At 43.8% G+C, this 72,089-nt stretch overlaps 1 protein-coding gene across 1 annotated transcript; it reads left to right on the top strand.

The window, feature by feature from the left end:
* The first annotated feature begins 29,984 nt into the window (after positions 1 to 29,984).
* Positions 29,985 to 43,410, top strand: TEKT4 (tektin 4). The gene is made up of 6 exons (XM_009467835.2): positions 29,985 to 30,561; positions 37,643 to 37,713; positions 39,235 to 39,378; positions 40,258 to 40,480; positions 41,478 to 41,632; positions 43,140 to 43,410. The coding sequence occupies exons 1-6, from the start codon at positions 30,028 to 30,030 to the stop codon at positions 43,354 to 43,356; spliced, it is 1,344 nt and encodes a 447-aa protein (XP_009466110.2). The 5' UTR covers positions 29,985 to 30,027; the 3' UTR covers positions 43,357 to 43,410.
* The last annotated feature ends 28,679 nt before the right edge of the window (positions 43,411 to 72,089 follow it).

The following is a 72,089-nucleotide window of genomic DNA, read 5'->3' on the forward strand; positions in this document are numbered from 1 at the left end:
TGGTAGATGAAGTTTTTTCCCTCCCCCATTATCCAGAGTGGCCCTGCAAAGTCCTTTGCAGTCCCTGAATGCAAAGGCTGAGATGGACCGACTGTCTTTGGGCCCTTTCAGGAATAAAGGATGAGGAGCAGAGAACTTACAGATTGGCCTTAGGAGTATCTGAAAGATTCTATTATTGAGCTTCCCCCACCTTAAGACTTCTGGGTAAAGCCCTGTACAATAGGAGCGGGATGTTTCTGAGTGGCTAAAAAAGGGAAAGTACCAAATTCTTCTCGATCACAAAGCCCAGGGGAAATTAGCTAACAGGAACCAAGTGGCCTGTGTTTGGCAACCTGAAGGCATGATACAGCTACTTAATACCCAGGAAGTTAATGTGCCATGTGCAGAAAATGTCCATAGTGTAATTGAGACAGCTCTGACCTTTCTCAGCAGGTCAGCAGAGCTCCTCTATGCAAGGGCTTAATCAAGCCATATATAACTGCAGCCGACAAGAGCTCATGATCCGCACACATGATTCAGAGAAGACTCTCCTGCAAGGCACTTAGCACAGTTATCGCTCCCATTTGGCAAATGGTCAGGAATTACACTTGATTTGATGAGGTGCTGGGAGATAAATTTCCTGTCACCTCTCAAGATAGACATCGCTGTGCAGCAATCAGTGCCAGTGAGCAGATGCCGGGTGTGCTACTAAACCACCAGCTTCGTGAGCAGTGCCGTCATGAGCAGCACTTGCTCAGAGCTGAGCTGAAGGACATTCACTATGTATTTTACCTGCTAATATTCTGCCGTGCAGGGGCTATCCCTGGCTTAGGCTCTCTGTGGGAGCAGCCTGCCTTGTAGTCAACTTGCACAGCTCATGCTAGGTCTGCAGGGACAGGGTCTTAGGAGCTGCTCTCTGGTTAATCCCAGGAAAACTAATGAAATTCACTGTGCTGGAATGATACCTTGCAGAGATATTTTTATTTCATCAGTTTTACCCCAGTATTTCCTTTAGATAGATGAATGCTAGATGTCACAGGAATACACTCTATTTATATGATCCAAAAACCACCTCACATGCGAGCAAAAGACCTAAGTACCCAATTCATTTCCTTTCTGTCCCAAGATAGCTTACCCAGCATCCCATACTTGGGAGCAGCATTTGCAGCTTTTAACCTTTGGCACCTCAGGCACAATGTTGTGCAGACCTTTCTATCACAATGCTTTAAAGATATGATACTCATTGAGGAATATCCTGCCTATTATTTCTGTACATTGTTCTTTGTGCATTAATTCCACTAGAACAATTTTCCAAAGTCCAAAAGCCAGTGAGACTATTACTGAATGTAATGGAAATAGATTGCTCTAGTATTATTTGTTCTATAGTAAAAATTTGGAATAATAATAATAATTTTTCTTTGCTGAAAAACCTGCATAGCACAGCTGATATTCAGCTTTTCCATCAAAAGACTCCCCTTTGTCTTGCTGTATCTGTTAGCATTGCTGAGTATACCATCTTCTTCTGTAGCATCCACTCTTTTGTGTTGTTACGTATTGAATTAGACATCCTGAAGGAAGACTGCTGTGTCAGATGAACCCAGGATGCTGGGTGAGTGCTGGGATGGATGTCATGCTCACAAAGATGACTAAATTATCTTGTCAGGGAACATTACGGGATAAAGTTGAAGTCACTTCTTAGGGAATGCGGGATGCTTTGTAATGCACTTCTGCAGGGCTAAAATTCCTTGTGTGTGTGTCTCTGTGCTTTCAGTTTGCACTTTCCTACAAGTCCACATGCCCTGTGGGCAGGGGCATTGCAAGGTGCAGGCTAGAGATACAGAAGAGCTGTATGTTTGCACAGGTGATTAAACCCCGGAACTGAGACAGAAAGATTTCATTTGATATCACGACTGAGCTGATCTAATATCTCATTGCTGCCAAGGGAAGTTCTAGCATCTTCATCCTATGCCTGCCCTGGTGCTCCTGAGACCTTTCACTGAGCTGGTTCAGCTCACTAAACCAGCAGAAAACTTCACTGGCTTTTCCAGTGAAGGCTCTGATCTGTAGCAGAGGCAGAAGCCTGTAGGCAGCAATGGGGGAAGAGAAAGGGGACAGAGGGGGTAGCAGGATTGCCCCTTTCAACAACAGTGAGCTTTGAGATCACTTTGACAGTACAACTCAGCCAAACTCACGTTACAGTCAGCCCCATGAAACTAACTCAGTGATCTACAAGCCTTTAAATGGATGTCAGTGACCATGTACAATATCCTTAGTGTGCTCGCTGCCAAGTCGCATTTGTGCACTTATATATGCAGTAGGGTTTTCCCTGCTAATAATCTAAGGTGTTAATTTGCATATGCTGTTGGTTATGTCTTTAAAATATAAAGAGGGTAATAAAAGCAAAAGTCTTGCCTGGAATTTTAAACGAATAGTTATCTGTCTCTCCTGTAACCTGCATGTGCTTTCCTCATTTGGGCAGAAGTAAATCTACACCATTTAAGGAATCTCCAGATGTAAATGGATCAGAAAGTAATAGCCATTTATTTCCCAGCAGCTGACAGTTCTTTCTCCCCCACCCCAGTGACAAGCAGTGATTTGTAGTAGGGATTACACTCTGCTCCCTGGAAGTGGTGGTGAACAACATGATGTTGTGTTATTGCCCTCCTGCAATAATGCAAGGACATGTCTAAATTGATCTCTGTTCACTCCCATTTGAGAAAGTGCTTGAGCCAATCCTGCAGAAGCCAGCAAAGCTGTCTGACTGCGGACTGACATGTTCCCACTAAAAGAATTTATGCCGTAGACATGAATGCATTTTGCTAATGGAGATTATCCTTGAACATGAGTAAAATTGTAGTGTATCTGAGTGTGGGCCAGTGTGTATAGCTGACTGAGCCATTTGGGGGAATTCACTCGTCATGTGCCTCTTCAAAGTACTTCACCTGGTTACCTCTGTTAGCAGTAGTGTATTGCTCTTCATTTGCAAAGAGAATTACATTTATGAGAGGTATGCCAGAGACAAATTGGAGACTGTGCTGTCTGGCCAGGCATCAGTGTCCAGCCATCATCAGACAGCAAAATAGTTCAGAGTGTCTAATGAATGAAAATGGCCTACCAAAACTGAGCTCTCCAGTTTCACAGGCAGAGGAGGGGATGTCCCCCAGTACCATTCCCTGTCACGGTGCCTCTCCCTTGCTCTTGCACAGCTCTCTCGGTGCCCGGTGGAGCAGAGACCTGCAGGAACGAGGGGCTGCCTGGAAGGACCACTGAGAGAAAGCAAAGATCTGGCAGCCTGGTAATGTGGGCTCTTGCCTGCCAGGAGGGAAGACATGCGGGAGGCTCTGGCTATTGTGTGACCCAGTGCACTGGCACAACCCCTCTAACAACCCTCAGTCCTACCTCTGTCATATAGCCCAACGCCGGCATTCCCAGAGCCCTAGGAACTCTGGACAGCCCTCTTTTTGGAAGTGTACTCCATTGCAGGCAATGGGCTGCAGCAGCGTCGAAATGGGTCTGGAGGAGGTGGGGGTTTGATGCCTTCCCCAGGGGCTCACAAGGAACTGATACGGCTGAGTCAGACGTAAAGACGGGCGACTGATGGGGAATCCTTCTACCATGAGGTCGTTGCAATGCATCCTTCATAGCACAAGACAGGAGCCTGCTAGAAGGATTGATGGGCAGGAAAGCCGGGTGCTGGCTGCTTCTCCAGTGGGGGTTGTCTGCTAAAATCCAGCAGAGGAAAGATGGAGAGGACATGATTTAACAATAGCTAAAACAGGCCAGGCCAGGCAGGCTGCCTGCTATGACAGAGCCTTGGATCTGAGGCCAGCGCGCAGCTGAGCAGGCACAGCTCCAACCACCAAATAGCCAAACAAAGCAATGGCAAAACGAGCACTGTCCAAGAGGCTGCAGTACATCTGTGAGAGCAGAGATGAAACTGGAGCACAGGAGCTGGCAGGCAGCGCACTCACACCAATGGGGTTGGGACTGGAAAGAGGGGAGCACAGAGCCTCCATCCCTGCCTTGCGTAATGGAGAAGAGTCAAAAGAAGCTATGCATCTGAGCAATAGGCCAGGAGAGCATCGTCCCGCAGGCTGGGCACAGCCATGGGGGAGAGGAGAGGAAGGAGGGTGGAAACCAGCTGCCAAGAGCCCGTTGCAAGGGATTAGATGTGAGAAGCCCCTTGAGAAGAGACACTGGAGGGTCAGCGTGGGTGCGCACGACTGGCCAGCCAGCTGGAGCCACAGAATTGCTGGAAATGGTTGTCTTTGAGATCATCTGAGCTTAGAAACATGGTTTACCCACCTGTTATTATTCAGCATGTGTTATATGAATAGGCACAAAAGACTTGAAGAGAGGAGGAAGAGAAGCAGACATGGTTTAAAGCTACCTTTGCTCACTCTTGAGCTGTGAGTTCCTAGACCTTCCATAGAAATGCTTGTGACACCACTTTCTGCAAATCTGCAGGGTTTTTCTGTGTCCTCAGTTACTGCAACATGGGGGCTGTGGGCCTCAGTTGGACAAATGAACATGTGTTTCAGTTTCAGCAGCTTGCAGTGGATAACACTGGCAAGATCAGAAATGGAGGAGTATGTAACAACCAGATGTGCTGCCTCTCCTCCAAGCATTAAGCCTGGGACCACCACTATGTGTGTGAACCAGCCACGGCAGACATAGATTTCATAGATTTCATGAAATTCCTGTGCCAAGCATCAAACAGCACTACATTAGTCCCAGGCACTGATACAACAACATACAGCAAAATCCAAGAATATCTTACAGTGGGACCAAAAGAAAGAAGACAAAAGCTGAACAAGCCTTCCTCCCCCTCCCAAGAAACAAGCAAACAAAGGCCTTTATCTGACATTAAATTAATAGTTTTTAAAAGAATAGATTGAGGGACTATTCATGTTTAATTATCCAGCTTAGAGGAAGAAAACAGCAGAGATAAGTTGCTAATGCTGCAATCTATATGTTTCGGCATTCATTGGGTGCTTTGGGGGGTAGAGTGAGTATCTCGGTGCTTGTTTTGCAATGAGTCTCTCTTCTTGCATCTGTCCCATCTTGCCAAGGTTTCATTCTGCACTTCTCACGGCAGGAGATTTGCTGATTGCTATGCTCTAATTGAGTTTGGGTAATGAAAGTCACTAAAAATCTCCTTCATGTCATATGTTGTCATATATCTCATTAAACCATTAGATTTGTTCCAGACCGCTTAAAAAGAGGCCAGGGAAAAAAAAGAACAAAAAAAGAACAATGTGCTAATATTTTTCAAATGTTTCCAGAGAAACTGCACAGCGTAATTACAGCTGCTTTTGCATTATTTAACCTGCTTACACACCCTTGGGGCTCCGAAGAGAGAAAGTCAGACAAGATCCCAAAGAGCTGTTTTGTCACACAGTTGTGTGTAGGATCAGGCTACTTAAGGGGCCAGAGATTTAAAAAATATTCACAAATGCAAATTTTCCTGGGTTAGTTCAAGGTCGTCTGGGTACAAGACAGTGTTAACACCAACATCAGACCAGACTGGGACTATTTCAAAGGGATATTATATCTAGCTATCCCCTTACCACTTTACCGTTTCCTTTCACTAGCTTACCTTTTTTAGCACATTTTACATCTTTCTGTGCTTGCATTTCACTTTTAATAATACTATTTACTACAGAAACTGCTACAGCAAGTGAAGGAATGCCCTCTTTTTTAAGGAGAAAAGATACTACGTCTCCCTACAGACTTTGCTTATGCCCATAGCCCACTAAGGTATTCATCGCCACTCAGACCTGCGCTTTCACTTGGCTGGAGAATGGCACAGTGGGTGTCCATGTCTAGACAGCGACCTGCTTGGGTCGCAGGTTCAGGCGCAGGCTGGAGCAGGGAAGCTTAGTGCTAAAAGTTGCGCTTGTCGCTCCTTGCATATCCAGAACTGCTGTAAAATTATTTGCAGCTGAGATCATGGCAGAGACCTGGATCCTAAATCTCTTCTGAGCCTAGCTTTGCTAGCTGCAAAGTAGGGATGTAAGACTCATCACTAACCAGAAAAGGTTTTGAACAAGCTTACGGCCTTTGCTTTGAAAAGATCATGTTCACGGGTGTATTGTGCCGACCCGCTGTAACGAACTCCAGAGACATGACAGTGTTAATGCATGGTAATGCTCCTTCTGGTACACAGCACCCCAGCAGGTAGAAGCAGGAGCATGAATATTTGAAATTTAACTTTCCCTAATATCACCCCATTTACTTTATGTCAGACTGTGTTTATCTTCCACTGCTCACATTTAAATGTCAGAGTATCAGCATGTCTAAATTCCTCTTTTCACAGATGGAAACTGTCGATTTTTAAACACAAAAGGCACCTGGGAATGTGATATACATATTACCCTGGTACAGAGTTTAACCTTTAAAGCCTGTTCTTTAAGAACCTGGTTTAGGATAAAGCCAATCACTTCAATAAAATGATAATTTACTGTTCTATAGCTCCTGGATCCTGAAGAAACCATAAGCACTTTGCAAAGGATAAAAGCAGCATAGATCAGGCTCTAAATAATATTAATTAATGTGCAAGATAATGGAGGACTAAAAGTTTATGTACCTCGGGGTCTTCCTGGCACTGGCACTGCAAGACAATAAAGTGGAGGGGGACTCAGGCAGAGCCTGGGGGTTTGGTGCTTTGCACTCCCACTTCTCTCCTTGGAAGATCAGACCATCCCCTTGGACTCTGCAGCGTGGACATGGGTGCTGTGGAGGCCAGCGCCCAGAGGTGCGAGCCCACAGGTGCTCCCGATGAGCTGGTCCAGCACTGCTCACTGGAAGTCCCCACAGGGCCGAGCAAGGACACCCACCATGGGGCAAAGTGAGAACCAGAAGTGCTTCACAGGCACATTGGGGGAGGGAGGGATTATTCAAGCCCTCTGCAATTTTAGGCTGTGATTTTGTGAAATGCTTTTAAGATGATTAAGATTCAGAGATACTTGCTGGAATTCGGGCACCTACCTTTGACTCTCAGGATTGCCGCCCTGTGCATCTACAACGTGTCCTCTCTCCCCTTGGAGTCCTTCAGTCTGGAAGAGCCAAAAGAAGCTCCAAGTCAGATTCCAACCAATGCAAGCACTGAACTTTAGGACCTGTTTTCAGGATGTTTCTGTATTTTTTGGACCCCAGCTAGAGATGTGACAATTAAAAAAATAAAATAAGGCTCAGTAAATGAACAGGTATTTCAAAAAGTCAGAATCTGCTTTTGGGCATTTTGTGAAAGATGAAAGGAATTTTGCTGTTTCTGGCCCAAAATTTTGTATGCCTTTTGGGTGACAATGGCTGGTTATTAAAACAGGTGAATTTGAATGCAAATTTGACAACAGGAGTAAGGAGACAAGGGAGCTCAGGGGCATTATTTTAAAAGACAAAATGTGCTTTAGCTGAATATTCTCCACTTGGTTGGCTCTTCACTTTATAGGGTTTGGGACATAAAAGCAGTGCTTGCCACTTTGGTGTGTCATGGGGCAAAGCTAGATATCATGTAAGCAAGAATAGCCATAGTGGAGAAATTTTTTACATGTATTTTTGACCCCCGATACACTCCAGTCGGCTTGGCTCCTTCCTTGCCAAGAAGCAAATTCCAGGGATTCTTTCCTACCACAATCACACCAAAAATCTCTGAGCCATTAAAAGCCAACACTCAAAGGAACAAGGTTTCACTGGTTTGGACATCAGGTAGAAATCTATATGGATTCCTTTAATTTGGGTAATACCTCCCTCTCTTCTTTAGAAAAATATGCCTCTCTACTTCATGGTGGGAAAATCTCTCTCTTGCTTTCACTTATGGAGCCCTGGAGATATCTCCACCAATTACCATGTTATTAGCTCTTTTAAAGGACAAAAACAAATGGGCAATTGAGGTTTGATTGCATTACAGAATGGTCTTTTTTCCTGTGTTTATTTTTGTCAGCTATGTCTAGGTAATACATTCCAGGAAATGAGACAGCGGTGCTATCTGGGGGCAAGTTTAGCTCAGATAGGTCTGCACAGGCTTTTTGTCTCAGCTCTACGGATACCCTCTGGAGTTTCATACTCAGCCCTGCTGCAGCTGCCCGACTTGCCCTTGCTTTCATCTCTGCCAAATTCATTGCAAAGCTGTATTGAGAAAATGCAGTTTCGCAAGGTGTAGGAAAAGGGTTGCTCACATGCAGGAGTGGAAGCAAGGTCTGGGATCAATCCTAAGCTCTTTGCATTATGTTGGGCAAAATTGCTTCAGAGTCTCCCTCAGCACCATGGCTCCTATACTGACCACTCCTCTGCACCCATCAACCCCAACTAGCCCAAGGAAAGGGTGTCACATCCCCCTGTGCTGCTTTTGTAATGGGCTCTAGACTTTTACATAGACTGGAGAGAGGCTGAGTCTAGCAAGGCTCATGCAAACAAGCATGCATTAAAGGTAGGACTGGCACGATTCATCCCCTACAGATATGTGTGCTAATCCAGTACGCTGCATTTTCCACTGATCCCTGAAAAGCATTGCCATCACCATTCATTGATGTCTGTGTAGCACAAGTAAATGCTCAATTAAATCACAATGAAATGGTTGTTTGATACCCTTCATTAGAACAAAGCTATTTGGCAGGAAAAGGTGAAGAATGGGTAAAATAATCTACCAATTGCATTACATTTCATCCTCCAGCACTGTAACCTCCCCCTTATAATTACAATAAATCTGAGCTAGAGGTTTCGTGGGGTGAATGGGACGAGTAGTAGAGAGTATAATACTGCTGAGGAAGCAGTAACTTTGTTATGGTGGTAATAGGAGAAGGGCTGGGTAGGACATATGCCCAGGATGGCACGGTGCTGCTGAAATGCGGTTGTCAGCAGAAGTGCAGAGCTCTGCCTGCACGCAGCTGCGGCGGCCAGATGCTATGTAAGCTGATTTGCTGTGTAATTTTATGGATCGTCTTTAAAATATGGCTGTTGGGCAGTGATAAGCCTACAACTTTATCTGCAAAAGAGAGTTGTTATTTATCTAGATTGATTGGATTATAAAGTCAAGACCTTTAATTAAAGAGTACCGTAATCCAAAATCAAAATAATACAAGTTGATGCCCAGCACATGGAGTGGGTCTTCCTTAAGGCAGCTGGGCTCTGTCTGCGACTGAAAGCCCATTCATGCTGGTAAGAGCTTCTGTCCAATTCCATATACTGACTGCATTTTTAATAAAATCTATGATATTGAATTCACCAGCTCACATTTGTTTATGCTCAGCAGATGGCTTTATGAAGAGGTGATAGCAGCTATTCCACAATTTCCAAGCATCCCATTGGAAGTCACCCCAGAAAGGTGGTTTCCCCCTCCCAAGTGCTTTAATGTGCAGAGCAGTGGGAGCGGTGTCTATTCATGTCCCAGCAATGGCTTGTCTGAAGGGTGCAACTTAAAAGAGTAAAATAACTGCTGCTTGTTGGGAGTGCTCCAGCCTGGTGTGGCGTTGACTGCCAGCAGCTCATGCTCTGTCCCAATACAGGCAGATTTCACGGGGGAAGAATAGCAAATTCTTGACCCCCTCTGAGCCTCACACTGGGATTTGAAAGGTGGACTGCTAGTGTTTACAGAAAAGCAAACCATTGCCTTGCGTTTAAAATGGGGAATATAATGTATTTCTTAACCTCTTCTCTTTTTTGAGCAGCTGGAATATTTCAGCCAGTTTCTTTCCTCTTTTTTTTTTTTTTTTTTTTTTAATTTAAATGTTACAGAGGAAATTTCAAGCTGATTAGTTAGAGTCTGGTAAAGTAATAAAGTGACTGAGAATAGTGTATGAAAGCAGAATTCCCAAATCAGCGGCTTCTGCTGAAGTGCTCCAAGGTCCCAGGACAGGTGGGAGCTCCACAGTGCCCTTGGCTGAGCTGGCAGGAAAAGGTCAGGGACTTCGCTGCGGAGGCAAGAAGCAATTCAGGCTGAGGTCACTGCAAGAAACTTTAGTTTCCCCTGAGCACTGAGCAATGCAAAAAACCAGCAGTGAGTGCTCACAAAGCCCAGCTGATCCTGGCGGAACAAATAAAGCCCCAAACCTCTTTTGCAAGATGAAGGCATCATGCAGCCAGGGACTGCAAATGAGCCTGCTGCTTTCTCTGTTGGGTTGCAATTCTTCCCTCTCCTCCCCTTCTGTTTCTATTTCAGTCCTCCCCTCCCCAGTCCTAAGATTTCTTTGCTTTTCTTTCTCTTCACTTTTTTTTGTAGGTCCAGGCTCAGGCAGGGAGTGTGCTACCTTCCAGATGCTGAAATGGATTACTGGATTAACTCCTCCATTGGCTGTTCAGCCTCACAGAGGCTGGAGGTCAGGGAAGTTATTAATTCACAGACTTCTCCATTTGCTCATTGCGAAGGGGCTGGAGCTATTGACTTAGCGGATTCATTGGGATCTTGCAGCCATATTACAGCATGCATTTCTGTAGGCAATAAATCAATACACATCTTTTGATGTCTCTTGTTATCAAATGAAAATGAAACATATGCCGTATTATAGATAAGTACATGTGACAAGGGAAAAAATGCAGTGTGTGTGAGATGCTCCAGCCTTTCCAGCAGCAGGGTGCCAGCTTTGAGACTCGTGCCCGTGGGCCAGGTGACCACGGTATTGCCAGAGACAGAGATAAGCCCTTGGCCGTGTGTGACACGCTGTGAGGCAGAGCTCCCACCCAAGGGTCCGGGGGGAGGCAGGTGCCAGTCCTGACACCTGCCTGGGTGCTGCCTGCGCACTTGGCCCTGGCAGCTGTTCCCTGCCACCTCCTGTGCAACAAGCCAAAAGGGAGGTGCAGAGCCCGTGATCACGATAAACATGACAACGGCACATTGGGTAGGTAGGAAGCCAGCTGGCTAGGCACAGGGGGCAAAGCATTAAAGGTTTCAAGCAACAGTGATGGTGCTAAGGCAATCCAAGTGGAAGGACAAGCCTGGCTGTGCTGGCTTGGAAAAAATTGTATTTCCTAAGCCCCTGCAACCTGCAGCATGGCCATGCAGCACAGAAGCCACCTTCAGCCCTTGTGTGCTCCCCAGGACTCTGAAACGGCTCATGAGCACGAGTGTGTCCCAAGCTGCAGCTGAGCCACCTGACCGAGCTCTGCAAGGAGATATGGCCAAGCAGCAAAGACAGTTACTCCCAGCAGCACAAAGGGCCAGCATTTCCCTGCAAAGATCATACGCCTCAGAAATCACGCACAGAGGAACATCATGCTGGTACATCATCTCAACAAAGGGAACACGAATGTGGTGATGTTTTCTTCCACATCCAGATGAACCGGTGCCTGGCCATCACCAGCCCTTGCTGGGCATCACCAACTTTTAACCTGCTACAGCACAATGAGCTGCGCTGGGTCCAGCCCTGGTTTAAGGAGCTGCCCGGAGCTGTGCTGGTTTGTGGCTGACCGATAAGCAGAGGCATGTGGAGGGGGCACAGCCGCCTCCTCCTGCTGCAGGTGGGACCATGACATGGCAGAGCAGTGCAAGGAATAAACCATTCCCTGTGAAGTTCAAATAACAAGAAATCCTTTGAATCACATGGATGATGATAGCTTGATTACAACTTATTAGTGCTGGCAAAGCAAGAAAACCATGCAGTTTTACACTGCATTTCCTCGTCTAGAGGAAAGGGATAATATATGCTCTGAAATGTGTCTTTGTGGAATAAAATTCTTTAACATTTCTAAATTACAATACTTATGACATTGCTAGGAAACACTAACAAATAAATATCTTCTCATAACTGCAAATAGGCATATTCTTGGGGAAGACATATTTTTTTTGAAGATTAAATAGTTTCAGATGTAGCCTATTGGCTTTCAAGTTTCTGGGATGGACAATATACCCTGGAGACAACAGAAGGAGTTTCTGTGCATCTGGAATTTGACTTTAACATGAGCTTTATCCTGCAAGGAAGATGGATTTAATTGCTGTACAATCCAGAGCATAACAGCTGATCTATTCTTATAAGCATATGAATAAAGAAGCCCCACCGATGGCAAATTCTGGCCTCTTGAAGGCAAAACACTCAGCAGGTAAAGGTCCAAATACCTTTGGATGAAATCAGTGGCTTTCTGATTTCTACTCATGCTATGAAGAATAGTGCTATGATGGAAATTTGATGCCCTGGAGATGTGAGTATCCACAGAGGCAGAGGTGGCAGGATGGTTGGCTCAGCTCAGACAGGCAGTCCCAGAGCCCAAGCGCTCACCAGCTCGCACAGCAAGCCAAGCCTTCAAAGGAAAGCCAGGCCTTTTGCAAGAGCAGGGTTTAACTGCAACATTTTCTGTTTCCATTGGGCTACAAATTGTACATAACCTCACTGACTGAGAAGTGTTTTGGCTTCAGTAAATTTATGTCTGTATTGTCTGCTCATCTGCTCTTGAAATGCAAATTCCTGTTAGTAAAATATACCATCATATGCTTAGTTAACAATAAAAATAGGGATTTTTGATTTTTTCTCTGTCCTCAGTCTAGACAGATTGTTAAAGATCATCTTTTATTTTTATATTTTTAGTATTACTTATGTGGCAACGTGAATCAACTGGCTATAAATAAATTAAGATGGAAATAAGAAGTGTAATTCTAACCATCAGAGGCGTGCGGTTCAGGAACAGCCTTTTAATGTGATTAATGAAGCAAAAATCTAACTAGCTTGAAGAGAGAAGTTGATAAATATAAAAGAGTTATGTGACATACTTGCAAAGGAAGTGTCATGGGAGTGTCCTTTCGAGCCAGTGCTGCTTTGTAATCAATAAAAACATAATTTGTATAATATGTTCAGGGAAGCCACTTGTTACGGGTTTTTTTAAGGGAATTCTGCACAAGAGAATAAGAAACATCCCACAGAGGGGAGCAGTGCTTGGCCTAGGCTAGGGCTCTGGCAAAGCAAATGGGTTTGGGGCATCAAGCAAATGGGTTTGGGGCAGCTGGTGATCTCCTGGGAGAACGAGTAACTGAGGTATTTTATGTGGGCTTTTGTCCTGCCATGCTTCTTCCTGAGCCACCTAAAACTGAGACATCTCATGAGAATTAGTGTTTCAGGGTTTGGCGGAGTATGGACAAAGTCTGAATAATATGAGCTGACTTGAACACCCTTTGAAAATCTATTTGTCTATGAGTAAACCTCAGGCAGCAGGTTTTGGCCAGAGAGCTAATCCCTAATAAGGATTTAAGGCTGCAAACTGAGTTGGTACATCCCTACATGACTGTTCCCCTCTCGGTGTTATTTGTCAGCACAGAGCTTTTTCTTGAGAGAGATACTGAAGCGTAGAAGGATATAATAACATTTTGGATTTGTGATCAAATTTTTGAAAGCTCTACTTTGCCCATGAACATCCATAGCCTATGGACTGATTATATCCCGGAGCACAACATGTGAAAATGTCTGCGTCTCTCGGACACCTCCAGAACTCTCCACCAACCATGGAGGGTGTTGCAGGAAAAACAGCCTCTCCTTCTGGAGCTGTTGGTAGTGACAGTGCCAGGAGAAGGAAAAAACAGCTCGTTAGCAATCAAGCAGAATTGAGAGAGCCCATTTAACCCCTTCTGTGCATCAAGACAGAGACAGAAAGAGATGAGACAGGGAGCTTCAGGGCCCCTGATGAGATGCTGGCAGAGGATGGGTGGTAGAGGGAATAAAAGTTGCAGCAGGAATAAAAGATGCAGCAGGGAGGATTTCATTCAGTTTGAGGTGCAAAGACATGATGCTGAGCATCCAATAAAAAAGTCTAAAGAGTTAAAAAACCTCTTTCTCACATGCACCTGATAAATAAAATAACATTTCCAACTCAGAGATGATCCAAGACCATTTTCCAATAAGAAATAAACCCAGGGCTTAGAAAATGCACACACACAAAGCAGATGAAACTTAAAAGCATTTTCCCAGCACAGCAGTTTAAAAAAAAGGTGACCTTTAAAGAAAGCCAGTAAGAGTTCATTTGCAGTAAAAAATAAATAAAAAAAAATCAGCTGGGTTAATCTAAAAAGCCCTACCTCCCAGACACTCTTCTGCCATAGTTTAGTACTCTTTTTAATAGGTGTTTCAGCAGTAGGATTTAAAAATTCATTTTCTTTTAGTGCTGGAATAAATGGCAGTCAAAGGCTGAAACATCCTTTCCTTTCCCATCCTCCTCTCTCAATGAAGCATAGCCAGAGGTAGCGGCTGCTCTCTGTCCTTTCCTTGCACATCACTTTCATCCAGATAAAGTTTAAGCTCACATTGGCATCCAGGTGGTAAAAGGGAAGAGGTGGAACATCTCCCTATCTTCATTCTCGCAATGGTCAGCTCTGGAGCTAAGAGAAGTGCATTAATTCTGTCTGGAACTTCTTTAAATGGAAAAAAATGCTTTTGCCAGAGCGCTGCCAACTTAAAGCTTTGCTATACGTATGGCAGTGCAAGTAGATGTTGGAGCATTGTAGAAAGATGTTTTCTTCCTGGGTAAGTTCTCTGATGTCCGTGGTGAAGCTTTTGCTCACTCCCTTCAGGAGACCCAGTCTTGGTGCCCACATGTATCAGCCATTTATGTGTTTCACGGTCCTTCAAACAGTGGGATAAAGACAATGTAGAATACAGATGTTTACATTTGGCGCAGACCTTTGGGATACTTATAGCTGTGATGATCTCTGTCCCCTGCTCTGAGCTGTTGCTCCTGCGGTGGGGGAGTACAGCTCTTCTGGTGTGAGCATTGAATCCTCCCCAGGACCAGACCAAGAACATTTATCTCCTGTGGGAAAATATTACCAGCATGGAGGAAAACTGTTGTAAAATGACTGCTTTCAAAGTCTCTGAGGCAGTGCTCAGTCTGTCTGCCTCTTTCCTGATATAAAGCACATTTGTGTTTAAAAGGACAATGGCTAAATTAAAGTGCCAGGCCAAACAATTAAGCTATTATCTTTACAAATAATACACAGGATGTCCTTGCCTTTAAAAGATCAGGAGAGAATGATATGTCTTTATTTCATTTTTTTCAATGTTGTCATGCAGCTTGAGGTTCTTCACATAAAGCATCAGCTGCTGGAAGCATGTCATGTGGTGATGGTCTTGTCATTAAAAAATAACTGAGTGGTGAAAAATAAAACGCAAGTTCCAGGTGAGGGACTGAGTTGGGAATAAGGTTCCCATGCATTACCTGCTGGCATCCCTGTAGGTAAGGCCGGACAAACCAGGGTAAATCTGGAATAATCCTGGTGTCATCCAAGGAATTACAGCAGGGAAAATCCAGCAGGAGATGAGGAAGGTGCCGTCCGCAGCGTGGCTGGGAACATGGCTCCTGCTGCCGTGTGCATGCCGGCACTCCCAGGGCTGGCACACCTGTACAGAGAGACCATAAGCTCGTTCTGAGAGCTGACTGACATGGCAGCCTGCATAGTCTTTGATGATCCTTGATGCCTGTTACAAGTTTTATTAATTTTAAAAGCTTTCTGATCTCTTCCAGTTAAGCTTTAATTACTATTCTTCATTTCCAGCCCATAGAAAGATCAAAACCAGTTTAGAGGAAGAGGCTTTTTATTCCTTACCAACCCTGCCCCCTGTCTTCACTGGGGATTATATTTCTTCACTTTGCACATCCATGAGATCATTAAGTATAAAGCAGCAGTCAGCTAGCAACATCTACAGAACTGTATTCCCATTGCCTGTGGCAGGATGCCAAACACAGTAAATATGACTTTAAGGTTGTGCAGTTGGTCTTTTGAGCTTTTACAGTTTCTAGCTGGAGGGGAAAAAGAAAAAAAGAGACCAGCTGGTGCAATTACTCTTGTTTTCAATTGCCAGTTATGCAACAGGCAGGTACATGGATATGCTTTAGACCCTTCCTATTTGGTGTGAAAGCCACTGCCACCTTCTTCTTAAACCAGCAAGAAGGGGCCAAAAGATGTCATAGGTTGGGGAACTCATTGGTTGCTTCATTTGAAATGCAGAATTGCTTTTAAAGGGTCAGGTTTCTTCCATCAGTGCTCAGAGGCTCTGACATTTGGCTTTCTCTTTGCATCTTCTTACAACCATCCGTACGTGTCAGCTCTACAGAAGGTGACTGCAATGTGTTTTAGCTCATCCAGAGCCACGTGTGAGAACTTGCCCATGCACAACATGAGTGTCACTGCTGTGTGTGCCAGAGGTGGGCCGATATTTGGCTTGCTGACCTGATCTGCCAAGCTGATCTTCAGGTCTGGCAGTGGTGTTTAAAGCCTGAGGACTAAAAACTAAATCTAACAACTTCCCAAATTCCTAAACAAGCCACCTGCTGTCCAAGGGGCTGGAGAACTGAGAGGCTGCTGTCCTTCTGCAGAACCAGTTCTGAACAGACTGACCCACCAGGTCTCCCAGTACTTGGCAATGACATGGCTACCACACCAAAGGGCAACAGCTCCTATCATCTGCATACATGAAACTGGGCAATAAGGTTTTTAAATGTAGCAGGCCCAATTTATGCTGATCTCCGTGAGAGTGAGGTACCTTGCTACTTTTAAGTCTGATCCATGCTGCCCTTCCTGGGAATGAAATTATATTTCCTATAACTGGAGATGCTGGGGGCCCTTATGTCACACTTCGGACATGAACAGATGTCACGCTTTGGACGTGCCCTGCTGGAGGACCAATGGATATCCATCACCCCTCCATCTTCCTTACTACGGTTGGAAAGTAAAATATGAACAGCAAGACACTGTTATTCTCAAGTGTGGTTTCTACAGTGACTTGTCTGGGATTCAGAAATCTTTCACTCTGTTCTCCAGCTGCTGTAAGATCTCTTGACAAGGAGTCACAACGCTTTTCTCTGGGTTTCACCTCAGCCCAAAAACAACTACAGTAAACAGAAAAACAAACAAGCTGAGAAGTGTGCTGAGCAAATGCGGGGGAAATATTTTTTACAGAAACTCTAAGCAGTTTTGCAGAGCTCTTTTCAAGTGCATTTACTGAAATTTCCCCAGAGCCTTCCTAATGTAAGTACCGCTGGAAAGATCCTAACTAAGAGAAACAGCTCCTGCTGAGTGATAGTCCACAGCTTTATTAGGGGAGATCAAAGAGAATAAAACAATTACTGTAATTTCCAAGGAACAGTTTTTCCAGGGGCATAGGAGATGTAGGCTATGAAAATGGGTCCATGTGTGCTTAAGTAATGGGTAGGCATTTCTGTCTTTAATTTTTTTGCTGGCAGAGGGAGTCACCTCCTATTCTGGGATATACTAATGCAAATACGAAGTAACTTTTTTTGGCTTCCATAGAGTGCCTGCAGTTTTAAAGTTGTGTACATGGGATAACTGTGTGACTCTGGCTCTTACGATGGCCTAAAGGATGCTGGACACAAACTGCGACCTGGCAGCGGGACTTGGATACCTTACATTCTGGTGGGGGACAGGACACCTGCACCCTCATGTGTCCCTAGATGAGGTTTGATTCAATCCTGTGCTCATTTTGGGGGTCCCAGGAGACAAATCCTGATGAATCAAATGCTGCCACTGTTGCATTTGCAGGTGAGCATCCAGGGTGGTGGTGAGAGCTGTGGCTGACGCGTGCTCTGGAAATCAGGCTGTGTTACCCTCCCTAGATGCACAGAGGACAATCCTCAGACTCACCCTGCTCTTGTCTCAGAGGCTGAAATGACCCTATAGCTGGGCTGGGCATAGCAGCTTCTCTCCAGCAAAACAATTGTCCTTTATCCTATTATATCGTAACGTGATTTAGAGATGATTCACCCCTTTTATTTGAGCCCAGACTTTGCTATTATCTTGCATTTCAGCCAAAGATTAATAGGAATGCTAATGTGTCTACACAGGGACATTTTCTGCAAAATTAATCTAAGAACTTTTAAAATGAATGAGCATATATAAAATATTTCTTTGGAACAAAAATGGACTTAATTTAGTTTATCTTAATGCATTTTGGAGACAAATCACAACAAACCAAACAAAGATCTCTGTAATTCTGTCCACGTAGAAGTGAATGTGGCTGAATGAATCCACTTTAAATTCCAGCCTTCAGTTAGTCCAGGTTAATTTTCCAAAGTAAACAAGCCCTAAATTAAAAAAATTTTAAAAAGAAGAAACAAACCCTAGTTCAGTTACGACAGTGATATTCTCAGCTTTGAAATCTGCAGATCCAGGAGGCTGTGTCCCACATTGTCTTTTATAGAATGGGGTATGCCTGAGGAGCGAGGAATGTCTAAAGGCGCTGCCTACTGTCTCGATGGCACGGCCAGACTCTCACTTTTACTTCACCCGCTTCAGAGCAGCTCAAAGCCAACAACAGTGGCAAGGTTGGCAGGTCTGTCATGCAGAAACCTTCCTGCAACTTCAGGTGCCGGAAAAAACAAGTGTTAGAGCAGGTGTAGGAAAGCGGCACTGCCTGGAGATGATAACTGCACGATCCAAAGAAGATGTGTACAAGGAGTGAAGCAGAAAATCCCCTTCCTCTGTGGGAGCCCTAAGAACAAACTTACAGCTCTGAAATCCTTCTTTTGCCTTCGGAGATAAATAGATGGACTGTACAAATAACTAGGGTTTCCTGAAGAGACACAAGTGTGAGGACAGAGGCACTGGTGACTGCCTGGGAGGTGGGCAGCATCATGTCCCAGGCTGGAAAATGGAGGGGGCACGTGTGAGACAGCACATACCCCGTAGGGCTCAGCCCATTACAGGAGCAATATCAGGAAGATGAAACAAATCTGACAACAGCAGTGACTAAAGGGGAAGAGCAAATTAACTATCAGTGCTAATGAGGGGAAAAAACTGCCAAAGCCTCTCACTACAAAATGGGTCCCCACATATAGTCACAGCCCCAGGAAAAGTGTTAATTTGGCATATGTCCACTCATTTGAAAAAATCTTATGATGAAATTCTGACTAGCAGTCATGGGCATCGCTTAGAGAAGCTCATCTCTGCTAAAAGAGAGAAGGCACCTTGGAGAACTGCTGCCGGTCAGAACAGGGGGTGAGCGGACTCTGGGACATGGACCCAGCAGGGCAGAGGATGCTCTTCACCAGCACATGTCATGCAGAGAAAGAGCCTTTAGTGTCTTCAGTAAATAAGTAAAGGATACAAACATCTTAAGATATCACCTACATACTGTAAAAGGCACCGATCCTTTGTTGAGGATGGGAAAGAATGATATAAACAAGAAGAGAGAAAACGTTTCTATCAGAATGTTTTTTCATGTAAAACTCTGCTGTTGTGGAAGCAAAAATTTGCATGGAAAGTGCTGGCCAAATGTAATTTTCATAGGAGAACAAAGAGAAAAAAAGGAGAATCTATCTCATGGATGGTTAGCAAAAACCATCAGTGTCCATTATCAATAAGTGAAGATCTCAAAATCATGTACAATATTTTCTTAAGAATTTAAGTTTGGGTTTTGTTTTGTTTTCAATTAATTTACATTAAATTTTAATTTCCCTTGTATTACCATTTATCAAGTTGTTCTTGTGCAGTTTTCTGTAGGGACAAGAATCTCTCTCAACAATTTCCAGACAGAATATTCATTATTTAGTTGAACGGACTGAAAACCAAAAACTCCCCACTATGGCCAGGGCCACACAGCAACGCAGTAACTCAGGCGGGAGTGAATCCAAGCCGTGGCTCTTGGTCTCTGCTCTCATCACTAGGACAGACTCTTTGCTTGAAGGCAAAAGGGGAAATGAAAGTGATTGTAGGACACTCTCCAGGGCACAATCACAAGCTAAATAGGCTTTGTTTATGTAGACAGCTTTCTAAAAGTCAAACCATTGATAATGGGGGATCTTAATATCAGGCTGTTGTCTGGGATAACCACAGTCAACTCGCTGGGGACTGCTCTTGGAGGGCGTACAGCATGTTGTATTTACACTGATACTCCAGCAGTCAAGATCAGAAGCAGTTTTGGACTCAGTCCTAGGAATCAAGCCAGGTATGATAAATAAGATATATTCTGGGGAATATGTAGGGCCAGTGAATTACAGAGGCAGGCTTGGTATCAGGGCTGTCTTGCCTCTCACCGTTCCCACTGGGAACACAGCCCAGTGTCATCCAGACGGCTTTGTAAATCCTGATGGAGCACACTGGCCTCCCAGGAGCATCCAAAACTCGGGTCCTTTTCCTCTGCCATCTACAGCAGCTTTCCAAGCTGCTGAGCCAACTCAAGACAGAGCTGGCTGGGTGTCGTTAGCGGACAGAGAGGCAAATAGCATCATTCTGGGTTAGCTCATATACACATGACTTGTTGTTTGAAAAGAGACCTTGAGCTTTGCTGAACCCAGTGTACTCATCTTTAATTTTCACTTTCCCAGCAGAGATACACCCACATTTCTCCAAAGAATTATAGTTAGTTTGGTCGAGGCATTTGTTGAATAACAAATAACTTCTTATTGCCCCTGCTTTAGAGAATAAGCTGATCTGGAGACACACCACTTTTTGTTTGCTCTTTCCTAAAGGGAACATTATATTATTAATATTTTGTCATAAGTATCTGGAAGTTATGGAAAATGTTCACCATCTCCAGCATTCAAGGCTTCTTGAACCAAAGTTTTATCACCCAAAACAGTGTGCCAGAAAGTCAACTGCTGGTGTCAGCCAGGAAACAGGGAGCAGAGACAGTGTTGGCACTTCAGGCATCAAGAATAATAATAGAAAGATCTTATGAACAAATGATTAATGAGAAAAGAAATAAGCTGAAATGTCCTGATGCTGCTAAGTAAATATTTATCAACGACTAATAGCTTTGCAGAAGTTCTGTTAATGTCAGATTTGCTAATAATAAGAACAGAGTAATATATATTATGAATAATACTCAAATTACAAATTTGAATAAGTTTCTCCCTAAGACAAGGACATTACTTTTCCATTTTCCTTGCAGTTTATGAAGATAAACTCAATGGCTGAGATCAGAAGAATCTTAGAAGAGAAATATACTCCAGAAATGTTAAGTTGTCATAGAACCCAAAACATATGTCAATTTTAACTGCATATTGAACCCCATCCCTTTTCACCTCCCAGACAGTGCTTTGATGGAGCTGGAGCCTGGCCACCCAAATATAATCAGCCACCCACAAAAGACAGGAAAAAAAAAGCACTTTTAGCGCTGATCAGTCAAAAACCTGATACAAATGTCATTTTCATTAAAGCTCTTTCACTTAGTGACTATGAAAGTCCTGCCGTATCCTTGTGAATTCTCATATTAAATACCTCCTAGCAAGTGAAATGCACACTTAAGTAATAATAGATCGGTAATTCTCACCTTCCTAAAAAGAAACCTAGTTTGTGGATTTTTCTATGTATTTAAGAAAATTACTTTCAGATCCCTCTTCATATTCACACTCAGGCTTTTAATTTCTAATTCCCCATCACTCATCTCTCTGCCTGGGCCTGGTTTTCCTGAGAACATTTGAGGGATTCATCCTCCATGCTTGGAAATTTTATGGGACTTCATTTTTTTTTTCAGAAAAGGAGAATAAAAGTAAAGAGCTAGAAGGGTTGAACTGCGCAGGGTTGATGTTTTGGTTAGACAGTCTGAATCTTGAATTCTGGAAAGTGCACTGACCATAACCTGAAATTGAGATTATTTGTGCAAATATTTAGTGCCATTTTCCCCACCACATCTTTGCCACCATGGCCTGAGTCACGCTCTCATGTGACCCCGAGTCACCTAGCTCAGCTTCCCTCTGCTCAAAGCTGCCCATTCACACAGGCTTCAAGCACTGAACATTTCTGATAGGAAATAACGTCTCAGCAAAGCGTGGCAGCTCAGCAAAAGCCATTTCCAAGTGACTCACTGCAAGGTACTGCAGGAGGTGAGAACTTGCACGGTGCAGATTATCAGCTTTCTTTCCTGCTGACTAATTCCCTGGTATGAAGTGAAATTCTCAGACCATATTGTGCTTTTGATTAGCGCTGCCAGAGATACGGAACGCAGCAACATATCCGGACTCTGGCAGCAGATCGCAAAGACACAAACCCATAGAAACTACCTGCAGCAAGAGTGGTTCTGCCCAGGACATGTACTGGTTTGCCCCAGTGGGAGCACGGACTGCTTTAGAAGTGCTTTTCAGGAGAAATGCTCCAGGTCTGCAATGGAAAAGACTTTCCAAAACTATCGTTTGCTGAAATTCCCACCTATCCAAGTCACTGCTTTTGAAGATTTTTGTTCTTCATTCCCCAGTTTGAAGACAATGTGAACAGCACAGAGTGCAACCTCAGCTCAAGTTTAAAATGGAAATTAAACATTTTTCCACTTCCATTTGCAAAGACTTTCAGGCTCAGGCTTTTATACGTTTTACATATCTGCACATTTTATATCTTGCCAAAAAAAAGCAGCCGCTTCACTTCTTAAATATCCCTCCTTTGTGGGGGAAAACTTAACACCATCACTGGGGCTTCAGTGAATTTCTCTTCAGTACTGATGCAGTGGATGAGGAGCACTCCTTATTTACTATACAAATGATTAATACCAGGTTTAGACATGCTGAGAAAAACAATTAGACCTTTAGTGTCATCTCCCTGACCATTTTACCTGGCATAGTTTTAATATTGAAGCCCGCCAGGCTCAGATCATGCAGCAGTCGAGGAGATAACCATGCTCACCTTTGAGGGGGCTCTGAAGGAAATACAGAAAGGCCCAAGAGGGAAATTATTTAGCTAAAAAACCAAAGTCCTCTGCTAATTTATGCAACTATTTATGCAGAATTTATGCTAATGTATCCCATGATGTTGATAGACTCTAGCCATCTATCATAAATCTCAGGCACTGGCTGGCTGCATGGAGCCCATAAGGATGGCGGATGGTTCTGATGGGGTGCCGTGCCAGAACAAGGATCCTCCCAGGATGTCTCAGTGCAGGATCAAGGCCCTGGTTTGTACCAGACAAAACCCTAAACAGGCCTGAGCTTGTTCAAACAAAATCCCTGCTTTCTGCTCTGCCTGCAGATGTACATTTTGGCTGCAGAAAGAGAATGAAGCTGAAGGGGAGACTTTGTTTTCAACTACAAAGTTGGAAAAAGCTGGGAAAATGAAGCTAACTAAAACTGATGGCGTATCGTTCCAAACCGCAGCAAACCTCTGGGCTCCACGCAGAGAAAGCAGCGGCCTTGGGTAATAAATTGATTGTTTTCCTGTTAGCTGTGGAATTTGTTAGTGCTGTAAAACTGCTGTCCATGCTGAGGACTCCTCCTGTTATTCTCTTGAACCAAGAGAATAATAAAAGGCTTCTCTGGAAATTCTTTACATCTCCGTTTTTAACAGATGGCTGCTGAACTCCGTAAGGTCAGCAGTACACTGTCTGATTATCACCACATGGCTCCTTTAAGCAGAATAAATTAGGAAAAGAGAAAAAAAAAACACCAAAAAGACAGCCCAAGACTTGCTTTCTGCAGAAGAGCTTGGTGCAACCACACATGGATTTCAATTTTGAAGAATCACAGGACACACTTCCCTGACTGATAGCAATTGTTGGAAAGCAAAAATAAACGTGTGTGACTCATCGTTCACGCAGGTCTAGGGGACAGAGCACCATATCCTTCATGTGGGAAGGCAATTTGGTGAAGGAGACTCAACAGACTCAAAAGACTTAATCATGATTCAGTTCTGTGCTCCCACACCCACACACTTACCAATGGGACCCACGCTCATGTGCCAGGTGTTTGATTTGGAAGGAAGACACGCTCCAAAAATAGACATCAAGATGATGTTTGGATGAGCATAAGGGAATCTAATAAGACAAAAGTATATCAAAACAAAATAGCTAAGTGGAATTTGAAAGTCAAAAGCTGAGAAGTTTTTAAAGAGAGAATATCTTGTCTTGCTATAAGCATGAGACTGAGATCAGATTTTCCGCTGGTAAACGTCAGTGTAATTTCATTTACCTACTGGAACTAAAACAGTTTATTTCAGTGAAGGTATGAACAACCAGACTGCTTTCTCTTTTTAAATAATGCAAGAGCTATATCCGCCCATGCCTGTACGAAGAGCTGCCAGCAGCAGGAAGGGGCCTGGCAGTACTGGGTAAGGACAGTATCAGTTTTGTTTCAGCAGCTCGGTGCCCACATTGCCAAGACAGACCCCGACCAGGCACTCACCAGCTCCTGCTTCCAGTCCTTCTGCCTGCCAGCACATGGCAGACAGCTCCTTGCCAAAACAAGTCCTACCACGGTGCAGCTTTGAACCAGCACTGCCACTGAATTTCCTCATTGACCGGCCTGGCATAACGGGAGGGCAGCAAAAACCCAGCTGTTGCAAATCAGCTACCTACTGCTGTAGGGGATATGGCAGCTCTGATTGGGGTGGGAGAGGAGAAGGCAGGGACTTTAGCTAATTATCCTCAACCTCCAAGTGTCCCTACAGTGCACATTGTCAGTTTGACATCCCTGCTGTGGTGTAAGCAGAAACGTCCTCACTTTTCTCATTGCCTGGCTCGCCACCGCCTAGAAGATGGACACATCAGGGTCACGGAGGTGAGACAATCCCTACTTGTCGTCCCTCTCCCTTTTGGCCCAGACTCGCAGCTCTCTGTCTAACTCGTGTCTGGTTTTAATCAAACCTGTCGGCATGGAGACCCTGACCTTCTCAAAAGCCTTCAGTCCCTGCACTATAATTAAAATGATTTGTCTAATGCTGCCCCATCAAGATGGATTTCAGGAAGGAGAAAGTGCAAACTCCCAGAGCTGGTGGAAAATGCAAATAAACAGAGCGTCGATCTGGCATAGATAGCTGTCACTCAAACTGACCTCACCCGCTGGAAGGATCTAATCAAACACAGTCTGCCTCTGAGATATAAGCCTGGGAAATGAAGCTTTAAATGGTGTTTTCATCCATGCTGGAATGGCTCAATTTATGCTTTGTTTTGTTTGTGAAATAGCTGCTTTTTAAAAATAAATGCTAATACTGCTACAAATAATTAATGTTATCTGAATCTATCAAATTCTAGGAGGGGGTGATTAGATTCAAAACAGCAGAGACATTTCTAATCTCAATGATATGAGACAATATAAAAACAATGCCTATGTTCTTAGATAACCTTTGGTCTCAGTCTTTTGCTGAACATCAGTGCTCCTGAGGCTAGCATATGTTTATTTCTTAAGCTGAAATGTAACATTTTGCCCATATGTTGATACTAAAACAAAAATTTCACTTCCGAACTCTTTAATCTTTTTATGCATGTGTTCTGTCGCTCTCAGGCAGGGATTGTGAGTACCAGACGCTGCCTTATGTAAAATAATTGACTGTATTTTCTCTCCTCTGAACTAATTCACCACATTTTCTCCCTATCTATCACCTAGATGAATGCACTGTGTTTTCTATCTATCACCCTGCTAAGGTACTCATCGCTGGGGGTATGCAGCCAGCAGATAAAAAGGATAATACTACTATATTAAATAAAGAAAATTGATGTTCCACTTATAGTAAAACTGAGCCAAATTCTACGAAGTGGGTTGCCATGAGGGAGAATTTGGCCCTCTGTTTCAAGCAGAGGGCTTTTCTGAAGCAGTGCTCCCAGCCCATGATATTCATAGGTCTTTCCTTGCAATGCCATATGGCCTGGGAAAGCCAGGGTTCTATCTCTTGTCCTCCCGCTGCCCCAGCCCTCCTCATTGGGGCTCACACAGCCCTCCTCATCAACGTCCAGTCTGAGCCCAAGATTTCTTGTCCTGGTCAGTGCGGACATGGAGAATCAGGTGCTGCACTCAGGTGAGCCAAGAGAGGACACGGAAGTCATGAGATTTAAGAGTCTGGCATCTAGCTTCTGTGCCTTTAATGGCTCGGACCTGGCCAGCATTTGCCAGCAAGCTCTCCTTGGTCAGAGTCTGGGTTAGAGGCTGCATTTTCAGAGAGGCAGACCCAGAGCTTCAAGGGCTGTTGAATGACTCAAGAAACTGGATCATTCAAACAGCAGCAAATATGACAGAACTACACAAATCGAACAGGTTTTGTGAATATCTGCCTGATTCATAGAGGTAAGAAAGCAAATCAGGATCCTCAGATGCAGTGTTTCTTGGATGTTAAATGTTGCACCAGTTAGGGCTGTTGGTGTGAATTTTTATGTGATGGGAGTAGTCCAAAGTGCAGGACTGGGATCTGGGATCTGAAATGCAGTGAAAGCAACCCCTGGCTGCTTCGCAGACAATTCATCATGAGAATGTCCATGGTGAACAAAAAAAGGGAGATCAATTTTTTAAGCAAGTCTGTCCTGAAAATGGGCAGCTCAGGCCAATGCCCCTCTAATGTACCATATAAACTTTAATGTACTACCACTCCATTTCAGCTATGTTTTTTTCTCCTCATTGCAAAATGCTGAATTACAGTTAAATGCTAGATGGTATTTCCTGACTGTGTGACTGATTGCTTGCCTTTGTGCATGGCTGGCTATTTGTTAGCAGTGAGCACTTCAAAGCCTAGCAGCCAGTCCAGCCGCCCAGGAAAGTGGTTCAGCTCTCTTTGCCCACCCCACTACATTAGTCGAGAGAGAGGAAAAATCTTTTGGCACTTCACAACAGAGATATGAAAAGTGACTGTACTGCTTTTGATGCAGAGGCACCACGTCTCCCTGCCAGCCAGCACATCCAGATATTTTCTCTGTGGAAATTGGGACAGAACTGGGAGGGAAAGGGCAATAAATTACATTTATGCCAGGTGATCAGTCTGTAGCCTGTTTGCAGCAGATCTCTATAAAGAGATCTACCTGGCCAACTATAGAATGTTTATGATGTGCTTTCCCTTCTTAGCAAGCTTTCCCTATATTAAACATGAGAACAAAGCTCCTTCTTCCAAGAAAATACATGGCAGGCATTCTTGTTTCTGCTTTCTCTGCTGATGGGACAGCATTTAATTAGTAATTATGCTTAATTCCAAGAAAGCGGACATGATATAGCTGCTCTGGGCTAGAATTTTAAGCTTAGAACAACAAAGTAAGTTGGGTTCCTCCCTTCAGCAGCTCCCCATGGGCAGCCCCCAAAGCATCAACATAGCTTGAAAAGCAAATATTCAGAATACTATATCATGTGTTGGCCTCTGCTTGGAGGGATATTTGGATAGAAGTAGGTCACATTTTCAAGCTTTTGATTGCCTTTACAAGGAGAAGGAATACGTTCAAGGACCCAGACCTTCTTTGGAGAAAGTGTTTCCAGTACTTCTGTGCTGTGGACAAGACACGAACTTCCAGGCTGCTGGCGTGTGAGAGGAAACCTTTCCCTTCTCCATGCACAAGACCCGTACTACTCCACCAAGCAGTTTGCAGTCTGTCCTACAGACGGCAGCATGGAAGGAATTAGGTGCAAACGTGAAGACTGAATCCAGGTGACAACATTGCCTTGGCCACTCATGCTGATTTAAAAAATCAAACAAAAGAAAGAAAGAAGGCAAAAAAAGCAGCAGCAGCAAGCAAAAAAGCTCACAGGGCACCTGACATAAACAGGAGCATTTGCTGTGGGAAGGAGAACCAGTTTCCTGTAAAAAGGATTCTAGCCAAGAGACATCTTAATCTATTGCATGTCGAAAGATTTGAGCTGGAAAATATTTCTGTTCTTTTCTTCCAGTATGTTTTGTCATCTTGTGCTCTGGGAACATCTTGAACAGCTGTTAATAATTTATATCTTACAGTGGCATATTAAATCATTTGGCTGTCAGAATGGCTTTGAAACACAGGGTCCCTGGGTCTGCCCTGGATAATGAAGGGAACTCCTGAATCTTCCAGGTGCCAATAGGTTTTGCTTTTATTTCTTGCAACAGTGTGATATGCAGCCTGTTAGGACATGATGCACCTGTGAACACTTGAAAGCAGGCTTAGACTGACAAAAAAAAACAGCCTGATGAAAATACTCTCCAAAATCTGTCTGGTCCTTGGAAACATTGACCAGTTGGGATAACAACCATAAAATTGCTCATTGAAGTAATCAATCCTTGCACTGGATCAGGAAGAATTTTTGTGTGTGTGTGTGTGTGTGTGCACGCGCGCAGTGTTTCCCTGTTGGAGAAGATTATAATCTACTAGTCACATGTAGGGCCTGCGACTCAGCCCATCCTGCTGCTAAGTTTGCAACCTCAGCCACATCCCATCATGGCCCCAACTGACCCACCTTCAAAACTGCCTGGGTGACACTGAATGGGCTGTGATAAGATGCCACTAATAAAAGCTCTTTTGAAACCTTCAGAGAAAAATGCTACTTAATAGCAAATCGTTGCTGCCCTTATTTAAAAAAAATGTATTTTCCATACCAAGGACTTTCACTCTGAATAGGTCAGCAGGGCTTTTCCTGTAGACTTATTGTACTTTAAAACTGCAAAATTTGCATAGATCATCATGCAGAGAAGGCCACAAGCAGAGGAAAGAGAAAGAAAGGTACAGGCTGGGGGTAACGTAAGGAAAGGAACAGATAGGACAGTTAGAGGAAAGATGCATGAAAAAGAAGAGAAACAGAAATGAAGTGCAAAGGGAAAGCAAATGGTGTCATTCCCATGACTTCAGCAGCGCAAAGTGATCATCTACTGCTGCTGTTTAACTGGAGGGTCAATTATATTATAATATTTGCAAAAGGGAAGATGAAGGATTTCTTATCTCTCCTGGGATTGAATGTCCTTATTTTAACACTGTCTCTGTGGAAGGGAACCTTTACTGGGCATGTGCCAGCTGCGGCACAGGGCTGGCGAGCAGCAGCTTGCAGCCAATGCACGATGCACCTTTCAAATGCAGGCTCTCTATCAGGGACAACCACTTGATCTTTCTGAAGAGTGCAAGACCCCGTAGGAAAAATGACCATTGACTTTTTGTGGATTTAGAGCAAACTCTCATAAAGCAAAGCATCTTCTGCAGAAGTTTGTGCGGTGCAAACAGCACCTCTCTGCAGCCGGGGAGTCATTACTCCACGCCCACGGTGCGTGCGTGCGTGTGTTATCTGCCGTGCTCACCTCGATGCAGTTCAGGCATCGCTCTCCTCGACACCCAACGAGCCGATTAGCCTGGATGACACTGGGCGGGCTGCAGTGCACATGGCTTTTTCTTCCTTTTCATTTTCTAAATCAAAATGACATCGAAGACAGAGGATCTGTCGCAGTGCCAGGACGAGACTGCCCTCTGTTGTCACCGTGCTCTCCAGCACCTTCCCTCCTTCCTCCATGTGCTCTGAAGAGACGCCTCTCACCTTGCAGCCTCTCCTTTCGTTGCTTTTCCTTGTTGCACAGTGACGGCAACCCCACAAAATTTAATATAGTTCAAGCATAAGTTGTCTTTTTCTCTCCAAGTGAAAATTAAACTGGGGATGCCACAGCAGCTGGATTTCACAAGCACCTGATCCATGACAAGGCCAGAGTCACACAAATTGGTTTAAGAAGGAACATTTGGGTATAAGAATGGAGCGAGGTGCAAAAATGTATTGAATTGAATGGCTTAAAACCAGCGGATGCCGCGGGCCCCGCACAGCGCCCCGGGGCCTCCACAGGGCCTTGCTCGCTGGCTGAGGGGCTCTCTGGGCCTCCCCCTCGCCTGCACCGCTTGCTGGGCAGGAACCGGGCTTAAATCCTGTCATGATTCTCTTGTATTTCCAAAACAAACAGGCAAAAGTGTTATTGCACACACAAGGCGGCTGGAAAAGAGAAGTTCCTCAGCACAAAGGGGAGCTGGAAAGCAATGTAGAGGCTTCAGCGTATCTTTGTTCCCACCAACACAGTCGCACGTGCGAATTACAAGCGTTACAACATGCACCAAGGCCTGCGTCAGGAAATGCTCCCGCCCCAAGCCCCAGGGGCGGGAACGGCTCGTGCCCCGAGGCCGTCCGGCGCCGCCATGACACCGCCAGCGCCCCCGGCAAGCCTTACTCCTTCCCCATTGGGTGTCCCCGTCGCTATAGCAACAAGCAGCTTGGAGGCGGGAGCGGGCAGCCGGCGTTCCCCTATCCAACACGCCCTCGGGGCGTATCCGCGCTCTGATTGGTGGCTGTCGGTGTGAGGTAACGAGGGGCGGGCTGTTCCCCCGCTACGGCCTCGGGTTTCCCTTCGCGGTGGGGGGACCCGCCTCCTCATTGGCTGCTGCCGTTGCCCCGGCGACGGGAGGACGCGGCGCGGCCTAGCGGGGAGCCAGGGCTTGCCCTGCGGGAGGCCCCGCCGCCATGGCGCAGCCCAGGGTCCTGCTGACCAAGGAGCCGGCGCCGCAGACGATTCCCGCCTCCGACCTGCCCATGAAGGTGTGCGAGGTGGAGCTGAACACGGGGCCCGACTCCTCCAGCGGCCTGGCCACGGCTGGCTTCCGCACCGCCAAGTACCTTCTCCCCGAGTGGCACCAGAGCAACGCTGATCTGTACCACAAGGCCTTTGCTGGCTGCAAGCAGGCTGAGCGTGGCCGGGCCGAGGCCAAGGAGCTCGCCGAACATGCCGCTGCCACCGCCCAGCGCGCCCAGCAGGAGTCCACGGCCACCCTGGGCCAGCGCCTGCAGGACATACGCTTCTGGAAGACCGAGCTCCAGAAGGAGATTGAGGACCTCGATGCCGAGACCGGCCTGCTGGCAGCCCAGAAGCTGCGGCTGGAAAGGGCGCTCGATGCCACTGAGGTGCCCTATGCCATTGCCACCGATAACCTGCAGTGTCGGGAGAGGAGGCAACCCCCGGACCTGGTCAGTGATGAGGTGGAGAGAGAGTTGCTGAAGGTGAGCAGGACGTTAGGATGTTAAGGGTTGTTGGCAGCCGTCTCTTAGTGCTGCTCTGGTATCTAAAATGATGAACAGCTTGGTCGATAGGTGATAGCCACAGCTCATGAAGGTATCTTATGGCAATGTGCAGAGGCCTAGTGCCCCTTCCTGGCAGCCTGGACTCTGTCTGTCACTCCGAGGTTTAAGATTGTTTAAAATCTTTCCTCTCTTTAAAAAGTATTTAAAATCACATGAGTATGACTAAAGGAAACCAGATCCCCCCTCTCAGACCAGATCCAAACAAAATCAAAACAGAGGTTTCCTGAACCAAGATGGGCATCCTATTCTGGCATTAAACTTCTTCCAGCCTCTGCTTGGCTTAAAGTCTCCTCATCCCTGCAGTTTACACTTTAAAAATGCAGTACCCAATAAGCAGACTATTCAGGACCAGTGAAATGCTCCTTTCCTGTTTCCATGCTCAAGCTGTCCAAATCTGGCAGTCTCTGCCATTACTTTTTACTACTGAGTCTGATGCTGTGGTCTTGCCAAGGTTCATGACAAGGTGGTGATCCAACACTGTACTACAGTGTCTCAACACAAACCATCATTTTAACATCCTGCAGGACAGCACAATGAACAGTATAATGTAGTCGTGTGACACCTGCATGAGATAACAGCTCCAGGCAAATGGGGGGGCACAGACAGATGGTATTTCTGACAGTGTGACTTCAGCAAACCTGAGACTCTCCTGAAATTTGCTTGATCCTTTTCCTCCCATAGAGGACTCTCTACTCCAGCTGACACTTTGTTATCTGTCACTGAGAACCAACACTGCATTGTAGATTGTCTTCAAAGCTGATGTAATGATTGTGGCGGCATATGTTACAGAGAACAGATTCTGGGTCATTTTTCATTCTGGAATGATACATATTCTAGTGTCCCACAAATAAATTAATGATTATTTGCCTGCAGCCTCCAATACACTATGAAAGTTGATTCATGATGAGTTACTGATTAAACCAGATGATTAATATTTGTAGTTAAAAAAATACCGAGGAGACTTACATAGTTGATGGCATGATAGTATTTAGCATGATAGTATTAAGCAATATTTTGAATAGAAATTGTGTACAATTGCTGAATTGTAATCAATATTTAAGAGGTTGTTCCAGTCAAAAATATAAATGTGAGAGTTAGTGTATAGGATATTTCAGTGTGTGAGTTGTTACAAAATTCAGATTACAGAAAAGAAATTATTTTCATCAGTTGCTGATGTTTTAGAGAAATTGTGAAATGTAAGATTTACCAAAAAAAAAAAAAAATTTCTGGCAGCATTTCTTTCCTGTATTTCTTTCCTCCTGATCTCAGAGAACAGTTTGTTCATTGCTCAGAAGTTCATCTGCTGCTGCTGCTGCTAATTCTTCACCTGAAATTGTGATTGTGTGATTGTGACGACAGACCGTCAACAGCCAAGTAGGATGTCATCAAAGAAGAATGATGTGAGTTCAGATGAGGCGTGTATACCAGCAGCAGATGGACTCTTGAGAAATGAAGATTTTGTTGCCATGCCAATGACCTTTGCAGTGCAGAAGGAAGAGGAGTATATAATATCAGAGGAAATCCTTCACATAGGAATAGATTTTATGGCACAAATGTTTGCAGATCGATGTTAAAATGTGCCCTCTGTGGCTTTGCCAGCCCTTTAAGCTGCAGCTATACTCTATACCTCTTTCACTGCAAGAAATCAGATGGTTCCTTGTATTTCTTACTCTCTCCAAAACTGACTAATAATTCTTGACGCTTAGAGCTGCTCTTGCATGAATTCTGACTGTTCACTGCACAGATTTCCAAGTTAATGGCCCAGCTCACTGCTAGCTCTGTGTTACAACGTTTGCTTATTTGGAAGAGTTATGCAAATTTTATTGCTAAAGTACTGACATACTTTTTCTGAATGTTGCTTACTTGTCCTGTCACTTTCTAATCTTAACTCTCGTAAGAAATGGTAATGCAAGGGAGATCAGGAGTAATTTATTCTCTTTCCATGCAAAAACTGAGAAAAAGAAGAAATAGTTTCCAAAAGTCAGCTGTGTTAGGAAACAGACATTCTTTTCTTTGCAGTTTTAATTACACAGTTGATTGATTGACATTCTAGGGCATTTTCCTTCCTTTGAAATTCTTCCTCTCCTACTAGCAGCCCAGGCTTGTGCTGGCATCGTTCTCTGGTATCTTTGCTGTGTTCCTGCCAGCTCCCATGGACAGGTGCACGGGGGAATCTGCAACTGGGGGAAAAGGACAAGGGACTACCTTTCACATAGTCATGGAAAAGCTTTCCATAGGACATAGGTTTTGTTCCTGCTTTCAGCTTTCTGCAGCAATGAAGAACATTTCCCAGTTCCCAGAGCATCCTGCGGAGATAACCACCTTTCAGCAGCCCCTTGGCAGATGACATTTAAAAAGACAGCATCAAATACACATATAAAAGCAGTTTTCAATCTCTGCATGTAATTGCACTTTCATTATCTGTTCAGTAGGAATCATTTCAGATGACTCACAAAGAAAACAGAAGTATCTCTGATGAAGGTTTTATGCATCCAGATAAGATTTGGGGTTTTCCTATTTTTTGGCAAACCACGTATTTCTTTTAAGGAATTTTGGTTCCAACTCATTTGTCCTATTTGCTTTGCAGCATGGAGTCGTATTTAGATCACTTATTTTGATACATACCACCACTAAATAGCCACTGCTGGAATGAGGGATGAGGGTATTTAAGTGAAAGCTCCTCACATGCGTAGTAAAATCAGCTGTTACTCAGAAGTTCATTGACTCCACTTAACAGCATATTAATCTTTTATTAATGCAGTTCTGGTTAAGAAAAAGAAGCTGAAGGACACAATTGTTTTTCCAATAAAGAAGGATTTTTGATGACTAAAAAGAAGATAAAATCTCTCAAGTAGAATAATTTTCTTTCTTTGTGCTGCTGCATTGGAAATAGCTGAATTGAGAAAAAGCAATACATGCATCTGTTTTGTATGAGGTTTTTGACTTTCATAACCCATATGATGTCTCCTCTGAATCCCCTTTGCATCAGTTTAAGGACAGTTTAGTATGTTTATGTGCACGCATTTAATATTGAAAATGTAAGCCCTAACAAAGGACTTGCCACGTGGTGGTATACTGTCAATAAATCATGATTCAGCTGCGTATATACTGCATTTCAAGGTTATTTCCACATGTCCAGTGTCCAGACTCATTAACTGAGTGCCAGATATGACTGTGGAATAAGTGGCTGTACTTACATTTATGCCATTTTTTTACCCTAACTCAGAGTGTTGATTTGTTGTGTATTTGCTTCAACAATGAAGTCAGCCCCAGCTATTCCCTGATGCTGAAGACAGAGGCATTAGCCAAGATCCTGTCAACTGTGTAAAATTCAAGTTTAAAAAAGTGGAGAGAGGATACATATGTATGTATTCCTGCTAACTGCAATAATGGGGCAAGGAAAACAACAGAATACCATTTCCAAACACTGTGATCTGTTTTGCCAAGTGAACCAGTGTGCAATAGACAGTCCTTTACATAGACAACTCAGTTAAGAGTGCAGTGCTTATTTTCAACATCTGCAGATCGTGGATTTTGAAATGACTCTCAGAGACCAGCAGGAAAAAGGCCAGTCACAGAGCTGAGATTTTGAAGGCTGTTACCTGCTTTCACTCCCAGCTGTAATGAATAACAGTCTTCCTGTTACATGCTGTTTGGGGGTCTAAATCTAGTGAGATCTGTAAGCTAGCTTGCTTTTATTTACTGTGCTGATGTGTGGCACATCTGGTGTCATGTTGTTACTGATGGATGGATGCAACTGGATTTGTAATCAAGGGCAACTGCACAGCCTCTCTCGTGGGGTTCTACCAGTTCCTCTTAGCTGCTCTCTCACTGTGTCGTTCTGGCCCTAGGTGCTGTATTTAGATTGCCGACATCTGCAAGTCACTGAGACAGGCTGCAAAAAGACTGAATTTGTAAATTCATGGAAAGCACAAACATCTGGTCTTAAACGTTTTCTTTGCACCATTGATTATACACTTACAAAGTCATGAACTGGGATGGTTTTATCACTAGATTTGAGGGAAATCCAACTTTTGCATCATAAACATTAAATACTGTAATAAAATAAATGGCATGCTAAACTATAAAATGTTCTCTCCCTGTTAATTGACAACCATTTATAATAACAGAGGTTTATTATTAGTATTAACTGTGGAGAAGACAGCTGAAAAGAGGCCAAGATCACTTCAGATTTGACAGTATTTCATTTTAATAGACAGCATATGAAGAGATATATGGGAAAAATAAGGAGAAAAAAAAGACATTTCATCCACCAAGTCCTCTTATGAATTGAAGAAGTGCAAATCTCAGTTAATGTTGTCCTCTGAACCAGAGATGCTGTTAGCTATTAAAACTCTTTCACATGCTTTTCCTCTCTTAATGCAGACTGGGCCTTCAAATGAATTGCCAACACAATTCTTTGCACACACTACATAAAGGTCATCTATTCTGCCACTTGCTAAAACCCAGATCTGCCCCCAGGATTTTAATGTGGAATCATCCACATTTTTATGGCTGAAATCACAAGGTCCGGGAGAGCTGTGCTCCTGGCTGCAGCTCTCTCTGCCGTGGTTGTTGATGGAATTTACTCTGCAAAGAAAATGCGAAGGAGCAGACATGGCATTTCATGAGTCCTCCACATGGTGTATGAGATTCCCAGCTCCTGCTCCTCTGCAGGTAGTGCTACCTGGCAGGCGTTCATGCAGTGTGGACCTTCTCCCACGTCGATCCCGCGAGCCAGCCACAGCTGTGGGTGGGCAGCAGGCTGGATTGTACTGCGATGTCTAACAGTACAGCCAGGACTGAGGGACCTAGATCAAAGGATCTTCATCTTCAACCTAGTGCCACAGCTCCTCCCAGCCATATGATCTGACTTTTAAACTATTTTAAAAGTTAAGGAAAATCATTTAGTAGGTAAGTGTTAAAATTGTCATTTACACCTGCTTATTCACTCTAACTAGTCTTAGACTGCCATTAATTATGAGAATTCTATCTTCAGTTTTGAATGTCATATTTTAATACATAGCTCCTCAATGGGGAATCCATTTTTAAATTTTATTTTAGGTCATTCAACAAAGGAATTCTTTATTTTTGCATTTTTTCAGTCTTTCCACGTGCGACACCTTACTTGCTAAAGGAAGGCTTTTCTCATTCAAAATTGTGCACATTACTCACAGGAAACTGGTTGTCTCTTTATTTACATGGAGACTGACTACCCAACACAAAATAATGTCAATTACTATAAATGTAATTTTGAGTGCTGAATCTTTCTAACCCTTTAAAATCCTTTTGAATTTTTACTTTGACAAGTCAGCCATTGTAGTACTTCCTCCCTGCAGAAAGTGAGTTTTAGTATTCTCACAGTTTGTAAAATGATACCTTCAGCTATGTATTTATTTTAATTGTGCTCTTTTCAAGCCTTAAAAATGATATTTGCTTTCCAATCATGATTGCCCTTTTCCATTTAGAATAAAATGATCTATTTTGTGGTCCCTGTTGTTTTCTTATGAAGGAGAACCTGACACTGCAGGGACATATGCACTCATTTATTTGTCAAAAACAGTACAAGGATCAACGAGTGCCAGCAGTGTTCTGGGAATAAAGTTCATTAGTAAGTATATACTCCCTTAGCTGTCATTGGATGACTGTCATTGATGTAAACCAGCAAAATGAATTAGGAGTTTTTCATATACAAAAGCTCTTTTTAATATCTGAGCCTCAGATATTAAATTCCTTTAAATAATAAAACAGAAAATGCTTGCTGGAATGACTTTTATGTAATAATATGTAATCACCAGGTCAGTAAAGTCAATTCATAGAGCATTGATAGTTAATCCCTAAAGCAGCATTATTGCAGTCAAAAATGAGCACCAGGTACCTTTTGTTCAACAAGGGATTATTAGAAATTATGGTCTTTTTTGGTTTGATCACGTTTGTGTTGAAATGAACATTCCTGCTAAAACCAGCTTGAGCTGAAACTTCAGACATCAGATCATTATCAAGGTGAGGCAAAGCTTCGTGACTTTGAGCAGTCACTGTCTTGCAACTCAGAGGAAATTAACCCCTCAAACAACATTGCATATTTGAGATAATTCTGCAGTCCTCGATACTGTCCATCACCAGAGGCAAAATTAGTTCTGGAATAAATAGATCTAATAAAAAAATGAAAGCTGTAAGTGTCATTGGGTTTATATTATGACAGCTTTCCTATACCTGCTGAAGCAGACAACAGCCGTTTAAATCATAGAGTAGTAACTTCTATTTTTATTTAATACAAAGCATTCAAAGGAGGCAGGCCAACAGAAGATTATGATACTGCTGCTCGTTTATGTTAAATAGCACCTTATCACCATACGTCAGACAAACTTTATTTTTGGAGATCTGCAGGAATCTGATGGGAAGCCTCTGCCTTGCATACAGATAAAACTCTTACTACAGAACAAGGCAGCGGGCTCTGAAGGTATCTGCAAGGACTCAGCAGGTTCTGGAAGCTAGTGTCTTGCCAGAGAAGCTGATCTGCTGTGTCACATGCCTGTGCAAGGCAGCAGCCTCTGACACCTGAGTTTGTGCTTGCAGGGCAGACAGTGTCCGGCTCAGTTTTAAAGTGGCACCTTGTGATTGTGCAAGGCAGTGGCTCTGATCTCCTGCTGAGCATGATGCTGTTGCCTTATTTTTCCCTACTTCAAGGCTGTGCAAGTAATTCAGATATTCTTTTTAATCTGTTAGAACATAGACTTTTTCATAAAATACACATGCAATATGAAAATAATGAAATCCCAGGCTTTAGAAGTATTCCAAGTATTGCTGCTGCCTTAGACTTATAGCTGAGTTACCTCAGTATCTGCTAACTCCTCGGAAAATCAGGTCTTGCAATAATGGGGTAAGAGTAGGTAATGAGCGGAAGATTTAAGTATTTATCCACAACCATTGAAATAAAATTGCTCTGCAGGATAGTATATACTGCTCTGGGTATCACAGAAGTCTCAATGTTTTTATCTAGGAAGCTGAACTCATCAGAAATATCCAGGAGCTTTTGAAGAGAACTTTGATGCAAGCTGGTAACCAGATGCGGTAAGGCATTTTTCATGATACCTTAGTAGCTAATTTATATAGCCAAATAATTCCTGGCATATAGGGGTACAATGTCCGGTGGATAATGATCTTTCCAATGCCAGACTTATGAACCATGTGAATTAGATTTAAACTTGAAAAGAGGTACTCAGTGATGAAACTTCAGGATTTTCAAGTAGGGTAAGGTAAGAGAAGATCCATGCCCTAAAGCCATGCTTTAGATTTTCAGTCCTGGTTTCCAGTATGTGTATTCAGTTCTCTAATTTTCCAATGCTACACTTAAGTGCAATAGAAGTATTATCTGGATATCACTCTACTTTGTTGCACCTTGTGATGTATTTGTAGTATAGGCTCTTTTAAAATAATTTATCTGATCAAAGGACCTTTTCAAGATGAGTTTTTTGCTGCCAGATGTCAGTATGAACTTAAAATATGAAACTTCACTCTACCTTCTGTATCAGTATGGATGTTCATTGCATTTCAAAAGTAATATTTGCTTTTAATTTACAACAAGCCCTTTGGAAAGATGTTACCTGAATCCTAAGGTACATCAATATGAAACACTGGTATTTTAGTTTTTAAAATGTTTTACTCTGTTCCAATTTGTGCTGTTCTACCAGATAAAATGAAATATTGTTTTTAGAAAGAATGTCTATAAATGCAAAATAATGTAAAGTAGTTCTGTTACATCAGTTAGAGTATGAGAGGAGTCTACTGAGTTTAGGCTTTGCTTTTTAGAATTGTTTTAAGATCGTTTTAGTACCATTTAGTACCATCGTTTGGTATCATTGGCCAGCAGAGGTTTTTTAATTCCTTAGGTGAGAGTGACATCTAGTGTTAACAGTTGATAACGACCCACTGTCTTTTGTAGTCTGAAATCATTCTAATTAATTGGGTGACGTGTGACTAATTTAATTGACAACAAAGTAGCAGTTTTAACTCTGAATATAATTGTACTTGTATCTTCCAAGGACAAATTACACTCTCTGCATGCTACAGTCTTTGAAAGGCTAGATAGGAGGGCTCGGAGAATGATATAGGGTCTTAAATTTCACTCACGCTTAATATACTAGCAAAAGAGGAGGATGGGTCTTCTACTAGCACTACCTGATGTCTTATCATGGGAAGAGTGTTCTGTTGGGCAAAGCCCCTACCTGTTCTCCTCATAATAACTGCAGCTGTCACCACTATTGGAAAAAATCCTCTGTTTTAGGATTGTTATATAAAATCCAAAGTCCAACAACTCCTTTGTCTCAGGCTATAAGATCTCTAAGCCTTCAGTAGTCACAGAACAGTACTGAAGGTCTGGGGTAGTGGTTAACACATCAGGCTTACTGTCCTTCTAGCAGATAGTTGTGGGAGAGAGAGTTTGGTTAGGATTTTCAAGACAAAAAGGGAAGTTTGTGTTCTCATTGTTCTTTGAAAGACAGATGCTCAGAGCCTAGCTTCACAAATGTCTGTGCTAGTTTTGTTAATTGTATTGTTTTCCACTAACAATGTGTGATAATAATGACTTTTCAGATTAAATCGAGATCACAAAGAGATTTGTGAAATGGACTGGTCAGACAAAGTTGAAACGTACAACATGGATGATAAATGTGGAAGATACAGTAACCAGAGCACCAACATCCAGTTCCATCCTAGTTCAGTGAAATTTGAAGAGAGGTGAGTGGTTACTGTCATTATCCTCCACAAATAACCCTGGTAAGATACAATACATCCTTTGCGTCAGTGAAAGCTGTGATGCTGCTCTGAATTAAAGGTGTGATTGCTGCTTCTTTGGACATAAAATGTCATAGCTTTAAAATAGCTACATGGATAGTAAAGGTAGTGCTACCATCTCAGCATGGCATACCACTGATGGCAAAGTGGGTTCACTACATGCAAACTGAGCTTGTAGAAGTTTTTCTCAGAAATAATTGGCTTTATACTTTTAAAGGCTGATCTAAATCCTGTTGAGACCTACCATTTGACATCAGCAGCATGCCATTCTTTTGGGAAAGGCAAGTGCTGCTTCCTGTACACAGAGAGGATTACTATTACAATAAATCTTGCTGCTTCCCCCTCCCCTTTCAGGCAGCGTTCATATGATGCAGTGTCCCAAATGCGATGTAGTTCCTTCTGCTGCTTAACATGGCAAAGTATAACCAGAGGTCTTGTTTCTTTTTGTTTGAAAGTAGCCACAGACTGTCAAGCTTGAATATACTTGTGTTTATTTGCTGGTGACTTAACTGCTTGTGCTTGCACAAAAAAGTATGTGTATACTTTTTTTGCCTTAGTAGTATTAGCTAAAGATGGAAGAACTTTGGATGATTTTGTGTCATGTATTACTTCCCTCAGAAGCCACAAGATGAATGAGAGTTTATTAATTTTGTAAAGGATTAGTCTTCCTTCATGGTAAGTCTAGACTGCATGCAACAGCAAAAACAAATAGAGGTTACAACACTTTCACAGGGAGAGAACCAGCTTCAGATTGTTTTCTTAACTGCACCTTGAACAAACGAGCAAGGTTCCTGTTTGTATATCATTCACCTCTTCTTCCAGTGCCTCAACACCAGAGACATGGGCCAAGTTCAGTCATGACAACATCTACAGGGCAGAACGAGAAAAACTGGCTTCCATCAATCTTCGTGCTTTGATTGACAATATTCTTCATGACGTATCTGAGGACCTGAGGATGCAATGTGCTGCTGTTAACGAGGCTTTTGCCAAACACTGTGAGGAGCTGGATGATACAAAACACAAACTAGAGCATCATTTGAAAAAAGTAAGTAAGTGTTACTTTTTGAATGCTGGCTACAGGCGTGACAGTCTCTTTTGAGAAGCTCACAGTAGATTGATCCTCTAGAAAAAAATGTCTTAGTCCATGCCAGGTATTGAACACTAGCACTGGTGTCAGCTTAGTATCTGATAAGTGTCTTCAGAGCTAGATTGTGGCTCCAATTCAGCTTTTTCTGTTATTTGTTATGCTTCTCTAAACAAGAGATGGACTTAAATATGAAGAAAATTAAACACTTTCTTCTATGTCTTGCTGAACTAAAACCTAAAACTGTGTGATCAAGGAGCTTCTCTTTGGGCCAGGATTCCCAGGCTAGCCTGGTTATCACTTTTATGGAATGAATGCCATGCTGTGCTGCAGTAGTATCAGCAGCAGTTCCTAGCAAGTGACAAGAGGTGTCTTCAGCCTCTGCTCCTTCTCCAGTGTGGAGCAGCTCCTACTTCTGTGTTAGGCCATTGGCAAGTATGCAAAAAATAGTCATTCTTTAGCACCTGTTGGGTGATGACAGATGGGTAGAGTTTATTTTTTGCATGTGTGTCAGTGGTTATGAGGGAGAAGGGATTCAGAATTTCCTGTCTTTCCTTTTTCTTCACTAATGCCAGAAATCCATGCATTTCCCAGCTGATCAGCAGTTCTCAATCTCATTCAAAATAACTTGAGTTTTTCTTGGATAATTTACAGTTAAAAATTTACAATTAAAAACAATTCTTGGAGGTGGTATGTGTTGTCTGGAGACATGGAAGAGTTTTTGAACAGGCTGCAGAATATTTTCTGCTTCTTTTTAGACTGAAGATCAGGTTCTCAGTGTAGTAGTAGAAATAAAGAGGTCAAAACCACCTTTGTACTCCTATTTCTTCTATATTCTGGCCAAATAGAAGGTCAAAACTATAACTGATTCACTAGGACCATGAAGAGATGCATAGCACGCACAGAGACAATGTGTATCTTTTTATAAAAAGTTCTTTTTCTTGGATATCCTCTTTAGATCCTTAAGGAGATTGGAGATCAAGAAGCTAACATTGGTGCTCTCAAACAAGCTATCGAAGACAAAGAAGCCCCAATGAAAGTTGCTCAAACAAGGCTGTATGACAGGTCTTTTAGGCCCAATGTAGAGCTCTGCAGAGATGTAGCACAATTCAGGTAAACACTATTAAAGTCCTCCAAGGTGTCCATTCTGTCCAGAAGTGATGTTAGACAGTTTTTGCACTTTTTATTGGCAACACATAGCCTTTAGCTTTTATTACTAGGTTTGATTCTGATATAAGTCAGAAATAATTCAATTGACTGAAATCACTCTGAGGAAAATATCATTTTAACCTAATGTATTGACAAATATAAAATCTATAGACATAACTCTGCGTTTTGTATCTACGCTTTCTTCTCTGAACTGTGTGGTTTCTTTTTGATTTAGATGATCCAAAAAAATCTGACGGCATGTGGATCATTTGCAACCCTTTTGCTGTTAGCAAAGGTTCACCACAAGGTGGACTATGTGCCGAATGAATTATGCTTCAAGTGCTGAGAATGTAAATGGGCTGCACATATTCATAGTCTGAGACAAGTCCTCAGTACTACAAAGCATTAGGCTGGTGGCATTTGATTTTCAGTAATAATCCGTTTTAAAACTGGAGGTCAACAAATCCTTTCAATTTAAAGGTCTGAGTGTCACATTTGTCAGTTTTGATCTCATTATAAGCTTTGTAATTGATTCTCCTCCTTCACATTTTCCTACCCTTAGGAAAAGTGGGGAATCAGCTTCTGCAGGCTTACAATATCCTTGTAGCAAAGGTGCCTACCATTCAAAGCCAATATGCTGTTCTTTATACAGTGAGGAAGAAGTTATAGTTAATCCAAATGCTGTATACCATCTCAGGCACACTCATGTAAGGTCCTGATTCAGCAAACCATCCATGTGCAAGCTTTTCAGTATGTACATTGCCTTTAATGGGATTTAAGGACACATGCAAGTCCTTTGCTGAATGGGCATGTGTTTAATTGCCAGGCTCATACTGTTTGTAGTTACTCAGTTTGCATAACACACAGGGATCTTGTTTTCCCAGGAAGTAAATATGTGCCTTCTCTGCAGGCAGATTGCAGTAAAGCACCTAACCCTCACTGACTTTCAATTGAAATGATGTGCTTCTTTAAAAATGGGCTGCTGCTTTTTTTAAAATTGTGTGCTGATGCTTCTTTAAAAACTTATATGCTTTTAAAGTAAAGACTGTTTTCTGATCTCTGTTTTCTATCATCTTTAATACTTGAGTTTTATACCAGTGAACAGGTATCAAGAAACAAGCTTAAGAAAATGCTGATCCAGTCAAACTGGGTGACTTGACTTACCTAAGAATTTCCTATAGTTCTTAGTACAAGTGTCCTACAGAGTGGAAGCAGGTCAGGGTGAATATTTTGACTGCGCTTAGTGGCAAAAGACATTCTTGGTACTATCTAAATCATAGGAGACTTCTGTACAGAAGCTGTGAACGTGAACTTGCTTTTGACCAAGTATGTAGAACCTCTCTGAGGTCCTTTGTTGTTGAGTATTATGATTCTATAGCTGTTAATCTTTATTCCCATTACAGTTCATATGTCTTTTTGAACACCAATTGGCTTCTGCTCTTTTTTTATTACTTAATGTAATTCTGTTCAGGTTGATCAGTGAAGCTGAAGAACTAACAGAGTCCATTGCATCCCTGAAGAAAAAACTGCTGGAATCTGAACAGTTTCTGAGGAACCTGGAAGACACACGGATGTATTTAGAAAAAGAAATAGCTGTGAAAACAAACAGTATTTTTATTGATAGGCAAAAGTGCATGGCCCATCGCACACGCTACCCTGTTGTTCTTAAATTAGCAGGTTACCACTAGTAATCTCTGTACTAACTATGCAAAGTCTGGAAGAAAAATGTAGTCTAGAATCTTTCAAATAAAATACTCGGATAATGTTATACACAGAAGTACTGTATTCACTGTTGTTTTCCTCTGTTTTCCTCTATTTGGGGTAAAATGCATTAGTATGGTGGGCTTTGAGTCTTGCCTTTAAATGTTCAGTCTGAGTACAGATATTTATAGTGAGTTTAAAACACAGTTTAAAGGTAATTCATTACATCTAGAATTTATCTATATCATACATGCATAATTTGCACAGTATTTGGGGTTTTCACCCTAAGAAGTGAATATGTTGAGTGGATATTTATTGTGAATAATAATAATAATAATATACACAGATGTAGATAGAACATTTATAGCTTTCTAGCATTTTCAGGCAGCCTGAAATGAGAGCAATAAAACTGCTTGCCTGACAGAAGATCACATGATCAGCAAGGAAACAGATGATAGGCTTTTAAGCTGATCAAACATTATTAGTTAAAAAAAAAAGTTTGCACAGGTTAGATGACAATCTGACTATTGGCAAAACCACTCCCAGTCCATGACACCTGCTTATGTAATCTGAAAATGAGTCCAAGGATGTTTAACCTTCAAGTCATTAAATTTAGTTTTTTTAAGAAAAAAAAAACTTAAACAGCTTGTGAATAGCAGGCGTGACTTTCAACTTAAGCACTTGGATGTTAAATTGAGCTCTTGATTTGTTCCAACCATTCCCTGGAAGCAAGGCATGTGTTTGAACTATTACCCATAATGGAGAACACATCAGATTCATCTCCTCCAGTAAAGCAATGTAACAAATGTCATTCATCCATTAGCTTAGTAGGCCACTTGGTTAAATAGGTGACATGTGTCAAAAAGGGGAAAAGATGACATGGAACAGAATTCCATTATGGTTTCCTGTGTTACAGTTTTTTACTTTTAAAAAGCAGCTGATCAAAGAGAGAAAAAAAAAGGCAAAAAGCAAAACACGGAAAAAAAAAATCCCTAGCCAGTGTACATTTCTGAATAGCCCTGCTCTGTCAACCAGAGCAGGAGAGGCCATTAGCCTATCTGTTTTTCTCACAGACAGCTATTTGTATTATCTCAACGCAGGATGTGCAGAGCACTATTCAGCAATTGCCCTCCTGCTAAAAGCTACTACCGATTCTTTGAAAACCAGCTGCGTCAGTGAGGGCTTTTGACTCGAGCTTCTGCTTTACAGGTTTTGTGTTCAAGAGTTTTGTTTTGTTTTGCTTTTTTAATAGATTTCCTCTTCATGATTATATTTTTATAGTCCAGATGTTGAATCCTTATTAGAGAGAAACGGCATGTAGATTAAAAAAAAAAAAAAAAAAAAAGTGGCTCTACTATGTTTTTCTGTGCAGAGAACTTAAAACAGTTACTAAAGATTATTTTTGCAGACTGAAAACATTCTCCTTCATTCTGCCTTTCTTAAAACACATTCACACCTTTATTTTTGGCAGCATATTCTAGCTTGTTCATCATGCTCAAATCTTACAGCCTAATCGGTGGATCACACACCTTGTATGCAGCTACATCACTGCACAGTTATGTATAAAACCGACTTTAGCTGCACTAGAAGAATAAAACACTTTACAGGGTGTTCCACTATTCAGAGCTGTGGTGTTAAAAGAGTTTTGGTCACTTAGCCCCAGCCTCTAGCCAGTGTTGCTTGTTTGGTGGCATGTACATCTCTAGGTGTACACATAAAATAGAAGGAAAATTAAGACAGTGAACCAGGCTTTAGACTAATGGGAATATTCACAGAAACCTTTCGGAAAGTACAGAAAGGAGCAACATGTTCAAACTGACCTTACTCACCCACTAAAGAAAAAAAAAGTGGAATCAAAGTGGAATTTGGGTTATGATTATGGCAGACGGGATGAGGAGACTATGCAGTCCAGGACCCAGAACTATTATTTTGATTCAAGAGTTTTGCATTAGAGAGAGCAAAAGAAAAGTGCTGTCATCTTCTCTGAGACTGTGCTGAGTACAAATAACCTTATGCCCCATATTGGGATGTAAACGGAGCTTTCCCTAATTAAAGCCTATCAGTTTAATTTACCTTTGTGAACTAAATTAGTCTGCCCTTGCTTCAGGCCAATCAAGGAAAATCCTGCTCTGGTAAACCTAATATATTGGCAGGAGTGTAATCACTGCCCTATTCACACAGTAATAGATGAATATGAGCAAGTTGTAAGAGTGAGAATCAGATGGAACAGCTTCAGGTTTCAGTAATTAATTTTTCTTTCATTACTGATTAAAAAAATAATAATTAAAGCCACTGCTCTAGCATGTAAATATATTTTTATATTATTTTTTCATAATTCATTTTTAAACTGAGGATTTACCAGGAAATATTTAAAAAGATGTTTCAGCTGGCTCTCATGTGAGCTAGGGTCCCAGGTGAGCTATAGCTTCCAATTGTCTTGAGCTCTACCTGCTAATCTGTATGAAAAGTGTGGATTTTTTTTACTTCATTAGGATTTTTTTGTTTATTATCCTGAGAGATTTCTGGTTGAGAAGACATGGTTTAATTTCTGGAAAGTCTGAGAGTTTTCTCATCTGCCTACAGGTAGAGGAAGAAATTAACAGTGTAATAAATGATACCTTCATAATGTCTAGTACGGGGTCTTTGGGAAAAACCAGGAGTGAAGACCCATTAAAAACTTGATTGTTACTTAAGAGCAGATGACATTCTGCAAGGGGAGCAAAGAAGGTTGTAGAGAGATGGGAGATAATATTTGTATAGTATTTTTATCATGAATAATTCATTTTCTCTAAGACGGAAAAACTGTCTCGTAATTTCAGCCTTGCACTGTGTCACAGGTCACCAAAAAATTTAGTACCAAAGTGTCAGACACCAGGACTGTGATGCCCAGGTGAGATTTTTCAGAAGACCTGTCTCTGCTTTTGGACCCCTGACACATGGTACAAACAATACCTGCTTCAAATATTGATCTTTAATTCAGTCTATGTGGTAAAGAGCCACAAGGACAGCTGGTAACACCAGCTGTGTCTTAAAGAAGAGATCTGAACATGGGAAGTTTTTTTCTGTTGTTCTTCAGGATTCTGTTTGAGGTAATTTGCAGTGTAATTACAAAATAACCTGCAGAGAAGTGGAAATTATTTTAAAATCTTTTTCTGAGCAATGTTTCTAAGTAATTTCTGCATAGTCTCTTAGTTCTGCTGGCCCGTCTAAGTAAATTGCATCCCAACATCAGTCTTAGCAGTAATAAAAATCGCAGTAACAACTTTATGGCCATGTACAGTGCTCATTAGTGGCCTATTTTATTCCTAGGATGTATCTGATAGCTAGGTCACACACTGGGTCCATGGTGAACTGAGAACAGGAGCAATGAAGAATCTTTAAAACAGATCTAAAAATTCCTCACACAAGGGTTATTTGCAGGATCATTGGAGGGTTGTTTGCGAGGCTTGTTTCCATATATTAGATCCCCTTTTCCATGTCCAGAGTGGCAGGACGGTCTTCATAGCGTTGAGAAACAAATCCCAGCTAAACAGGGATGAGGAGAACTGGCCGAATAGGGAAAGGTCAGTGTGGCCAATACATCCATGAACAAACAACCTGAGCTGGACTTGCTATTAATAACATCACTGGATATTTTTTAGTAACTAAGAAGCATTTGGTGAACATATTCATCTTGAAAGTTTCTCAAAGTTTGTTTGGAAAATAGCCATCCGCTATTTGTCATTTGCCCTCCTGTTCAGAGTTTGTATACATGAAGTTAACAGCTATAAAGTATTTTATGTTCCCAGGTACCCAAGCAGACTTTGACCAATCCATATTGTGAGCAAACCGTACTTTGATCCATTGTCGTTCAAGCTGTTAAACCAATGCTTAAGCCCACAATTAACCAGAGGGGTTATGAAAGCCTGCAAGGAAGGTTGCCTTCAGCAGCCAACCTTACAGCACCTGCTCACTCCAGGCTCCTTTTACTCTGTTACTAGAGGCTTTGCACTCTCCCTTGTCTGGGAACATGCTCATCACCAAATGGATGAGAACTAGTTTATCTCATCAAAAGCTTTTGCATCCAGCTCCTGCAAAGAAAGTTTGCCTGAAGAAAGGCTTCAGTGGGACTCCTACATTTAGTCTCCTCAGAGGAACAGGCATCAAACCTTGTAATGTCTTTATTGAGACTGAAACACTCACGATGCACTGGAATCAGAGCGCATCCTTTGAGATGCTGAGTGCCTTTAATTCCCACTACTGCCTGTTGTCTCAGGAGGAGTGACAGGCCCCTCAGGATCACATCCCAGCTGCATTCGTCTCTGAACGAGGAACAGCGGGTCTGTTCTTACCATCCTGTGGGTGATGAATGCGGTTGTTTCTATGACAACCTCACTACTGCATCCTTATTTCGAAAAATCATGTGTATGGGGGGATATTCTGGTTACTATGACTTGTTACATGTGCCAGGCACATGCACTTTAGTCCTACAAGTTCCTCTTAAGCTTTCCTTAGAAGAAAAAATAAAGGAGGATGAGAAGACTACACAAGTTGAGTATTTAAGAGGACTAGACAGGAAGAAAATTCCTGTTTGAAGCAAGCCCATGGTGACAAATGTTTTTAGACACCTGGCTCCTAAGACAATATTTCAATCCCATGGGTTTTGATAGGAATTAGGAAAATTATACTTTTGCATCATCCATAGTACTGTTGTGTTGTGAGGAACGTCAGCTGCTGCAGTAATACCCTCTCCTGCAGAGATGGATTTTACCCCAAACACTTACAATGGTAACAGCTCCAAATCGGGGTTATGGAAGTGTGCCTCAGTTTGCCTGATGTGCAGACCACGCTAGGAGACACCTTGTTTTGGACACAGTTGCAGGAGTTAGCCTGTTTGCATGTAGCCTGTTGTTTGGAAATGCAGAAGTGCAACAATTTGATGGAGAATTGTTCCCCCATTTGCTCCTTTTCCCTTATGTCTTGCAATTCAGTCATATCTGCTTGTGATGCTTCTTCATATATTGAAAGAAATTTTATCTTTTCTCTTTAAATGCCTTTTATTATCTACTTGGAGAATGAAAAAAAGAAGCCAGACTGTAAGTCAAGTCTCCGTGGAAGAACATCTGTGATCCTCTCAATGCTGCACCCAGATCTGCTTCAAGCATGACCACAGTTTCAACAAGCCCAGCCACTCTGAAAGTAAAACAGCAGCAGGGGAGGATGAAATCCTCCGGGAAAGAGCCATAGAGGGTAAAAAAAAAATATTTATTTTTAAAACAAATAGGAATATGAAGTATTTTATTGCTGATTCTTAGAGGATTTATATAAACATAATGACAGGGAAGAAATATTGAATGACCTTTTCACATAGTCATGCACAGTCAATCAAGACAACCGAAATGTCCATCATAGGGTAATTTTGGAGATCTAAAAAAACATTCCTCCAGAAAGGAAATAACTCTGAAGATGGGGAGAAATTTCACTTATTTCTTTAAAATATTGATTGTTTCATCCTTTAAAAATTCATAATGTTGCCAGTGACCTTCCAGGCTAAGGGGCAGAGATGTCTTTCAAATCAATGGCTTTTAATTTCTTTAAACCAAAGCAGCACCAAACCATCTGAGATATGTCCAGAAAACACCCTGTCTCTGTTGCTCCATGGTCAGGGAAAGAGGAAACTGCAGAATAGCAAAGGCCCAAACACAGCTAACCTGGAAGGGAACAATAATTGCTACTGGAAAAAGAACAACTGCAGTTTTACTAATTATTATGAAATATTCCCCATTTCTGCTAATTCCTCCTGTCTTTCTTGCAAGCAATGACAGGAGCTGGTAGTTATTTCTGTTGCCTTATGGACAGCCAGAGGTCCACAGACAGCAGCGAACAGCTCTGATTCAGACCTGAGGCACCGAGAAGTCAGGGCTCTGGGAATCAATCCCCTTCCCTGCTCAGCCTGCCTCATGCCAACAACACAAAGCAGAACAAGACCAGCACTTCCGAGCGCCCCACAGGCAGAAAATGTCTGGGTTTTGCACGCTGAAATCAGTGCTAATGCCACTGTCCTTCCCAGCAAGGGAAGCTTTCCTCTCCACAAGCTTTAACAATCCTTTCACCCTCATCTTTTCAATATTTCACACTTTTTCCGCCAGCCTACATATGAGGAGAAACAGAGAGCCAGGAGATGGGTCACCAGACTCCAGGAGAATGTCAATGAGCCAGTCAGCTGTCATTCCCCCAGCTCTCCCTCCTGCTCCTTGGTTTGGGACTATATAGATACGACGTGCACAACACTGCAGCACATTTTACTAGTGCAGCCCCAGCATGTGAACGATTACATCAGCTCTGCTGGCATTTAGTCAAGCCACGTCGCGCTCCCATGGACGTTCCCCGGCTGAGAACACTATCTGCCCAGTAATTGCAGGATGAGAGGGTACAGGACGTGGGCTCTCCTGAGCCAAGATTGCTGGCATTTTATGACACCAGCTTTTGTCCAAGGATAAATTCAAATCTGTAAAACTGAAGGAGGGATCATAAAGCCTTGTAACTCCCATCCATATGAATCAGTCACTGGCTGCAATCATGAAAGAGCTCTTAGGTCTCTCTATACATATTTCAAGAGCTGTAAACAAAACACATCGTACCAGCAAATCAAACCCAACCTGCAAGATGCACGTGTTTTTGGCTTCACCGCCAAAGGACAGGCAGGAGGTGGATGGAGCAGTGAACAGCCAAAAGCTGTAAAATTGTTACCCTAAAGCTTTCTGGATCAAAGCCAGGCCCCCTCCAGAGGGACGAAAGGCATCAATGCACATGTTGAAAAGTCCTGATCCACCAGTTGCTATTGGGGAGAGGACAGGCTGGCAGAGTGGGTGAAGGCAGAGGCAGAGCATTATGCTCAGTTTGGGATGAGGAGGTGGGGAACCACCACCGTGACCCTTGGCACCCAAAGGACTCTGGGCAGGACTTGGCCAACATGTCCTTCCCAGGTGGGACACCTGCAGACACTCCCTGACTGCTGTACGTGTGAGGTGCAGAATTTGCCTCCTGGATGATGTGAGGCAAAACAGGGCTGCAAGGAGCTGGGTTTGGTGCCTCTTGGTCTCTCTCCCAGCCTTCCTTCCAAACTTCTCCGTTACCCCTTGCACACCAGGTGGAAGCCTGGCTAGATGCTGGGCTTTCTCCTCCTGCAGGGTTAATGAACTTCCCATCTTTCTTTTTGAGTTTTCAGGGAATTTGAAAGAAGCCCCAAGGCAGGGGCTTTCCTCCAGGAGAGACTGTGGCCACTCCTGCCCATCCATGCTGCCAGGATGAAGGGGTTACTGGCATCCCAGGAAAAAAGATATGGTCCCTGACAACTGTGGGGCTGTAATCAGCTGTTACTTAGCTGTAGCTGCACTTAGCTGGAGCTCTCCTCGCTGTGTAGTCATTTTCCAAAACCTGTTAGGAGCCACAGAGGAAACAGCACAATCAAGCTTCGAGCCAGCAGGACTCTTGTGGAGCTTAGCATTAGCCGCATGTTGTGGCAGCACAGTGTCTAGACCATGAATTACCACCCAAGTTTTTCATTTTGTGTCTGTTTGGGAGACAAAATGGAAAGGGAGACAACAGGATGTTTTTTTTTTCCAAATATCACACAGCTTGTTTGAACTGCATTCACAGATAGAGCAAAAATATGGGGTTTGTCCCAGACACGGAATGGCAGAAGAAAGTGACAAAATCACTGAGATTAAATGTAAGAGCTTTTCTTTATTTGGAAATGTTTGCAGTTTCTCCTTCCTTAACCAGCTCCTTTCGAGAACCTATTAACTGAGCGAATCATTACTGGAGGGAATTAAATCAGCCAGAACTGAGTCAAGGCTACGCAGCAGCTCAGGGGAGGTGGGATGCGGAGAGCAAAGGGGAGAGGTCACAAATTTAATCTGTAGCTCCTCTTCCCAGAGGAGAATGATGCTCAGAGACATCAAGGATACAGGAATATGGAGGGATCTGTTCATTTTCAGACTGTGTCTTCTGCCAGGCAGTGAAATTACCTGCTGCAACATGAGCCCACCAAAGCAGCTCAAAGTACTTTTTCACCCACTTAAAAGTGACTGGGTGTCCTTGGTCCACAGTGGGGCACATCTGGTGGAGGTGGAGCTCTCAGCAGTGGTCCCGGAGCTGCCCTGTGTGCCCAGTGTCCTGGGGACAGCCCATCCCGGGTGCTGGCATGTGTGGTCCAGGCTGTGGGCAATGCACTGAGCTGCCTGTTGCAGCTTTTGGTGTGCAGATGTTAAAGCATCCCCTGCACTGAGAACTGCAGAGCAGGATTACACATCGAATAAAGTGAAATCCACCAAAGTCCTTGGCTGCATTTCCATTTCATACACTTATCCCATAACGATGGAGTGCCTTGTTCAGATGTGGGCTCATGATTAAGGATTGCCTTCAGGGCCTGTAAATAGAAGATCATTTTTATGATTGCTGCAGTGTATGAGCTTTTCATAGGAGAGGCTTTTAAAATCCGAATGGGTTCAAGCGTGTAAGAGATTAATGTGGGGCTGCATGCATCTATCTCAGTCTGCAAATTCCAATTTATTTTTGTGAAGGCCAGTTTGGTTGCAAAACTGCTCTGTGCTTGCTGTGAAAGTCTGGGAGACTTTCTCTGCCCATGCATAGTGGTCACTTGTCTGGAAACCTGGCAATAGGTTAGCGTTAAAAGCCGACGAAAGCATATTGCCAAAAATCAGAGAGCTGGCAGGTTTGCTGTAGCGTCTACACGACTGACAAACACAGCAAACAGCTTTTTTACACTTTCAGCAGAGGATTCCTTGTTCGCAGGACAGCATCCTCATGCTCTTTCTGGCACAGGGAACAGTGCAGAGTTGCAGCGGAGTCTGCAGAGCTGCGGAGGCTTCACAGCAGAAGATGGACCAAGGCACCAAGGCTGAGGAATATCCTCACAGCCACTTAACGAGAGCTGCCCAAAGCACAGGAGGGGCAATTTTGCCTTCCATGGGCCATCGCTACCGAGCGGCTCAGTGGCAGCTTTGCTTGGGAATGGGCTGCAGGTTGTGTGCGGGGGAGTGAGCAAACTCCCTCATCCCTCACATAACAGAAACAGCTTGTCCTCCCAGGAGACCAGCCTCATTCAACCCCCCTGGCCAAACAAATGTGGAAAGCTTCATATAAAAACAAGGGAGCAGCTATAAAAACTTGTGTTAAGCCTCCACCGGCTTCCAGAGAAGAGGAGGGCAGAGCTTTGCCTGTGCAGCTCAGCTTATGCTGGGAGATGGTAAAGCTGAGCAAGCAAGCTCTTATCTTTAATTAATTTCAGGTTATTGCTTCCTACCTCATGGGACTCGTGGGTCTAAAACACAAACTTCCCCAGGGTCTGTGCTCCCTGCCCTGAAACCTGTGCTGGGAAGGATCAAACCTCACCCTCCTTCCGCACCCGTTACTCTGTCCTCCTCCTGGCTGCGACAATACTATTTGGGCACTGTAGTCATTACATGCTTAGTTTGCTTTACAGGCAAGAATGATTTTTACAGGGTCTTTGTGTCTCTGGAGCTGATGATGCAAAACTATATCCAGCTGTCTCCTTCAATAAAATAAAGAATTAAAGGTAGGCAAATCTGAAGCCTTTCCAAGCTGAAGCCTGTGACAGAGCAGGCAGGCACCCAGCAAACGCAGCTCAAATTGACTCTGCCAGTGCCATATCCTGATCTCCCGTGTGCGTCGTGCTGCTCCCTCCCCTCCCCACCTCGGGCCAGGCCAGGCACCCAGCAAACCTCTCCTGTCTGCATCAGCATCCCCTACTAATGTAAGTAAATTTACTGCATTATGTGGCCTTATCTGGAGTGTCCTTTAACATGGGCTTAATTCTTACCATGCACTGAAGTCTCACCAAAATCACTGGGAATTAAGTGCTCTCCTGAATTTTGAATATCCCATCCAGTGGGAGGGACGGGCGGTACAGCCCAGCTGAGGTGCTCAGCCAAGGGAGGAGAGCAGGGGGCTTGGCAGTGGCACAGCACCTCCCGTGAAGTGCTGCAGCAATGTGGGATTATTTCAGTGTCTTTCTTCTAATGATTTCCCTGCAAGGTGAAAACCATAGCAAAAATCCACATACACTGAGAAAGCAGAAATATTTGGAAGTAACCTTCTTTAGCAGGGAGATTACATTTCCCATTTCTCTTTTTATTTATAAAGAAGTGACCAGACTAAATGATCTAACATGCCCAGCCTGGGATGCATAGGCCACATCTGTGAAGGCAGAGGGGGTGAGGATTTTTGTTCTAAGGGTGTTCAAAACAGGACACTTATTTACAGCCTTATGTGCCAATATGTTGGTAATCATTATTGTTCATTACCATTAATATAACCCTTTAAATTGGCACCCCACCCAGTTTTTTGGGGTCAAAAAGACAACTGGCCCTGGGGATACTGAGCCACACTGGCCACTTGCAGCCCAGGGACCAGCCTGCAGAGACACCAGCCACACTCCTGCTGCAAGCACCGACTACAAGCACTCTTTGGAAGCATCATCTCTAATTTTGGCCTTTCCTTGGGACAACACCTGGCTAAACCCTTGTAAAATCATTTATGATTTCTAATTACCTTCCTAATTGCTTGGTGCAAGTTTTTCCAGAGCTTAGTTCACACCTTGCTCCAACCTTGAACCAGGCTTGTCCACAGGCTGGGGGCAAGCCCAGGCTGAGCCACCACCTGGGTTTGTCACAAATGTCACCTCCTCCTGTTACCCTAATGCTTCCCCGTGGCTGTACTCTGGTGCTGAAGAAAGGGAAACTTTTCAACGCATGCAAGAGAGCATCCTTCAGAAACACGAGCATCGAGCCTCTGTGATTATACACACAGCCTCCTAATTCTCAGTTTGTGTCACAGCACAAGATGTGTGTATGCACTGAGAGGTAAATACATTCCATAGCTTTTCCCCTAAACCAACATTTAAATTAAAAGAATTAGGCCTCCCACCACTAAACAGCCTATGTTTAAATGCTTTGCATCTGCTCCAAAATTCCAGCTGACAGTTTAATCAAAGCTCTTACAAATACATTTTCCACTGCTTGCTGCCAGCTCTGATTACTGTCATGTTCTGCTCGCCATTCGTTGCACACTGCGATGAACAAAGAGTTTTGTGGGAAACATCCGCCTTCGGCCCTATTTACTGCCCTCTGATGATCAGTCTGGTGCAAATCTCCGTGTGACAATAAGGGAAACCACAATAATGATGGGAAGGCTCTGGTGTGGAGTTATGTGATAGAGCAAACGAACAGACCACTCACACTAACGCTCTCATTAGGTGTCTCTTTGGGAACACGTGATGCTGGTTGTAAGAATGGCTTCTTTTTTTTCCCGATATGTGTGGAAAATCAACCAGAAATGCCAAAAGGATCATCTCTTGAATACTGCTATCATTGCCATAGAATTGCAACTGCCTCCTGAAGCTCAGGTACAATAAAAGGATGTTCTACAGCAAAGAAACAGGCTGGAGACCAGGGACTGAGTACAGGCTGCAATTATTTTACGTGACCTTGTCTGGCCAGCTGCTGCGAGGCCAGCTGAGGATCTTCCAGCTACAGAGGAGGGAATAAGGTGAGGAGGAACCACAAAAATCAAGAAGAACCTGAAAACAACTCTGCTGGGTTAAAATCCTGCAGCGAATGTGCAGCCTTCCTACTTGTGGTCCTTTCTGCTTGTCTTCCACCTCTCGAACCTTCTCTGGGTGTGCAGCCCCAGGTTGGGCTGGAGCTGCCCTTGCACTGGCTTCAGCCTCGGGCTGCAGAAATCCCTCCTGGAGGGAGCCAGCTCTGGCATTAACGCTTTGCAAATGTTTTTTTAACTGCTGCCACTGTGCATTGCCTTCCATGGGGCTGCAGGGGATGGGGCATCCCGTGGACCATCACCCTGATGCCTCCTGTCCTTTGTGAACACGTGGGAAAATGTCATTTACACTCTAAAAAATCCATCGCTACCTAATAGGTACACTGCTGGAGGAAGATCTGTTGAGGTGTTGGAGGCTAAAACCTTCTTCTTCTGCCACACATTGTATTTGATAAATCACAACGTCTGGTGCACTGAAAAGAGATTAAGGAAATGAATGAAAAGGGAAAATCACCCCAGACCCATCTTTCCTTTTCCACAGAAAGCAGAGTCACGGTACTGCTTCCATTGACATTCATGTCAGTTCATGCTTTTAATTGTTCTCTTCTGACATTTCAATTATATGTTTTATGTAAATAAATGTCAGCTTTGGGATTGTCCAGAATAGGATCTTTGTAGAGACTGTCTTCAAATCCTCATTAGTTACCCATACTGACTTACCAGCTATCTTTCCGTCTCTGTGCACTGCCAGTTGGGTTTTACGGTAGGGGAGGGAGACTTCAGAGTGGTCATAGCCATCTTTTTCTTCCAGGTTCAAAACATTCCATTTGGCAGGAAAAAGAAATATTTCTTTAAATCAAAATTGCTGCTAACGCTTTTCATAGACTGACATGGTAAGTGGAAAAAGCTAAAAATCATCTTGCAAATGAAAGTGGGTTTTAGATACACAGTATTTTTCTTTGGCAAATGGCTTCAAGGGAAACAAAGAAAGATGGAGCTGGAGTTTTGCCCTGAGTTTGAACCAAATAATTCCTATGGCTCTGAGAAGTTTAAGCAGCATTACTCTAAAATGGACACAACTCTTCCCTAAGTGTTTGACCCTGGCTCATTACCCTGCGGCCTAGAGGCTGACTCAAATGATTGATTCAGCTATTATTTTTCACAATGAAGAATGCTCAGCTCCACTTTTACCTGAAATAGAAGCTTTCTTAAATCAGGGAGAGTGGCAGCTCCCCCGAGGCACCTGGCCCTGGGTGAGGGCACCCTGCGTTGTCCCTGCCATCCTCCAACAGTAGCAGAGACGTGGCCTTTTCCCTGTCACTTTGCCTTCCCATTGAACACCTTTCAGCACACAGGTACCACAGGGTGCTGCTCTGTACTTGTAGTCTCTGGAGGAAGATTTTTGAGCATATTTCTGAGGTTTGAGGCTGCCTGGGTCTGCTCTGGGACCTTTGGACACCATCAACCCCAGCTGACACTTCTGTGCAGACAAGAGGGAAACGAAAGCTCACAAAAATCTCTCTCTTATTCCCACTCCTGTGCTGAAATTGGCCTAAAAATATTCCTCTGGGAGCAAGACATCTGTTGCATGAGCCTGGTTTTTAGCTCACCGCAGCGAATGCTTGCCCCCAGCCCTGGCGGGAACCTCACCTGCTCCCTGGCGCATCAGGGACAGACCCTGAGCTTTGCTTTTCTGAACTTCGCAGAGAGGCAGTCAGCAGAGCGAGTCGTGGCAGTTTTCCCTGGGCTTTGTTGGAGGGCTGAAGCTTTGCACAGCAGTAGGGAGAGCCTCGCTTGACCAACATGCCCATTTCTGAGTTATTAATGAGCAAACTCTCGGTGTGCAAACCCTTTCCCACTGCTTTCTAACCCGCTGTTCCAGAGGCAGCTGGAGATGTGCCGAAACCACTTATTAGCTATTCTCTTTAAAGCCAGAGTAGTCTCAGCCTTTTCCTTTCAACTCCACTCATCTTTTATTACCAGGATCAGAGGCATCTCTCCACCTTCAGCCTCACCAGCTTTTCCTTGCAGGGCTGGATCCAGCAAGGGGGGATGCACCCCGTGCACTCAGCCCCACTCCCCAGCCCTGCATGGACAACAACTAGCACGAAGGAGGCTTTTTGCTCCATTCAGCCTCAAAGAAAGCTCTCTCAAAGCCTCCCCAGGCAAAACACTACATATAAAGCACAAGCCTACAACCTGCACTGTGCACAGTCAAACCCTGGTGTTGTCTTGGCCCTCTGGTCCCTCTGTCCATCCCCAAGGGATGCAGAAGGGCCACCACCATGTGCCATCCCATCTCCAGGTGCAATGCAAGTGCTCACAGCATGCAGCACGTTCAGCCTGCCCGGGCCAAAACTGCTCCTGTATCAGCTTTCCTTCAGTACTCTGTTGCGATGGTGCATTCACAGCAACGGGGCAGGGCTGGGCCAACACTGGATGGTATTTGGGGAAGTGGAGGTTTGCATTCAGGTCTGATTGGCACCGTGTTTAGCAATGGCCAGGCACCGATGTGGTTGGGAACAGAGAACCCAGCACCCGTCAACATGTCCTGTCGAAACAGCTCCAGTTTTCTACTTTAATCTCTGAATCGCTGCACTGAAATCCACTCGACTCATCTATAGCGTTTGGGAAAAAAAAAATTGATGAAGGGGAACAAAAAGCCCACAAGCTGTTTTCATGCAGGAAAAGGAATATGATCTGTCAGAAAGATTATTTTTTACAAATTGTTTGTCTGGTTATGATGCTGAACAAGAGTTACATTTTTCTCCTTGACAGCTCATCACGAACTGAGTGCTGAGCTGAGGAGCACTTAAGAGAAATGGAGCAACTGAGATCCTGTTGTCCTGGTTTATCCACTCTCATTGCTTACAGTCCTAGTGGATGAAGAGGAATTAAATTAAAGAAAAAACAAACAAACGAAGAACTGCAACAACTTGCAAGTCCAGCTATGTTTTTCCTTCCTGTGCACTTTTTATACTTAAAGAAAGGAGCAAATTCACAGTTTGAAAAAACTCCAGGACACATTCACTTTTGTTTTTTCAACAAGGATTTTCCAAGCTTTTATGGATAGGACAGGGAAAACATTGCAGAAAAATTTGCCCGATCTCTCCCATGGTTGCAATCAGTGAAGTGTTGGTCCTACCCATGCCTGCAGTCATCAGGGCATGAAAGGTGGGGCCACAGAGCCGTAAACCACTGCCTTTAATTAATAATATGTAAAGGAAGATAGAAAAATGGTCTGGGGAAAAAAAAACAAACATCAAAACACATTTGTCATCCTCTGCTGATATGAAATTTTTTTTTTCACAGCATGTTTGCCTTAGTGAAATGAAAGTTAGGGGGGGAAGTATTGTTTTACAAGTCAAGTGAAACACATTGTGTGACCTGCTCTGAAATGGCTTGGTTTGTTTACTGATCCTGACCCTTTTTGACCCCCACTACTTAAAAAATAATACTTGGTAATTTTCAAGATGGAAATATTTCCTCTGGAAAAAGCCAGAATGAAATGTCCTGACTTCTTTCAATTTTTCTCTGCAATCACTCACTCACAGATAACTCTAGCTGCCAGGGGAACTGCAGCTTTGTTTAATTTAGCAGAAATTATTAAACTTCCCCATCTTGGCCCCCCCAGAATATAATTTCATTCAAGAAACAAGTGGATTTTCTTATCACTGGTTAAAAAGAAAGACTCCTGGGCATATTAGCAGAGGAATAGCACTGGGGGATGCATCAGGTTTTTTTCCCTCTGGTTTTTCTATGTCTAGCAGTAGCCCTGGCATGGATCAAATTATGTCAGTCACCGGACCTTGATGGGAATTGGTTTGAGTACATCCTCCAGTGCTGGTCTGGGACCTCAGGGCTTGGATTTGGGCTTTCAGAGGCATTTAGCAGCCATGAAGTGATTATGGGTGAAGATGAGAGGGGGGACATGACTCCCCACTGCCCTGTTGCTGACCTCAGATCCCGGTTTTACACCCCAGGAAGGACCAGCAGCAGCCGAAGGGCTTTGTCCCCTCCCCGGAGCCCACATCCCTGACTGAAGATGAGATCTGGCTCCGAGCACTTAAAAATAATGATTTATGTAAATGTGGTGCTTTTATTACAAAAAGGAAAAAAAAAAGTAGGCTTGCAAACATCACTGAATGGCATAATGGTATGTAATTTGCCAGAGTTTTCAACGCTGTGTTACAATGCCTATCTTAATTGTGATAAATTACTTCGAATGAGTGGGTGTCAAATGAATTGATTGAAATAGTGAAGTGTTACCACTTTCAAAATCTCTTTTAATCATGGATGTTTTTTTTCTTAAGTTTGGGTTCTTATGAGGTTTTCTGTCTACAAACTCCCCCCGGAGTTTCTTTCCTCTCAGATGCTGCGAACAGGATTTCTCTGAAGACTTTTTTTAGGAGCACTCCTACCTCTGGCATCAATCCCTGGAGCCACATGGCCGGAGAGAAGAGCCAGGTAGAGCACCCAGAGGCTTCTGTGCAGGGACCCAACATGATCATTGCTTAAAACACATCCCCAAGGTCCCCCGAGCTGGGAAGCCACCTGCAACCCAATTTCTCATCCCACAGAAATGAACTTTTGTCTGCTTTGCCCTTTCCCCAGGAAGTTGAAGGAAGGTGAGACTAAAATTAGCTGTGGCTCCTCGCTTCATGCCGGGCTGGGAAAGCAACTTCCAAGGAGCTCAGCACCCGCCGCAGCAGCAGCAGGTGATGTGGCAATGGGTAATTTGTGGCAATGGGTAATTTGTCATTGTGCCTATTCTTGGTAGCAGGAGGGATCAGTTTTACCCACTGCTGCCATGCTGTAGGACTGGCAGGTTGAAGGTGCCGAGCTGTGCACTGCCAGAAGGGAAAAACCTGTGGAGGACTCTGGATCTGGCAGGTCTGCTGGAGTAAGGATTGCAAAACCCTCTTTTTAAGGATTCCTCTGCTTTTTTAGTGACTTTGGTTGAAGATCATTTCTTGTCACTAAAAACTGAGCTTCTCTTGCCGTTTTGCAGTGTTTCAAGCTGAAACAGAGCACATCACCAGCTGAAGAATCAAAGCAATGACACATCTGTTATCAGCAAACCTTAAGCATCGTGCGGCAGCACAACAAAAGCATTTCCCAGGGGCTCTTTGCCAGCAAAGTATGTCCAAATCAATCATGATATCTAATGTGCTATGGGCCACCAGCCTGGATGCCTCTTGCAGGCAGCAGTGCCAGAGACTGATGGATCAAATCCTGCCTCACCGAATCTGGCCACGGTAGCTTCCAGGAGACATGGCTGAATGGCAGCATCCTTCCTTCTGTAAACAAAATAAATAGCCAGATCCAACAGACACCATTGGTAACAAGACTTTGTACACTGAGATACACTAAATGTACATAGCAGGCCACAGCAGCACACCTTCTCCTTCAAGACAGCTGTGTTCAGAGTGTTCAGAGTATCCAAAGTATCAGAGTCTTTAGACTTGACAGTAGGAAGCATTTCTTTACCAAGAGGGCAGTCAAACCCTGCAACAGGCTTCCTAGAGAGGTGGTCGATGCCCCAAGCCTGTCAGTGTTTAAGAGGCATTTGGACAATGCCCTTAATACCATGCTCTAACTTTTGATCAGCCCTGGAGTGGTCAGGCAGTTAGACTAGGTGATTGTTGTAGGTCCCTTCCAGCTGAAATATTCTAGTCTAGTCTAGTCTAGTCTAGTCTAGTCTAGTCTAAATTCCATTCCATTCCATTCCATTCCATTCCATTCCATTCCATTCCTTTCCATTCCAGCCATGTGCCAATTTTCACTGAACTAGAGACTTTCCAGCTGTGCTTTATGAAATGATTCAGAAGTCAAACCTAGCACAAGCTTTCGGGCTGTGCCAGTACCTCTTTAGCCCCTTCAGGGCCATGAAGTCACACCTTGTGACAGTGATTGAAGTGACTTTCTCATTTGGAGGTTTCTCCCAGCCCTGAGCTGCTGGTTAGAAAGCTCATGGCTGGGGCTTGGCAGCTTCCAGCCAGCCCTTGAGATTGTGCAACTGTGAAAACCCGCAGAGCTGCTGCAGTGGGCACAGCCTAACTGCCTTTACAACACATGGCCTTCAATTTTCCTCATTAAATTATAAAAGCAAAACCCAAAGAGCATATTCCTAACTATTCTGTCTTCTGGAACACTGTAATGTGCTGACACTTCTGCAATTCCATCGTCGGTAAGAGGTTAACTCCCCAGCAGAGAAGACGCTCATAACAAAATAGCAATGATGTGAGGAAGCCTGAGAAGCATCGCGAGGTCAGTGTGTGACCCAAAGGGAGGTGCTCACCCCCTTCAGCTTTTCTCACCAAACCATTTTCATTTTTTTCCCTATCAGAAGTGACAGTTGTTTTCCCAGCTGTCCACCCAGGGAGCTGCAGTGTCAAACCCTCTGATTGAATTAGTGTGGGTAATTTATTTGGAGGTAAAATGGAATGAAAAGTAAAGTAACCAGAAATGTGATTATTTTTCAAGGTACGTTTAACTTACTGTGACATTTGAGAGCATGAACCTTTAACAGAAATAAGCAAGGCCTATTTGTCTAAGAGTTTAAATATTTAATTCCCAGGAAGACAGACACAATTTTTCAGATTACAATAATTATTTTAGACTTGATCAGCAAGAGGGAGAAGCTTTCAGCTGGCATAATAAAAAAGTCAAGCAGGAAAAGTAATGACAAACTGGCCATGCACTGGAAAACCCTGCACAACCTTAGGGGTGAGCAGCTTTGGGATTAGGGTTAAGGGACCAGGGCTCTCCTCCTAGTTCTGCTAATCACCAGCTTTGAAGCCACAGGCAAATCTTGCCATCTGGTTGCTTTCCCTTGCTGCTTTCCTTTCATTTAGAGCATGAACTGTTTGCAGCAGAGGCTGCAAAGACAGCAGGAACCCTTTCCCATGCATCAGAGTGGTGCTTGAGACCCTCATTCGGCCTCTGGTTTCCACATACAGCAAAAACAGGCACTCAGAGGGAAAGCATTTAACTAAGTTGCTTTTAATTACCACGGTACTAGCTGGCTTAAGTCTGAAGTGTGTGCTTGGAGGCTTATCCATCTAATCCCTGACCCTTTGCTGATGCCACCCCAATGTTGACTCAGTGAAGTCCATGAGTGCTCACCACCACCAGGAACATGTTGCATGGTGCGGTTGGACCTGCATTTTTGGTAAGTAAATGTCAGGAGTTTGAGCAATGACACTTCAACCTGCAAGAAACTGCCATGTTGTTGATGAAGAGTTGAGAGCATCCTGAGGACAGGCCCTGAGGTGACAGCAGCGTTGTCCTCCCAGGCTTGTGATGGAGCTGAGAAGCTGCCAGGTGGGGTCCTGGGGTTTAGCTGCCTGTGCAAGCTGCAGGGATTTAGTAGGATCAGCAACCTGCCTGCACAGGTATTGGGCAGGAAAAGTCCTACACAAGTATTGGGCAGGAAAAGTCCTGCCAGGTGGCAAGGGCAGGACTTGCAACCTGCTTCACTGGAGATGGGAGCCACTGGAGCAACATGTGAATGTGCCCTGGAGAATGGCTCCACCCGACAGGTAAGCCCCCATCCAACCTTAAAACACACCATCCCAAAGAAGGGAAAAAAAGGGATTTCCTTCCAGCGTGGGAGCCAGGAGAACGAATTTTCACATCACATATGTGCTTTTCCGTTGCACAAGGTTAGTGTTAGCCAGGAGGGCAGAGCTCAAGGCTGGTGCCTGGGGCAAGGTGAAGGCTGGAGGAAGAACGGGCACCTTCCTAGCTCTCAGGGCTAGTTTGGCTTCCCCTAATTTTTAGCCAGAATCAGCAGACTTGTACTTTGTTACAAGCTCTTCCTCTTTGTCAGACCATTGGAAATAGTATCTCCTATGCTTCTTCAAGGGAGATTTATATCAATAATATTATTTGGGAGTAACTAGGAATAGGAATTAAGTTTGAATAAAGTAACTATCTGCAATTATTCTCCCTACCCTCACTCCAAGCCTGAACACTAATCCAAACGTTGTTCTTCTTCCTAATAATGAAAAACAAAATGTTTTTAGTGAGGTGCCTTAATCCAGATTTCGTAGCCAAGGTCTGTGCTTCGTTGTGCAGAGCTCATTACACAGGGTCTGCTGATAGGGCAGTTTTGCATATCAGTATTTCAGGGCACAGATTCGAAGTACACAGGAAGATACACAAACTGGAGAAAAGCAGAGGGGAAGGTACAATATAGCAGTGAAGGCTGCTCTTGAGAAGGAATTTTAGAGCTTCTGAGGAAAGAGAACATGCATTAATAAATTAAAGTTAAACATAATAAATGAATGACTGTGTTTTCTTGGGGAAAAAAGCAGTCATTTTATCTCTAAATGTATCAACTTTAATAGATTGTTCCTTCCACCAGTAAATGTGATCCTACTCAGCTTCACTTTGTCCTTTGATCGGTTAAACTCAGAAGCTAAACTAAACCACTGGATCAAGAAAGGGAGATGGTAGGACTCATTAAGAAAACAGCTCAGCACAAGTTTAACTGTGGCATTTATCCGCCTCAGTTTCCCCAGTGCGTTCCTACGTGAGCATATCCTTGAAATGAGACGCTCCCTCCTCTTTCGGTATCCCATCATAGAATCATAGAATCGTTAAGGTTGGAAAAGACCCTTAAGATCATCGAGTCCAACCATTAACCCAGCACTGCCAAGTCCACCATTAAACCATGTCCTCAAACACCACGTCTACCCATCTTTTAAATACCTCCAGGGATGGAGACTCAACCACTTCCCTAGGCAGCCTGCTCCAGGGCCTGACTACCCTTTCGGTGAAGAAATTTTTCCTAATATCCAACCTAAACCTCCCCTGGCGCAGCTTGAGGCTGTTTCCTCTCGTCCTATCGCTTGTTACTAGGGAGAAGAGACCGACCCCCACCTCGCTACAACCTCCTTTCAGGTAGTTGTAGAGAGAGATAAGGTCTCCCCTCGGCCTCCTCTTCTCCAGACTAAACAACCCCAGCTCCCTCAGCCTCTCCTCATAAGACTTGTGTCTAAACCCTTCACCAGCTTCGTTGCCCTTCTCTGGACACGCTCCAGCACCTCGATGTCCTTCTTGCAGTGAGGGGCCCAAAACTGAACACAGTACTCGAGGTGTGGCCTCACCAGTGCTGAGTACAGGGGCACTATCACCTCCCTGATCCTGCTGGCCACACTATTCCTGATACAAGCCAGGATGCCATTGGCCCTCTTGGCCACGTGAGCACACTGCTGGCTCATGTTCAGGCTGCTGTCAACCAACAGCCCCAGGTCCTTTTCAGCCAGGCAGCTCTCCAGCCACCCCTCCCCCAGCCTGTAGCGTTGCATGGGGTTGTTGTGACCCAAGTGCAGGACCTGGCACTTAGCCTTGTTGAACCTCATACAGTTGGCCCCGGCCCAATGATCCAGCCTGTCCAGGTCCCTCTGTAGGGCCTTCCTACCCTCCAGCAGATCGACACTTCCACCCAACTTGGTGTCGTCTGCAAACTTACTGAGGGTGCACTCAATCCCCTCATCCAGATCATCAATGAAGATGTTGAACAGGACTGGCCCCAACACTGAGCCCTGGGGAACACCACTCGTGACTGGCCACCAACTGGATTTGACTCCATTCACCACCACTCTCTGGGCTCGGCCGTCCAGCCAGTTTTTAATGCAGTGCAGAGTGTACTTATCCAAGCCGTGAGCAGCCAGCTTCTCCAGGAGAATGCTGTGGGAGACAGTGTCAAAGGCCTTACTAAAGTCCAAGTAGACAACATCCACAGCCTTCCCCTCACCCACTAAGCGGGTCACCTTGTCATAGAAGGAGCCCAGGTTACTGAAGCAGGACCTCCCTTTCATAAACCCGTGCTGGCTGAGCCTGATCCCCTGGTTGTCCCACACGTGCCGCGTAATGGCACTCAAGATGGTCTGCTCCATAAGCTTTCCCGACACCAAGGTCAGGGTGACAGGCCTGTAGTTCCCCGGATCCGTCTTCCGACCCTTCTTGTAGAGGGGCATCACATTTGCTAACTTCCAGTCATCTGGGTCCTCCCCGGTTGACCAGGACTGCTGATAAATGATGGAGAGTGGCTTGGCAAGCTCCTCTGCCAGCTCCCTCAGTATCCTCCGGTGGATCCCATCTGGCCCCATAGACTTGTGGGCATCCGGGTGGAGGAGCAGATCAGTGACTGCCACCTCTTCGACAACTGGGGCTTCATTCTGCATCCTATCTCCATCTCCCAGCTCAGGGGCCTGAAAACCCCGAGGATGACCAGTCTGACTATTAAAGACTGAGGCAAAGAAGGCATTAAGTACCTCAGCCTTCTCCTCATCCTTCGTGGCAATGTTTCCCTCTGCATCCAACAAAGGAGGGAGATTCTCCCTGGCCCTCCTTTTGTCGCTGATATATTTGTAAAAACATTTTTTGTTACCTTTAACAGCGGCGGCCAGTTTAAGTTCTATCTGGGCCTTTGCCTTTCTAATCTTCTCCCTGCATAACCTCACAACATCCTTGTAGTCCTCCTGAGTCACCTGCCCCTTCTTCCAAAGGTAGTAAGCTCTCCTTTTTTCCCTGAGTTCCAGCCAAAGCTCTGTTCAGCCAGGCTGATCTTCTCCCCCGCCTGTTCGACTTACGGCACATGGGGATGGCCTGCTCCTGCACCTTTGAGACTTGCTCCTTGAATAATATCCAGCCTTCCTGGACTCCTTTGCCCTTCAGGACTGCCTCCCAAGGGACTCTGTTAACCAGACTCCTAAACAATCCAAAGTCTGCCCTTCTAAAGTTCAGGGTAGTGGTTTTGCTGACCCCCTTCCTTACTTCTCCAAGAATTGAAAACTGTGTCATTTCATGGTCGCTGAGCCCAAGACAGCCTCCGACCACCACATCGCCCACCAGTCCTTCTCTCTTCGTAAGCAGCAGGTCCAGCGGGGCACCTCCCCTGGTCGGCTCGCTTACCAGCTGCGTCAGGCAGTTATCTTCCACACACTCCGGGAACCTCCGAGACTTCTTTCTCTCTGCTGTGTTGTATTTCCAGCAGATATCTGGTAAGTTGAAGTCTCCCACGAGAACAAGGGCTAGAGACTGTGAGACTTCAGCCAACTGCTTGTAGAATACTTCATCTGTTTCCTCGTCCTGGTTGGGTGGTCTATAACAGACTCCCACCAGGATATCTGCCTTATTAGCCTTCCCTCTGATCTTTACCCATAAGCACTCATCCTTTCGTATCAAGCTGAGCCTCACAGGGATGTATTTAAAAACTGGTGTTTATTGAAGGTGGGTTGTTCAGCTGGAGGATATAATTAATATGCACTGATATGGGAGGCAATACCTTCCACAGCACACTCAGAAGATGCATCCCTGGTAATCTGAAGTCAGACCATCACAAGACAAATCTCAGCTGTTGAGGACCAATACTATAAACCGACTTCAAAGGAGCAAGATTCCCTCAGGCTGGGATCAAACCCTGCATTTCCGTTAACTTTAACAGAAATAAAGTCTTTTGCATAGTAGGTTAATTTTGAAGGTGAGATACAACAGGAGCTACACACTGTACGGGGACCACAGACCCCAAACACAGACAGAGCTGCCCGTGTCTGTACCAGTGCACGCCTGGGGGCTTGTGGTACATCAGCAGCGACAACGTGGGAAAACCCAAAGGGACTGGGGTGGCAGAGTCAGTATCGTGGATTGCTGCTGCCCCAGGAAATTATTTTTACCAACCCCTTAGATCTGCAAGAGGATCTAAAACACTGGCATTGTTATGTTATGGACCTAGCCCGGACAGCCCTTCCAGGCAATAGTAATTATTATGACCTGCTTAAATAGGACCATCTCTTACACATACAGAACAGGACACTTGCAGCAGTAGGAAAGTAATTGTAGCCTTTTTCCTTGACAGGCAGCTAGAATTAACTCGGCTGCAGCAGCAACAACAGCAATCTGAATCTATACACAAAATAATCCATTCCATCAGATAAATTATTAGAGCAAAGGCCACCATGTTTTTCGCTTTCTAAAATGTAACTGAAAAGCATTTAGCAGGAAGATCATGTTTATGATTTATTAATTGCTGCCTCTTGATTATTTTACTTCTAATTTCTTTCTCAAATAGTCCACAGAAGTGTTCTTTGATGCACTGAGGTTTTTTTGTGGTTTCTTTGTGAATATTTCCAGGCAGCTGCTGAAAAACAAGTGCACTGAATAGACTGAGCAAAAGGGTCATTCTAATATAAAGAACAATAGAGCAGAGAATCAAAAAGAATCAGAAATCCAGGGAAGTTTTAGTCCATGTGCAGTTTCTGATAAAACATCAACACTTTTCAGGACTAACATGGGGAATTCAGACAAAAACCCCTCATAAATTCAACAGAAACTAGCAAGAGTATTTGGAAAGGAAGGATGAACTGAAATGCAAAAATTTTTGTTGGGAAGCATCAGTAGTCCTTGTGAGCAACAGGACCCCAACGGATCAGTCTTACAGCTGAGCTATTGTTGATTTTGGGCTCAACCCCCTCAGATACAGTCTATATTACTTCCTGGCAGCAGACACAGGAGAACAGTCCCAAGATCTGTGGGAAACCCCTGAGAGGTGTCCTCAGCAGGGATCATGATGGGATGGAAAAGCCCAAGAGTTTTTTTCCTGGTGCATATATTCAGCATCTTCCAGCCCTCCCTGGGACTGGACAGCAGCCAGCTGAGGTATGGGCTGTACAGTAAACCTGGGAAGAGCCTATGGGGAACCTGCCTGTAGGAGTACAGCCTAAGTGGTCTCAGCATCAGCCTCCTGCAACCAGCTAGAAACTGTAAGGAAGCCTGAAAATTAGTTTCTTGGATTTTTCTAGGGGTGGGGACAACTGGTGTCTTTTGGATCCAGGTGGAGCATTGGAAGATGCTACTGTCACCTCCCAGAATATGGGGTTTGCCCTCATATTTTCCTTTTTCAGAGTAAAAGAAGAGCCTTTGTCCATTTTGTTCCTTTTTACCCCACTTTTCAAGGTTTACAGTCATTTAGCTAGGCAGAAAGTACGACAAGAGACCACGTTTGGAAAAATAATCTTGATCCAGAAACATACTGGGTGAAGTCTGAAGCTCTCCGGTGGCATCTCTGCCACCCAGCCCAGCGAAACCCTGTCTTTTGTCAGATGACACCCATATGTTTACTGGTACTGCACACCTCCAGTCCCATCACTCCTCCGTGCACCAGGTATCCTTTACAATGGTACTGCTCAGCTATTCACATCCAATTTGATTTATAACCCTCTAAAGTCAAGGGAAAGACCTGCCTTTGATTTCAGAGATTTTAGGATAAGCTTCTACTTTCACGCTTTGTCCGAGAAGCAGATAAAATGGATTTGAGAAAGGCTTTTTTCCTTGGAAGACTAATCTTCTTTAAACTACTTCAAGACACAGAATTATTTCTAAAATGTCCCATAATAGAAATAACTGGTATACTTCAAATAAATAGATTTTACAGTAATCAAATTCTTCAGCCTGGCTTTTTATCCTGTTTATTGCCCTGCGAGCTCCTTCATCATAAACAGCAGCACTTACAAATACAGAAATAAGTCACTGTCAGCGAGCTCAGAGGAGCTGAAAGATTTGTTGTAATCATACAACTAGCACTTAGCGTCGCCTGAATATTACTGTACCTTCCACGTGTTTATCTGATTCAATTACAAGGTGCACTGAGGAACTGAAAATACATTCCAAACACATTTGTGTGACAGTGCCAAAACGCGACAGCTCCTGCTGAAGTACTCCCCAGTCTGCAGCCCTGATTAGCCCAACTGGGATATGGGTGGCTAGGATATGGGTGGCTCCACTGAGGTGGGATGAGTCCCACATCTGCCTGGTATCCTTTGGTATTTGAATAGATTTATTTAATAAAAAATAAAATCTTTATTACAAAATTAAATTTGCCAACATAGATTGCATGATAGGATTCAGAATCTGTGTCCACAAATATACCATTTTGAAAAATGCCCAAGGGAGAAAATGTGACTGACCTGTCAAAGTAGTCAGAATGGTGCCTGGGAAAGGAGGCACGCTGGGTCATTTTTTTTCTCTAACTGAATTCGTTTCCACTGTGAAATAGAAGTAATTTTCTAGGGAAAAAAAAAATAAAATGAAAATTAATACAGCTTGCCAGCCAAGCCAAAATTAGAAAGTTCATTGATTCCAGTTGACAAAAAAATTGAGATTTTCCATCCTCTCTCAGGTTCAGGGTGGAAAACCACTTGGAAATCCTGAAGGCTCCTTGGGGAAATAGGAAATCTGCTTTCCATTCTGCTCTGCTTGAGATACAAACTTTATACTGTGGTTGAAGTTTATATGGTGAGGATGGCAGTGCAGGGTGAAATAGGCTATACAGAGCAGGTTTAGCTTTTACTAGAGGTGTGAACACTGAAACTTTGTTGTTTTCCCATGTTTTTGACTCATCATGACTCAGGGTTATGGCTTTGGACCATGGTTGATGCAGTATATGTCTGCTACTGCTTCGCCACTGCTCCACTGCTCTGCCTCCACCGGGCAAAGATTGCCCTCTTCAATGTAAAGTCCATGTTTTTTTCACTTCTTCTTCCTGAAAATATCGATGAAACTTTTTTCCCTCCACCCTTCATTTTTTGTTTAATTTACTTTTTATTTAATGTATCTGTTTCATTGCACCCATTCAGGAAACAGAAGTAATATCACATGATAGGTATACTAATGAGCAGCTGGAATTCATTTAGCGAACAGGAATACATTGAGCAAACATGTTTGTGAACAACTCAGAGATTGAAGCATGTTTGCAGAAAAGATCTATTGAACAGTTATGAACAAACAAATTAGTAAAAACCTAAAACCAGATCTCGCATCTTAATGACGGAAAGAAAAACTGTAATCCCATCAATAAGCCATTAACCACAATGACGTGCAATTGTTGGGTGTCAGCTAGTTATCCCTCTGCTGTTCACATCTCCCTGCAGATGGGAGGTGGATGTTTTACCTGTATGGAGCCGAATGTCTTGGTCACCACTGAGCTCCTTGTGCTGCCCAGCACCTGGGACCCTTTCCCCAAGTCTTGGCATTGCTCTGTGAAGGAGATGAGAAAGCCACCCCATATCAAAATGTCCTCTTCCAACCCTCCCAGGAGGGAATGTATACATTTCTTATTTTGAAATGAAATGGTTTCCTTCTATGCATCAATATTTATCCCTGGAAACATTCACGGTCAGGTTGGACGGGGCTCTGAGCAACCTGATCTAGTTGAAGACATCCCTGCTCATTGCAGGGCGATTGGACTAGATGATCTTTAAAGGTCCCTTCCAACCCAAACCCATGATTCTATGATTCTATTATTCTGTCATTTTATGAAGTTTGAAATTCACATAAAGCATTGCATTTGAATCACAACATTTCTTTATGTTTAATTCCTTTCTGCTTCAAAATAAGAAGCAAAATGGGGTGGAATTTCCTGCATGGGGGAATTCAGCTCCTGGCCAAGCCCAAGAGTGTGTAGACAGATACCGTGTGGTTGTCAGAGGCTTTGACACACTCATAACAAGAGCTGTATTAATCCCTGAAGATGATTGATTTCAGGAGAAGATTCAAGATACCTGCTGATGTGAATCCATCCATTGTAACAGAGATTTTTTTCAGTTAATAACATGACCCAAAATGGCACAAGTCTTGACTCAATATCATGTGCAACACAGCTATAACAGAATCCTGTCCTGGCCTCAGTAAAAGACTGGCTGCACTAATGAGGTAAGGTTCCATATACTCTAGGGCAACAGAGAAATTACATTTAATTGCAAGAATAGAACATCTCTGCTCATTGAATACGGTGCATCACAGATTAGAATGATTCATTTTGCTCACAACTGCATTGAATACAGAGCAGAGCAGCCCCGGCTGTTATCGCACAACAGAGGAGAGAAATGCTCACTCATCCTAAGGCAGAGGTGCAAGTTACATGCCTTATCTGCACATGAAATAGTTTGCAAAGAGATCAGTGTAAGAAAGGATGTGAAAGGGGTCTTAAATCTCTTTCCAGGAAGCCCAGTGATGCTCATTGACTGAGACAAAAATTTATGAGATATAGGCTTTATAATAACTTCTGGGTTTTATCCTTTTATTAGTGGTGTTCTGAGATGCAGCTCAGAAATGTCACCGAGACTCTTCAGGACATACAGCAGCGAATGATACTCAGTTTGCAATGCCTGGAGGCAACTGGCTCTGTGCTCTAATGGGTCCATCACTACCTGTAACACAGAGAAAGGTGGATTTATCCCAGCCCAGCCAAGGGACTGTGTCACCCCAGGCACATCCTGCATCTGCACTCTGTATGCTCTGACTTTTTACCCTGAATAAATACACTCCCTATCCAAGGGAACCCATTGCCGGGGGTGCCTTGGGGCCCCACCACATTGTATTAGTAATAAATCCTCAGCACCCATTCATCAGTGTTACATGCGGAGTACTTCGTGCCGGGAGTATTAATCTGCTGAATTGCAGTGTGTCGGTGTTGCGGAAAGGTAAGAAAATGGAATTGACAGCAGCTCTGCTCTTGGTGAGGCAATGAGGCTGCCTTAATTAGAGCTAATTGTAGCTTTCCATCACATTAAATTGTAATGCAGAATGTTTCAGGTTAGTCCATGGGTGAGTCACACTGGCTGTCCCCCTCCTTCTCCCCAAAATGTTAGATGACATTTGTTCTTCTGCCTGTACAATATGAAGAAATGGCTGCTCACAGAAAGCAGCATGGACAAGATGCTTTGAGGTCCAAAACAGGGAGCAGCTCATAACGAGCCCGTTGTATGTGGCAAATGGCCCCTGTTAGTGCTGAGCCTAGCTACAGCATCGCTGGGGCCAGCACGCATGGGAGGAGAACTGAGCCCTGCCGCCTGGTGAGGAGAGAGCTTGGGGCAGGTTGGGGAAGAAGAAAGCAGTCCTGCTTCTCCAGGCATTTGTGCAAGTCCACTGCATCAGCACAGCTCCATCATCTGCCTCCTAAAAACGCAGATGAAGTTTTGGGTCCATGCTCATCAGTGGTTTGACAGTGATAGTAGGTGGATCTCATAGAGATAGAGGCTAACCCTGCAAGTCATGAGCCCTGCTCCATGAATTAAGTGGGAGCTGATGAGATGCAGCACTGCGCAGGATCATCCACACCCTGTCCCAGGGG

The sequence above is a fragment of the Nipponia nippon genome, unplaced genomic scaffold, assembly GCF_047370975.1.
Source record: "Nipponia nippon isolate SJK-2023a ecotype South Korea unplaced genomic scaffold, ASM4737097v1 scaffold_5, whole genome shotgun sequence".
In the NCBI taxonomy this organism is placed as follows: domain Eukaryota; kingdom Metazoa; phylum Chordata; class Aves; order Pelecaniformes; family Threskiornithidae; genus Nipponia; species Nipponia nippon.

Excerpts from the sequence above, each read along its gene's own strand:
- TEKT4 (XM_009467835.2), top strand. The coding sequence starts at position 30,028 with ATGGCGCAGCCCAGGGTCCTGCTGACCAAGGAGCCGGCGCCGCAGACG. Across the intron at positions 39,379-40,257 it reads TCAGTGAAATTTGAAGAGAG|TGCCTCAACACCAGAGACAT; the intron begins GTGAGTGGTTAC and ends CTCTTCTTCCAG. Across the intron at positions 40,481-41,477 it reads TAGAGCATCATTTGAAAAAA|ATCCTTAAGGAGATTGGAGA; the intron begins GTAAGTAAGTGT and ends TATCCTCTTTAG.